General features: G+C 41.6%; 3 protein-coding genes across 5 annotated transcripts in view; 2 read left to right on the plus strand and 1 right to left on the minus strand.

The window, feature by feature from the left end:
- The window catches only part of LOC137913797 (microtubule-associated protein 2-like), a 26973-nt gene extending 20779 nt beyond the window's left edge, over window positions 1–6194 (plus strand). Inside the window, exons 14-17 of the mRNA XM_068757432.1 lie at window positions 1729–1821; window positions 3258–3339; window positions 5330–5442; window positions 5973–6194. Coding sequence (XP_068613533.1) covers window positions 1729–1821; window positions 3258–3339; window positions 5330–5442; window positions 5973–6194 — 510 coding nt within the window. The remainder of the gene's footprint in view (window positions 1–1728; window positions 1822–3257; window positions 3340–5329; window positions 5443–5972) is intronic.
- A 1795-nt stretch (window positions 6195–7989) lies between these two features.
- Window positions 7990–12589, minus strand: LOC137913798 (myosin light chain 1, skeletal muscle isoform). 3 transcript variants are annotated; one of them, XM_068757435.1, is made up of 6 exons: window positions 12405–12589; window positions 11634–11661; window positions 10134–10277; window positions 9121–9294; window positions 8952–9029; window positions 7990–8511 (listed from the first exon to the last, which is right to left on the minus strand). In XM_068757435.1, exons 1-6 carry the CDS (start codon window positions 12492–12494, stop codon window positions 8483–8485), a joined length of 543 nt encoding a protein of 180 aa, XP_068613536.1. In that variant the 5' UTR covers window positions 12495–12589; the 3' UTR covers window positions 7990–8482. The 3 variants fall into 3 exon arrangements, with proteins under 3 accessions (XP_068613536.1, XP_068613535.1, XP_068613534.1); XM_068757434.1 differs by having other exon boundaries at window positions 12396–12589; XM_068757433.1 differs by having other exon boundaries at window positions 12372–12589.
- A 7303-nt stretch (window positions 12590–19892) lies between these two features.
- On the plus strand, window positions 19893–52530 carry LOC137913796 (carbamoyl-phosphate synthase [ammonia], mitochondrial-like). Its single transcript, XM_068757431.1, is given in 38 exon segments — window positions 19893–20012; window positions 21247–21356; window positions 22175–22319; window positions 22444–22533; window positions 22626–22682; window positions 22799–22891; window positions 23045–23134; window positions 23823–23951; window positions 24085–24188; window positions 24642–24783; window positions 24987–25064; window positions 26438–26536; window positions 26707–26802; window positions 28161–28350; window positions 28517–28674; window positions 28818–28946; window positions 29582–29726; window positions 30809–31019; window positions 32371–32569; window positions 32655–32831; window positions 33425–33543; window positions 33718–33859; window positions 34173–34238; window positions 34316–34379; window positions 34656–34837; window positions 35677–35871; window positions 37701–37768; window positions 39954–40029; window positions 40799–40876; window positions 43327–43434; window positions 43550–43639; window positions 43857–44027; window positions 49174–49248; window positions 49353–49451; window positions 49969–50028; window positions 50323–50435; window positions 51357–51486; window positions 52393–52530. Coding segments are annotated over 38 exon segments (4536 nt in total).
- The last annotated feature ends 19559 nt before the right edge of the window (window positions 52531–72089 follow it).

Genomic DNA, 72089 nt, shown 5'->3' on the forward strand with positions numbered 1-72089 from the left:
ATGCCTGCTGTGCTCAAACATTCAAGTCCAGCAGGTCCATCTCACACCTGCTGTTTGAATTTGAGGGGGTAAATGGTTGTTTCTTTTTATTCTTTAGTGGGGTTGTCTTGTTGCTGAGTTGTTCTCATGATATTTTTGAAGCTGCTAAATTGCTAAATGTTCCTATTAAAGCCCCTTCCCCCTGCACTGCCTCGCATTTCAGTTTTTAAAAAGTTTTTTTTTGCATGATTCAAAAATAGTTAGAGATTTGGTTTTATGCTTTACAGACAAACAAAAATCATAAAATGGTAATGTAGTTGAAGTGAAATAAATTGCATCGCTGATTCGCGGTACTGCATTGTGGAAAGGAAGGACTAAAGCATGAATGTTATTTCAATTAGGATCAAATGATAAAGCATAAACTGGATATAATTATGATAACGAAGTAAGGTGCCTTTTTTTAAAATTTCAGCCATATTTTATTTTCTGTCTTTTGTTCTCTGAACCCTAAAACGTCATCACAATGCAGCTCACTCAGAGACAAATGACATCAGTAGAGAATAAAATCATGTTCAATAACCCCCTCCAAAATCTCTTCCCTCTCACTCAAAACTGAATCTTCCTGTTGTTTGTTGTATGTAGCATCTCAACACATTTAGAAATAAGTCGACTCGTGGTCTCTCCTCTTTTTTAAAGTTCTGTGGTCCAAAATTGTGTTAAATTTGTGTGTGTTTTTGTGTTTTTGCTATCCAGCATAGTCCCCATTGCTTTAACTGTGCTGCTGGGTAAAATGTATTTGTATTGCTGCTCTTGTTTCACTCCTGCTTTTCTCTTCACAGCTACATAAAACTCTTTACCAGCCGATCACACTTACATTTTACAACCATGAGTCAGCTCTTGACTTGCATCTGGAGTCTGAGCATATTCTGGAGAAGTCTTCTTCTTGTGATGAGGATTTCCAAACAGTTTTAGAGTTGAAACAAAGCATTGTTTTAATATGATGTTGTATTATGAAGAAACTAGAAGAGACCAACCGGTAAAGAGTCAAAGTTCATGCAGTGAGATAAATCTTATTTGCTTGCTGGCTTAAAACCCTCGTTTCCCTTGATTCTTTGTCCAGAACAACAAGGGAAACATTGGGTTGACTCTTAAGTCGCTTTCACACCAGAGCAGTTTGGTCCGCTTTAAACGGATCAGAGTCCATTTCCTCTGATAGTTCGCTTCGTTTGGGTAGGTGTGAAAGCTCATCCAAACTCTGGTGTGGACCAAACAAGCCAACTCTGGTCCGCCTGAAAATGTGGGTCTCGGTTTGCTTGCAAGTGAAACCTGGTTTGGTTCGTATGCGGTGTGAAAGCTCACCGGATCAAATGTACGTAGTAACGCTATACACAGTGCATCGAGGGTAAAGGAAGTACAGGGCACATTCCAAACCAAAACAAACATGGGAGAGGGAGAGATTTTCCCTCCTACTTTGTCCAATCGACGAGCGGCCCTTTCAACCATGCGATGCTGCTCAGAAAGTCCCGTGCGCTATAAGAAATCAGTGTGAAAGCAGAACCAAAACCAGACTTTCAGCTCCCCAACCGAACCGAGTCCACTTGATCAGGTGTGAAAACAACTTTAGTGTCTGAGCACATTCAGACATTTCGGAGAGAATATTCTGAACTATTTAAAGCCTTTCACTTGTTCCAAGTATGGCAGAAAAGCCCAAGTCCTCACCCACCTCATGCCTCACCTCCGCTCCTGCAGGCTCTCATCTCCAGTGTTAAGCTGGACTATAGCCATGTTCAGTCTAGGTGTGGCTCCTTGGACAGGCGAGGCTACTCAGCCGGAGGTGGAAACGTGAGTCTTGTGCTGCAAATCCATTGTCTGTACATGTTGATGTCAGCGTTGTTTCCCTGTTTCTCCTTTTTTTTCCTCTTCCCTCACATCCCAGTTTATTATTGTGACCCACTGGTATTGATCGACGCCATGTACCAGTAGTGGTTTGTGTCTTGCGATTTTTTTCTTTCTTTCTTTTTTTTTAACAATATGGGTCAAATGTCTCCTGCAGCATTTTTGAGCTTTCAGGATCGTATATGTAGTTTGGACTTTTTTTTTTAATTAAGGTTGCTAAAAAATATTTTTCTTTGTTTTTGTGAGCCTCGGTGAGTCAACGGGCCACATCAGTCACTGGTAATCTGGCAGTTTAAAAATAAAAGGCATTTTCCTACACTGCTTCTATTTTCTGAGACATGTTATTGTTATTGGTGGAGCCAAGCTCGAAGAAGCTTGAAAAGATTAATACAAAAAAAGCTTTTGCGTGTTTGTGTTTGGTGACGCACATTTCAGAACTGAGACAATCTGAACACAGATTAAGAGTCATACGTGCTGCATGAAACATTTTTCTCCCAGCTGATTAACTCTGGTTGCAGCCATCTGAAGTATGAAGCAATAAAATATTTTATTTAAAAAACGAAACAGCATTTCTCTCAGAGAAACACACGTGTGGAATGTTCATTTTAGCAGCTTTACAATGATAAACTGCAGCATATAAAATTCCTTGCTTTTTATTTTACTTTGGGGTGTGACCCCGAAGCAAAACAAAATCTCACAATAATCTCACATCTCTGGAGGGATGAGCCATCCTGCAGCCTGACGTTCACCCACGCCGACACAAACCACATCCCATCTCTGTTTATGCAACTCTTCTCACAGTGTTGTGGTTTGTAATGTGGTTCATAATCGTCGATTCATCACCATCTTAGTCTTGTTGGTTTTGTTAAAAAGTAAAAGACAAAACAAAAGGGTGACCTAAAGAGAGGTTGTGTCCTTTCTTGATCACTGTTCTGCATCAGAAGTTCTAAAGTTTCTCTCTGTGCTCTCTCTCATCTCCCTGTGTTTTATGTTTCCCCCTTCAGATCTCCAGGGTTGGGCACTTACCAGCATATCTTTATGCTCTTTTACAGTTTTTTTTTTTTTAATTGGCCCAAAACATTTTTAATTCAAGATGCAGCCGCAGCTTGAATTCAGTCTTTGTTTGGTTTCTGTAACAAACTCCAGCATGTCTCTGCACAGCAGAGCGCAATGGCTGTTATTGGACTGCTGGCGTTCTGCTTTCGTACTTTTTCTTTATTTTTTTTGCCTTTATTTCTCCGATGATACCCGACAGTCAGACAAACTTATGTCTTCCTCTATAAAAGATGCTCTGTGGATCTTTTGTATGCAAATGATTTTAGGCCAGCGGGAATTCAGCTATGAACTCTGACCCTGTCTTATCCTGAATTTGTTTCTTCCAGGTGCTGATACAGAATAAGAAGATCGACTTGAGCCACGTGACCTCCAAGTGCGGCTCTCTAGACAACATCCATCATCGGCCAGGTAACGGTCTACCTGCATACAATCCAAGCACATTATGATAACCATCATCCAGAGGTGGAAAGGATGAGCTGTCACGTCTTCACACCGTCACAAACACAGTTGACCTTTATCTGGTTGCCGTTTGTTGTCTAGATTTCAAAGTAAAAGCATACCGAACGCTGTATTCTGAAAGTAACCGACTCAGCATCGTGATAGGATCTCAGCCAGGTGAACACGCAAGCTCAAATGTGTGAGCAACTTTCTCGGGAACAAATCAGCCCACAAAATGAAAGATCAGCAATCTCCACCTCCGCCTGCTAGCCTAAGCAGCTCCACCAAAAACTACAAGTAGCAATAGCTGATGAGAACATGTTCTCGGCCTCTGTTTGGTGTTTCAAAGGAGCAATAAAGCTTATAAACTGTCGATGTAATCTAAATGCAGTCTTAATTCTCACTTTTTTCAAAGATAATACAAGGATAACGTAATTTGCAGTTCATGTAAAAATCTGGCACTAATCTGTACAATAAAAAACCCAGATGAGATGTACCGGTAGTTGATATGGATGTAATTACAGGCAGCCGAAATGAGGACATGCTGTGATTCCTGGTGGCCCTTAATGTGTCTCCTGTATGTCTTTACCTCATATGGGCAAATGTGAAACAGCACACATGGTGATAAGATCAAAAGACCTTCCATGCTTTGAATGGCATGTCCTCACGTTTTGCAGGCATTCTGTAAAGAGGATCAGTGGACAATAGCGCCACAGTCGGCGCTAACGATCTGAACAACTCGTACCGTAAGGCTCTCCGGGAGCAAGAACTTCATTGTGCTATCATTAAAATCACTGTAATGCTACTGGCGGCCCCTAATGCTGATCCAAGCCAGAGATGGCACATTTCCTCCAGATGATGAGGCATGATTGATTGATCGATCAGTCTATGGATAAGACTTGCCAGGATTGTGGAGTGCAACCAAATAAAGGCGATTTCGAGAGTCAATTTTGATTTGTAGTGTTGCTCTGTTTTTTTACTTAATTATTTTATGATTTCATCACTTCCTGTATGTTTTCCAGCATACCTGGTGTTTTACCTAATTTGCTGACTTCTTTGGGTTCTGCAGTGCCATCTGCTGGTTCTTTCTGGTCTTCTGACCCTTATTGATTGAGGGGTTGCTGAGCATGCGAGCTCTTTCAGTTAAGCTTTACCCACCCACCTTCCTGATGAAATCCTGTTGAATACCTCACTACAGGGTTCCATCAAGGCTCAGGAAGCAACGTCGACACAAACTCTGCGTTAGGAGCGTTGTCAAATTGATTCCCACGGCCGAGCAACTGCACACAAGCCTCACACCACTATTTGCAATGGACTATGCTACAGCAATCTATTGAAAGATGGATCCTGCTTCACCAGTCTGATGAACAAATCTGGACTTGATTGATGTTGGAAAGCATCGTGGCTACTGTGGATATAAATAATGTTGAGTAAACCGGGGCACTGGGGTGTTCTCCAGGGTTTAAGCTTTTGCACTTTTTTTTTTTTTTTACATTTGATGAGGAATGCAGGCAATAACAACTTATTTAATCCCTTCCCACTCTAGCAGCTCCTCAAAATACTTTACAGACTGTTAGCAGAAGCAAAGGGCATTATTTTCCTATTAAAAATGCCCAATCAGGGCCCTCCTAATGCTGCACAATATTTACAAATTGCAAATTTCGCAGTCTAACATATTATTAGAGGAGTTAAAAGTGGAGGAATTGGCCAGCACAAATCTCTCACCTCAAATCTATTGAATGCTGTTCAATTGTTAACCCTGGACTTCACGTCAAATATCATCACCCAGCCTCACACTTGCTATATTGGCCCACCGAACTCCCACAGAATCGCCCCATATTGTCCAGTGACCTTATAGTTGTGACTGTGAGGCGTCAGCTGATGTTGATTGTGTACGCCTGTACGGCTTCTGAACTCGTTCTGCTTTTTCTGTTCTTTCGCTTTCATTTTTTCGCCCCAGGCGGTGGTCACGTCCGTATAGAAACCGTGAAGTTGGACTTCAAAGACAAAGCCCAAGCCAAGGTGGGTTCCCTGGATAATGCTCATCGTATTCCCGGTGGAGGCCACTTCATGGTGAGTTCCAGCTCCATGCTCCCAATCCACGATATGAGGAATAACAAGTTTTTGAGAGATTGTCTTGCTTCTTTTTGATTGAAGGTCTATAATTTCACAATCATGTTGAAAAGACCTTTCAGTTCCTTTAGTTTGTCTGATTTTTTACTGTACAGTAATGAGAATGTAGATCAAAACAACCAATATGAAAATCACTATAATCTGAAGGGACAAAGTAATAATGAAGTAATAATCTAATCTATAAATATGAATGTAGGGTAAATTATATATATGCTATCATATATAAACATATATTTATAATTCCAATCTTCCAAAAACTTGTTGTATTCCTTCACCTGTCTTCGAGGGGAAAAGGTACAGTATACTGGTTTTATTGTAGTATCAATAAATAATGTAGAGATTAATATACAACCTCAGATTAGCATTCTCTACCATTAGACACTGACTCAATTAAATATTTATGAAACTAGTCTATTCCTTCTTCCGCTTTTGACACATTGTCACTCCCCCCCCCCCCACACCACTATTAGATCGAAAGCCACAGACTGACATTTCGCGACCATGCAAAGGCAAGAGTGGACCACGGAGCTGAGATTGTCGTCCAATCGCCAGGCTTGTCCGGCTCGATGTCACCCCAGCACCACCGGGACAGCCAGCTATCGTCCTCTGGCAGTCTCAACGTGACGGATTCTCCACAACTAGTGACCCTGGCTGAGGATGTTACTGCAGCTCTGGCCGAGCAGGGTTTGTGAACAATGGGCCGGTGGATTTCTGCTCTGCTTCCCAGATGCCCTTCCCCTGATTCCTTTGAACTTTTCTGCCTACTTCTGCCACCGTGAGGCCACGCCCAGCTAAACCACAGCCTCTAAGCATCTCCATTTCCAGATCCATCACTCAACTCTTAAGTAGAGACATTGTTTAGGAGCTACTTAATGGTCCTCTCTTTAGTTAATGTCTATTTTATATCCAGACATGCTATTTCTGACTCATTTTGTTGGCCTCCCTCTTTTTGAACGATTGTTGCATATAATAGTTCATTCTAGGCACTGGTCCTAGATTAAGTGGCGCATACAAAAGGCGGGCCAGTTATTGGCTTGTCTGGTCCTGGATCAGTGTTTTGGATAACATTAAGCCTTTTTTTTGCACATTAAATAAGAGGTAATGTGACTAGTGCACCATGCAGCACGTGTCGTTGTCACTCAGTAAACATGCATGGACGCCAAACCCCCTAACACGCCAAGCATCCTTACTGCAAGTCACTCTTGTCATTTAATATATCAAATATTTAACAAATATATATATATATAGACACATGTACAAGAAGGTTTTTTTTCTTCATCTTTAAGTCCTAAAAACATGAAACTACAATATGGCTATAAAAATATACCTGTAAAATTGCAAGAACTAGGCCATATTAGGACAAGCATGTTATTGATTCTAACTTTAAAAGAGGCTATTTTGTAATCTAAAAATGATTTTACTATTTCGTCATTTATTGGATTAAGATCAGACAAGTTCATGCTTTGTAGTTGCTTGCAGTGTAATGCTTGGTGACAATGGCAGACAGCTGAATGGGTGTTGCTAAGGAACGCAACTCAGTCCTGCTCAGTGGCTGAATGCAGACGCCTGTCTATCCATCAGAACAACACTAAACCTATTCCGTGGGTTACCGCTGCAGATATCAAGCCCACCTGAAGGGACGGATCAGAGGTTTCCTCTTCTCACTGGCTGATGTTAGACTCACTGGGACCACAACTATAACTGGAGATTTAGCAGAACGATGCATCTACTCTGAAATCTGTCCGTGTGTGCGTTTGGTGCAAGATCCCATGCCGTTTTGCAACGTACGCTACTGTATCTGGATGTTTTGTTGCAATAAGCAGGAGAGGAAAAATGGAAAAAAAGAGGAAGATATTTTTTGAAAAATCCATTCACAAGACAATTCATGAGGGAAAATAAAACTACAGAGGAAACTCATATCCTGTTACATCTGTTAGGAAAAAAAAAAAAAACGTGTTTGAGTGCTTAGTTTCTTTTACCAGATACCATTTGTGGTATATCCTGCCTATTTAGTGCCCTTACCTGCAACTGTTTGTTTGCTTCTGTGTTTTATCTGCATAGCCCCCATCTCCGTGTGCCCCCTTCCCACCTCCAGCTCCACCCTACAAGCAGCTGTAAATGTATTTAAAAAGTCAAGTAAATGTACGCAGTTTTTCTCTTGTTGATATGACACAATTACAATTATTAATGACAATAAAAATGGACAAAATTACACTGGAGTACTGTCCTCTGTGTAGATTAGAAGTACACGTCATGTCCAGGGGCCAGGCTTCTCTAAATCTGCTGGATGATAGCTTTTTATTTTTTGCTTAACGTTAGATGAGACATACAGAAAATGTGATGCTACCGCTAACCGATGACTAGCATAGCTTGGTATGCTTGGTTTCTAACAGAATTTTTTTTTTTAAGTATTTAATATAATTCCGATGGAATTAAGTATACAAAAGCATTGCCATCAAGGAAAGAGTCAAAAATCTGGAACTATAATGGGAGTTTGTGAAAAGTTTATTGTGAAATGGCAGAGGACACAATAAGTTAAGACCTACGGATGGGTTGGCCAAGGAGTGGATTCATTTTGTTTTCCAGTCATTTCACTGTGTGGATCGAGATTTAGCCAGACAGTACGGTGACAAGAGGAGACGGTCATCAGCGTCTTTGTCATCCCATGTTCCCCTCCATCACTGCTCCACTGATGATTTAAAAAATCTTAATGAGACAGGGAACTTGTTTGATGATGAAGAAAGAAAAACCTCAATGGAAATCAGAAAGACTCCACGAAGAGCAGGAGGAGAGAGGGGGGGGGGGGAGCACCAGTTGGAAAAAAAAAATTGTAAAATAAAATAAAAGGGTTCAGGAAATGACATCTCATAGTCCTTTGTTCCCGCCTGCTTCCTCAGGTGGAACAGGAAACAGCGAGTGGATGTCGTGACACCATGGGGTCTGCACGTATACGACGCTCACCTCCGCTGTGGCAGGGTCCTTAAACAGACATGATGTGCTTGACAAAGGCTGTGAACAGCACACACAGAGGACATAAGAGAGGAGGGATGAGACGATCGGTCAAAAGAAAATGCACTGTTAGAAATCAGGTAACACAGTTGAAATGAAAAAGGTGTTTGTGTAATAAAAAGGTGTTTGTGTAATAATATCCATTATTAGAGTGTGCATTAGTTATATTTTTATACAGGGACAGTGTACAATTAACATTAACCACTAAGAAGGGAATAACAAGAATGCTAATTTCCACCTGTAGTCCCTGACCTATGAACAATTTAGAATCTCCAATTCACCTGCGTTGCATGTTTTTTTGGTGGTGGAAGGAAGCTGGAAAACCCCGGAGAGAGCCCACACAGACACTGGGAGAACATTCACACTCCTCACAGAAAGGCCCCAATCCCTCAGTTGAATATTTTATAAATGGATAATAAGCATTGTAACAAGTGGCTCACCCTCATAGTTGACACAGCCGTTCTCATCCTCCTGTCCTGCCATCAGAGAATCGATCTCGACCTCAGTCATCTTCTCTCCTGCAGGGGGCAGCAGAGGAGAGCCAATGTCATTCACACATAGTAATACACTGACCAATAAAACACCCTCAGGCTCACTGTCCTGACTCACCCAGTGTTGAAAGAACGATACGCAGCTCAGCACCCATCACTGTGCCGTTGCCCTCCTTGTCAAAGACGCGCAGACCCTCAACGTAGTCCTCAAATCCTGCCTTATTCGGGCTGTTGATGATGGTCTGGAACATGGGCAGGAACCCCTCGAACTCTACCCGCTTGTTGGCCATGTCTGCATGATGGAAGGCAGAGAGGACAGTCGGTTCCATGCAAAGGTAATAAAGTTAGGCAGGTTTCAGATGGAAGTTTCCACATGAAGAGAATCCCAGGCCGCACATATCAAAGGATCAATAACGCAGTTTCACGGACTTCACGATGTGTCACGATGGAGTGAAAGTGTGTGACAACGCGTTAAAATGGAATACTACATGTTTCATTTGTGCAATTCCTATGTTTTAGTCTGCAGACTCCTGTCTTGACTGCAACGTGAGAAACATTTCTGGTTCTGTCAGTAAAGACTGAGCATCACAGTGTCCCTGTTGGCTTTGAGGACTGTGCAGACTGCATCGTCACCTGTCTGCACAGATCAGCTCAGAGGCAAAGCACTTAAGCTATAAATGTATGCATTTTTATGATTTTACCAAGTAATAGCTATACATTTATAATGCACACAGAGCAACAGCTGAACAGCATTTGAAGTGAATTATTAGTGCTGTACCTCATGATCGGTTTGGGTAGTACAGGTGCCATGGCTACAACTTAACTACTAGCTATAGAAAAGCAAGGAGGTTTTCAGCCACTATTTACTCATATAGATTTATGTCATTAGGATCTGCTCCATATGTTTTCCTGAAATCAGCTTAAACGTTCAAATTTAACAGAACGCGACTTTGGCTAAAACAGATGCTGGCCATTTATTTCTTTTCATGCACAGCCTCCATATCCCACACGTGCTCTAAACATGAAACTCATTCGTATCCACCTGCTGAATTACTGATTATTACATTAAGTGATAATCAATCATAATTCTAAATATTCAGTAACTGAGCAAACACTAAATGCAACTCTTACCATCAGCATTGGGGTTCCCCAGCAGTTTGGTCACCTCCTTGTTGGTGGGGTTCTGTCCCAGAGCGCGCATGATGTCAGCGATCTGGTTGTAAGCCACCTTGTTGTCGCCCACCCTGTCGAACAGACCAAAGGCCTCCTTGTAGTCTGCAGAATGGAGGGAAGAGATGATAAAAGCGCCCGAATGAAAACAATATTCATATTCTCTTTGTACTCTTCCAGATCATAATTTCATACATTCTGATAAATATTATTTGATTGATTTTAAAGAATCTGACTCTTGTAGTTTGACCACTTTGGCTCCTCTGGGAACAAAAGCAGGACGTAACATGACATAGCATGGAGGCAGTTTTGTTTATTGAATTATTGTGTTTTTTATATAGTTTCATGAATGATAATCTTTAAATCAAACAATATTCTTGGAGCTTTTAAAATTAAATAAAGTGAATGATTAAATGTTTAATAATTCAACTAATATTCTAAGCAGCTCCAGCTTCAGTCCTGTGTTTTTATATAAAGCTTTATTGTTCATCTTCTATAGAACGTGTAAAAGACATTTTCCCCCACATTTTCCCCCACTCGACTCCTGTCGAGTTCCATCACGCTTACATACTATTTCTATCCCAGCTGTCTCGCCTCTCCCGCGCTCTCTCGGCAGGGCTATGGACTCTTTTAAAAGACCACCTTGGAATTGATAAACATAGCTAAGAATATGAGCCCTGTCCTATTAAAGGCAGGACCTTCTGTGGGTGAGCCGAGTGAAAGTAGGGAATGCTGACTGTAATTTAAAAAAGCATCCAGCCAGCCGTTATGTCTGATTCAGTGCTGCCCAAACTAGGCTGATAAGGGCACAACGTACCTTCAACCACTCATTGTTCTCAGATTTGTTTATGCAATCACTGAAATAAAATGCTGAATTAAAAAAAAAAAAAAACATAAACCATTAAGCATTTTGCCCCTGATATCAATCAACAATCTGGAGGTCATATCAGGACACAGGTGATGATCTGCATTCACTCAGAGCTGAAAATCTGTCATCCAGATATTGAATGTAGTCTCATATATCAACGGTAAATATCGTTATTAATTAGTGATAAGTAATATGAATTATTATTAAGATGAAAGCAGCTACTTTGCTGAATTTTTTCTTTTACCTTCCCTGGAAAATAATTAGTTTAATTGTCTTGTGCTTGTTTGAAATGAAAGTCTCTAACTGTTCAGCACTAGATCATGTAACTAAGTTATAACACATTATTAATTTCAAAGTATTGCACTGACAACAGTTTGCAATATCAATACACTTAAATGCATGTATTTTACACATTTAACCGAGAGCTGCCCGTTGGCATTGAGGTCCTGCTCTTCAAGGTAAAACCAAAGTACTTTATAGTATCTCTTAAATAGTGATTTATTATACTGATGGCTCTTCTGATGTGCCAGAAAGCGAGCCGAGCTATGAGTTTTCATGGGCTGCATCATAGGGTCAAAATGAAGTGTATTTACCTTCAATCTGGTCTCCGCTGAACTCAATCTGGGAACAGACACAAACCAAATGTCTTATAAATAACCGCGTACATTTTCATATGACACCTAATGAATCAATAACGACAATTATTTCAGAAGCCAATCAGACACACGATTCATGTAAATCGGTCGACATTGGGAATTGTCCGTTTGCCAAAATTAGCTTCACATGGTGGAACCCGATGCCCGGAGTTCCATCTTTAGCTCCATTAACATGTCCACATTTGGTGTCGGGCTGCGTGGCCGTCACACGTCAGTCACTATTCCGTCCAATCCAGAGAGCAGGGGGGCGTGTTCTAAATTACAGTGCGCTATCCATGGTTCTACTCATCCTTCTCAGTCCCCAATTCTTGCTGAGGCATCTCTAACCTGCGCTCATAAGATCACTAATGGCTTCTAGATATTAAAATAAAAAAAAATAATAATGTGAAAGTCATAAAGTGACAATGGTGCCACCTTAAGGCAAAAGCCACAAACACTAACCACCCAACGCCAGCACCGCAATCAACCGGATGAAAAGGCTGCGGTTGCGCTGTAAATACAGCTAAAATCCAAATCCTTTTGGTGCCATGTTTTTTTTTCCCTCTTCCCAATCCCAATGAAATATAGGAAAACCAGCTCTGGGGGTTATTTCCCTCTGAGAGCCGCTAAAGTCGAGTGTATGGCAAAAGTTCAAGTCTTCCTTCCCAGCCGTCCCTCAACCCGGCGGTCATATACCTTGACGGCGGACAGGTCGACAGCGGGAGCCACTGGAGCAGGTGCCGGCTCGGGTGCGGGAGCAGGGGCCGGTGCAGGCTCGGCCTTCTTGGCAGCTGCCTTGGGGTCTTTCTTTGGTGCCATTTTAGCTGCTTTGTCCCTGAAGTTCAGACAATTCCCGGTTCGGGTGACAACACAAGGAGTGTAGCACAGAGTGGAGGGGACTCGGAGCAAGAAATCACAGCATGGGCGTATATATATGAGGCTATTTTCCCTCTTGACCTCCGTCAACAATGTTGGAGAGTGAGGATTGGATAGCGGATGGGAGGGGTGTGTGCATGTGTGTGCGCGTGTGTGTGTGAGAAAGAGGTGCGCTTTCTAAAGATGGAACCAGAGAGTATTTATGCCACATATTAATATTCAAAAATGAAAACATCGGGAACTGTGTGGAAGGTTATCCGGGGTCACACTGTCTGCTGCTCCACTTTTACGCACTGCGCTGCGCATCAATGCGCACGACCTGGACTCAAAATCCGACCCTTTTCGTTCAATCCCATTCACGTAACGGGAGAGAGAGAGAGAGCTAGTTTACGTTTGGTTGACGACGCAAACAGGAGTAGTATCTGGACTCTCTACCAGTCAGTTAGAACTCTAGAAGCCTCTTGGATGAGAGGTTTGTGCTTGAGAAGCTGTCAAAGGGTGGCTGCTTAGGAGGACAGGCGGTAGAAGTGGAGTCTTCAGCTCTAATAATGAGGATGTGTCGTGGGTAAAGCAATACCTGCATGTGTTTAAGTTGGGGCTTTGTGTTTGTCGGGTGAACACTCACGATTCCGTGGGAGGATGTGACGTAAAAGCATGGGCGAGATGAAGAGCGAGTGGAACGTTCAGCTGCCGGTGCCAGTAACCCGGACGAGGCTAAGAGTGCAAATTCTGTCTCCTTGATTCTTGTCTATATCTGTCTCTCGGTGCCAGCCTGCCCCCACCACCATGACAGGGCCTGGTGACGAAGGAACTGCATAAATTCCTCCCATCCTACAGCCACCACAACACAACCCTCAGCCCACTGCTGGCTTTCACTGACCCCCCCCCCATCCCCATGGGGACAAACCAGAGAAAGCCTCAGTCCCTCAGCTGTCATCTGGGCTCACCCCTGGCTCCCCCCAGTGCACCTTCTTTGAGTCTGTCTTCCTCTCCCTCCCTCCCCCCTTATGAAACTCTGCCCCAATCCTTGCACCTGTGCTGAAGTCCAATTCGAGCTGCACTACAGAATCCTAATGGATTCAGCAGACTGGTGGCGCTGGGCCTTTGAGATGTGATAGAGCAAGTCAGCGAAGGAAAACAAGCTCAAGTTTATTGAAGCGAGGTTGTTTTTGCAAATGAAAAGAGGAATGACTTTTGTTTGAAGGTTAATCCATTCCCGTATTTGGCGGTATTTTCAGGATTGAAGTGCTCCGAAGCCAACGTGGCTTTTTTGCCTTGCATTCCAGTAGTCAAATAAGTGTCTGGTTGTAAGCTGTAAGAACTAAATTTCTCATTTCTAGATTTCTAAACCATTTTTTGTATAATCACCATGATGTTCTCAGCATTGTAGTTGTGAAAGTCAAACAATCTAACACTTTAGGTATTCACAATTCACGTAAAGCCCCTTTGGGAAACCCATACTGGAGATGTGAGGTCAGCTTTTTTTTTTTTTTTTTTACAAAAGGTCAATGTGGGCTTTAAGTGCAGTTAAAAGACATGTGACAGGTGAGATCAAGTGGCCAGTGGTACCATCTGTCTGTGAGGGCAGATAAAAGAAATGAGAAGAGGATGTAAAATAAAATAAAAAATAAATCTCCCAAATCCAGATGATTCTGATGCTTTGCAGGTTTTATGTTTAGTGTCACCCAGCTCGTTTAGAATGATGTGAAGATCATTGTGAATCAGCGATCAAAGAAATCTCTTGCAGCTCCAGCCGATGGAACGTCTGAACAATGATCATGATGTTAGGTGACCGAACCGAGAGTCATCAAAGCCATTAAGATCCATGAACAGGTGGTCGCGGCCTAGGTGGTGTGACCACCGCTCACTTATCGAAAGGTCAGTGGGTCGAGCCCCACTACAAGCCGATGCTGCCCTCTGCTTCACTGCAGAGAACCTGAACTTCCCTGAGTGGACTTCCCAACCGGGATCAATAATGTACAGAAAAAAAAAGTTCAGTGTGTCTGAAATGGAATGCTCCTTTCTGAAGCAAACAGCTTGACAGACACTTTCCTTGGCAATGAAAGCTCACAAATTAAAGGTCACCAGAAACATTAGGGGTCGAGGAACCAAAATGCTGAAACTATCCATTCAGTAAAAAAAATGACAAATCCAACAAGATAAATTATACTGACGATTGGTTATATACTACATGACAGAAATGATCCTTTTTTGAATTGCATTTAACCCATTCAGTTAATTCATTATTTCACTAGGAATCATCTATATTCTATAAGATGGCAAGCCAGTTCACAAAACTCACAAATACTTATTCATCTATTATAAATATTCCATTCTGGATCAAAGTGGATTAGTTGCCAACCCTAAATCCAAACTGCATGGTTTGCTAAAAATAATTGTATGGCATTGCTCTGTATTTTTCCTCTATTTACAATGCCCACATAAAAGCATCTAGTGTGCATAATGTTACACTGTATGGCAAAGATCAGGCTTTCATGGATCGGTTACAGCATATCAATCAAACTCAAAGGAAGTCTTAGCATACATTACACAAGTGGCCAGCCTTCCTTCTTCAGCTTGAAACAATGCTGAACTATTATTATCCTAATGAGGGCCAAGACCATGAATGACACCTGTCACAACATCTTTGGCAATCAGGGCTTCCAGTTGGCCAAAAGAGGAGGTGCTTTGCCTGTTTTCCAATCAAGTTCTAATTTTCTTGAGGCAACAAAAGTTTTTTGGGGGGAAAAAGTCACACTGCCTTAAAATATTACCGAATTTATGAAGTAATTTGTAAGCAATCCTTTCTCACCACCTAATGATACTCGAGGTTTGATGTTAGTCGGCTTCTGTGTCCCTCGACGACTGTGTTTCAAACATGATCATGAATATAATTTTGAGCCGATGGGATAATTGGATCATTAAGGAACAGTAACAGGAAGCAACAACAGAAGTGGAGCACAAAATGGAACAAAACAAATGGGAAGCATTTAAACTAAACACTATTATTAGCTAGCTGCTCCATTTTATTTAAAGTCATTTAAATCTAATTTGCATGAACAATCTGGAGAGATATTACAGCCAAGAGAGGGACGCTACGAGCTAAAAGAACTCATGCAGGGATGAAAAATATGTTAATCAAATAAAGCTGAGACAATGGTAAACTAGGTTTATTTTTATATTTTGTGTCTGTTTAGCCTGGAGAATAGATGGATTAGAAAGTTCTCAGGGATATTCATTAGCAAAGTATTCAAGCACCTCAAAGTTTGCTTCAGGGCAGGTGCTATAACTGTCTCCTCTCAGGAATGACAGCGTTATTTAATCTCATCAGCTTCACTGTGTCTTATGCATTTGTAATATTCTCTCAAAGTCACCCTCAATTAAAATGTCTGACACAGCTTCTTACAAAAGACGGAATCTGTGAGACAGAAATGATGGACGTGCTGATTTGAAGATACGGGGCCCCATCCCAACCTTGGAGCCGTCATGATATAAGCATGATTAATGAAAGGTGGAGAACCTGAGCTTGATAAAATAAAATCACGTGATGAGTGCAGTGTGCTGTGAGATTCCAAAGATCGGTCCCTGACGTTCTGCTTCTGTGGGCAGTTGAAGCGTTGAGAGCTGTAAACTTAATGGTACAGAGCACCGATTAACTTCCACAAAGCGTGCAGCAAAGGTCACCCAGCCCTCTGTGATGACTGGAGAGGAGATTCTGGGATTCTGATTCTGGCTGCCCCTGTTCAACCCCTGCACCCCCCCCCCCCCCCACACTCCTTCTTTTCAAACCCTGTTTCCTTCCCTGCCCTCCAACCATGCCAAAAGGAATGAGGCTGTAACTGAGCCTGGGGGCACAGATGGATCCTATTTATAGTCCCTACAGAGAGGTGTGAAGTTTCTTGGGATTTCCAAGAGCAGTGGCCGTGCCTCCTTAAGGGGGCTGATGCAGCCTCTGCGGCCTGCGTGCTCTTTTTGCCCTCGTGTGCTCTCTCAAAATCCTTCAACTCACCATACAAAAATTAGATGGTGTCAGGCAAAACAAAGCCACTTGCTGCCCTTTTTTATTTTTTTACAGGAAACACAGTCACTACGAACGAGGCCTGAAGGCAGGGTCTTCTTCTTTCTCTCCAGCTGATCACTTTGCTTTATTGAACACTCCGGAGGGAGGCTGAAGCTCCATGGGCCTTTTTTTTTTTTTGAGTGGTGTCAATAAAGTACATTCCAACACCATTGCATCATTTATATACTTTTTTAATTCAACACTATTGAATTAATATTATTGATGGATCACGTCTGGCTGTTTCAACTCAGATAATTCTACTCTACTAGTACTACTGCTGCTACTATTACTACTACTACTACTACTAAAACTATCAGTACTCTTAACACTACAACACTGCTGCCAGTATCAGTGAGGAAAATGTCAGGAGATACATTTACTCAAGTGATATAATTGGGATAAACTGATGTACTTGAGTATTTCAATCTTGTGCAACCAGTACCGGTACTTATATTCTGCTAAATCGCTGAGGCAAAAATGCTTTACTTTATAGATAATTTCCATTTCCTCCCTTCCCATGCGTTTCCCGATCTGTTGATTTGAATTATTTGCTAAAACATGAAAGAAGTTGAGTTCCTTAGTCTGCAACGCTCACAGTTTCCTTTCATTACACTATCTAGACCTGCAATCTGGCTCTTATCTTCTTCATGGTTGTAAGATTGTGATTCCTGTGAATTATTTGTATTGCAAGAAATATGCAGCACAAATAACTTGCTCCTGCCAAAGAATAGAACAATATAATGTAATATCTGTAAACTAGTGTAGCAATATCTAAATATGTGCTAAAACAAACCTAATAAATCCTTAAAACAACCTGAAGTCATTTGCGATGAGACTGCTTTTAGAAACCTGGCAAAGAGAACAGTGACGGAGTACGCCTGTCTATTCATGTCCTCTCTTAAACTTGGTCACCATCTGAAACCGCAGACAATGTGGGGTCCCTCACCGAGGACAGACACTGGAGTCCATTAAGAGGCAACCCAGCCAATAAGTGGAGGGATTTAGAAGGAGCTAATCACAGCACTCCCCGTTATAAAGCTCCATACAGTACATTGCACTGGCTTCTCGCGTTCTACCAATCATCCCTGAGCAATTTTCCATTGTAAGTGATTCTGTCGTTGTTGGCAAGAAGTAGCTGGAGTTGTATATGAGGATTGAATATGAGAGGCAGAAAAGAGGAATCAATGGTGAAATTTGAATTTAAAATTAGAATTAAAAACTTCCCAATAGGTTGATAACAGGGACCTTTGGGAAGAATTCATCTGGCACGAGGCCTGGGTGGATAGTAGCACAATAATGTCAGAAACAGTGAATCAATTCGAATCAACAATCACTTAATTTTCTAAAAAAATACTAATAATACATACAATTGTATTTGAATATTATCATGCAGTTCTAGAGGTTTACAATGCATGTATACGTTGAGCTTTCAAATTAAGCCTTTGTGATCGCAGTAGCAGTTTCTACTGTGTCACTAGCTTAGGGCTCTGCTGCATGAGTTCTCTCCTCAAATTTAACCTCTGAATTAATACTTGGTTTACTCAACATACTGCATGTGACCCCCCTTTGTTTGTGTGGATTCTCTTTGGTTTCCACCAACAATCCAAAAACATGCATTTGGCCGATTGGTGACTCTAAAATGCCAGTCGGTGTGGATGTCAGCATGAATGGCTGCTTCTGTCCGTGTGCCAGCCCTACGATGAAGCGGCCACGGCTGCCTCAGTCCCAACGTCTGCTGGGATAGGCTGTGGCTGCCCCGTGACCCTGTGGTGAACGACTGTAGTAAGTGAATGAATGGTCGGCGGTGGCCTCCAATATTGAAGATTATTATCTTGCAGACAAATGATCTGGAAAAGTGGGGCAGAAAAAATAAGAAAAATAATGTCATAAGCAGCACTGTTGATCTAATAATAGCAAACGCTGCCATCTGAGAAGCAGCCCAGAGAAGAATCATCACAATCATAATTAGCCTTTCCAGACTTTATTGCTCCCCCACTTTTTTTCTGGCAAACTTTACAAATCAGAGCATATTAAAAGACAAAGAATCTCATACACTGCAAAAATACATGCATCCATACACGCTGCCAGCAAAATGGCATGAGAGGCCTCGAAGCCGAAGCCAAGGTTATTACAGCTTAAGCATATAGAGCTGCACTGTCACCTACGCGTCATGTGTGACAATACAGCACAAAGTACGGATGCAGAAATCTCCCTGAAACGATCTACCAAATGTCACCACTGGATGGCAGCAGTGATCCACAGCCGCACCGCCCGGGCTGGGCCGCGATCTGGTGTCAGGAAAGCGTTTTGGTTCAGACAGCCCAACATAGAATCCCGGTACGTCACTTTGAATTGAACGGTAAATATATGTACATTTAAAGTATGTGTACATGCAGATGTAAAGAAAATCGATCTATTTGACAACATGAGGCGCGTCATATTTGAATTCTGGAAAGACAACCGACATCACAGCTTTCAAAAGTGACAAAAAAAATAAAAAAAACAAAAAGCGCGTGGTGGATTGTTCCCGTGCGCTCACACATTGCCTGCTCTCTTTACACCGGTCCCGTTACTCACACACCAGCAGAGTGGCAGCCCGGCAGCCGTCTCCTCTCCACAGAGGCGCAGTCTTGCAGTGATCAGCAAATACACGCAGGCCGATCCTAATCCCACCAGCAAGCCTTTCCACGGCCAGTTGTGCCCTTTTCCAAGCAACTACTTTCAGAGAAAAGCCTTAACTGCGTGCTCTTTCACTTCTTTTTGTGTGTGTGTGGATAATTAACTCAGATTTTCCTCGTGTGACATTTCAAACGCTGTCACGTCACTTCTAACGTGGCAACGTGTCATTTCTAAAACAGATTTAAAATATATAATAAACGGTTTAGGAACATGAGAGTGAGACCATTTTATTCCCGGCGGCTCCAAATTATTCTAGATACACAGAGAATACCATAACAATCAGGTAGAATACCACATGAATAAAGTATTAGTTGATATTCTGGTGAGTAAATAATGGGTAGTTATATTTATTTGGATTTCAGCACCAGTTTTATCTGACTCTCATTAGTGTCATCTTGATATTTGACTAGAAATAGGCGTTTTCCTGATAAACCAATCGGAGCGTCGTCCGCTTCCACCGCGGAGAAAAACAACGCCCGCTTACCAGTCCCGACCCAGGTTGGGGGGGTGGCAGACCCAAATCACTCATTCATCAAGTTTACTTTACGCGGAGTTGGCGTCACTTCTCGTGCGCGTTTGTCCCGCGTAAAACTCAGAATAACATGCTGCTGTTCACTAACAGTGTCGTTCAGAGGCTCAGACGAGTGTGCGTCGTCAGCAGGAAAGTGGGAAACACGTCAGCCTGGCTGAGAAGGCGCACAGCTCAATATGTGACCGTTAAGGTAAGAAGAACTGAATGGGAAGGAGCTGCGTGGGAAAGCCTGACAGATGCCCCCCCCCTGTAATCCAAACAATTTTAGATGTTCATGCAGGGATGTATAAACATGCAAAAAAAAAAAAAAAATGTTTGGGGCGTAATTGAAACGCGCACAGCGGCTCGGAAACGCGGTGTGTCGGGAGCGTGCGTGAGAAGAACTTTATTTAAGATCGGTTCAGATAGTTCGATATGCGTGATTGAATTGTTCCTTCCTGACGCGTTCTCGTGGCTCAGCATTGCAGCAGATGGGGCAGAACTTTTTAAGGCAGTTTGGAACGGTGCAAGAAACAAAGTATTAGATGAAGGAATATTCATTTTGGACTTGATTTAAGTATTATTTGTTTATGTATTTATTTTCTTAATTGATACACAAACGACAAAAGAAAAACTGGACTCGTGTTTCATGCGTTCATCAGCGACGAAGTTGCATCATGTTTGAAATCTGTTGGACTTTCTCTTTTTTTCGCTTTAGCAGCAGCAAATGGACCACGTGGGCAGCATCTCTGTTCCCTTTTTGCTCGTTTGTGACTGAAACAATTTATCTTCGGGACAATGTGAGCGGCAAGCACAGAAGAATCTATTTCTAATTCTGATTTGGATCACGTGTTTTTTTTTTTTTTTTTTTTTTTAAAGGAATCAAGGAATTTTATTGTCATTCCAACATTTGCACTCTAGTCCCAGTTAAGCATATAAAATAGACAGAATCATTCAGGCAATGGACAATATTATTTCTTTATACTGTATGCGTCAGTGTTTAGCTTGTTGCAATAGCAAACAATGCTGCTCAGCACTTCATTGATTGATATAGCAAAGCACACACACACACAATAGAGAGATGGCTGAGTGAATAAGAATTCATACCTCAGCCAGACGTGTAAGGGAGATAATGTGCTGCCCACCGGCTGGAGGTCGTGGCGGGTCATCGACCTTCATATTCAGATACTTTTACACACACAGAGAACAGAAGAGAGTCGTTTTGCTCAGCATTCATATCACAATCCACACTGGTCCATAGTCCCAGCATGAAGTTCCAGAGGCTCACTGTTTGCCACCGCTCTTGAATTCGGTCTACAACACATTTATTTCAAAAGGTTTGCTTTTGGTGTGTCCAAGCCTGCATCCTAAAAAAAAAAAAGGAATAGGTTATTATTTGGGAGAGATTTTTACTCATCATATGCCTGCTTTATTTGAACTCCCAGGCCCAGACAGCCCACCTGGTCTTGGAGGATGGCACCAGGATGAAAGGCTTCTCCTTTGGGCACAAAGCCTCTGTAGCTGGAGAGCTAGTCTTCAATACTGGCCTGGTGGGGTAAGAAGACGTCATGCTGGCATGAGGAGTAGAACTATATCATATTTTAGATAAAATAGTGCACTTGAACAAACACGGATCAGCTGTTGGTATGCCAGATGCTAAAATTTAAACCGATTGCAATTTCCTGCCCGATCACCAATCTTTAAAAAGTCCTGACCTGCCGATTCTGATTTTTTTAATAACTGACCGCATACACCCCCCCCTCAATATTTCATTCAATCTTATTTTATTGAAAACCAAACAAAACGTGTGCAACAGGTTACACTTTAAAAAACTGTTTTGAGCCTTTCACCAAAAATAAAGTGCGCAGCAGTATTTTGCTTTTACAAATACATTTCTTTCTTGTAGTGCAAAAAATATATAAAAGAAAAAAATGCCCAAATGCAGCAGCTTTGTGACTATTTCTATATAAAATTGTCAATCTAAAAATAACTTGCAACAGCTTACAGGACAAAAAGCTCCTAAAAGGCAAACATTCTTTGTAACGTGTTCATAAGTCAACGGGTAATAAGAATTAACAAGGCACAGGTCGTTGTTCTCAGACTTATTGCAGTCACTTGTTTTGGGGGTGGAGAGATAGGCTAGGGCAAGTAGAGCAAGATCTCATGGCAGAGCAGAAGGGGACAGTGGCTGACTTTCAGACCTTTGCAGAGGTAGATGAGATCGGTTTCGGCCAAATCCCACCCCAAATGAAGGAAATCAGCGCCGATCAATCAGTGCTTGTTTAGTTTTAATCATTACAATCTTAGTACCTAACTATTAAGTGCCTCATCATAATATCCGGACACGTCTGAGCTGCTTGCACTCTGCTACAGGTATCCAGAGTCCCTGACAGACCCCAGCTACAGAGGCCAGATCCTAAGCCTGACCTACCCTATAGTAGGAAACTATGGCGTCCCCAACACCGAGGAGCTGGATGAGCTGGGTCTGAGAAAATATGTGGAGTCGGCTCGCATCCAGGTAGGAACATACTGTGCCCACGCTAGTTGTTGCTACCAAATATTTGAATTGTTTTTTCCCCCCCTGAAATTTTTAGAAAGTAAACATTGAATCGGATAATCAATCTGCGGCTGGATATTTCCAGGTATCTGGTCTTCTGGTCCAAGATTACAGCCATGAGTACAGCCACTGGAACGCAGTCAAGTCTTTGGGACAATGGCTACAAGAAGAGAAGGTTGGGAAACAGCTGGTTTAATGGAAACGTCTTCTCAAGTCAGGACTACTGCTGGTAAATGTATAAATGTGGACCTTCCACCTTCTTTAAAGGTTCCTGCGCTGTTTGGAATCGACACAAGAATGCTGACCAAGATCATCAGAGACAGGGTAGTGGAATACAGAAGCCTGAAATGCTGCACTCAGCTGCTAGATCTCTTTCATTGTGGCGTTCTGAAGGAGGTCATGTTATTGCCCGTGTCCTCTTACCTGTGATTTCTCTTCAGGGTACAGTTTTGGGAAAGATTGAATTTAGTGGGCAGCCTGTGGAGATATCTGACCCCAACAAGAGAAACCTGGTTGCAGAGGTCTCAACAAAGGTAACGACTGCAAACTGTTATTATTGTTCCTCCCGTTGCGTCAGGTAGACGAAGTACAAAAGACAAACTCAAGATCAGATTGTTTTTTCCTTTTTGTTAACATTGTTGACGCGTGCTGACCTGTCTTTGCTGTGCCTCTCCCACCCACTGCAGGAAATTAAGGTCTTTGGAAAAGGAAAGCCATTGAAAGTGGTGGCTGTCGATTGTGGTATTAAACACAATATAATTCGCCTGCTGGTTAAGGTGAGAATGGATGCCGGGGAATTTGTTTAATTACCCTCGCCGAAGGGGAGGCGAGGGTAATGCAATTGGGTGCGTTTGTTTGTCTGTCTGTTTGTTTGTTTGTCTGTCTGTCCGAGCGCATAACTCAAAAACTAGTAACCCAATCGACTTGAAATTTTTTACACAAGCAAGGTTCTGTCCGTGGCTCGGTCCTCCCCGAGAATGGCGTTGATCCGGATCTGACTCCAGATTCTAGAATTATTTTTACATCTGGAATTGTGCCTGTGCTGTAAACTGCCACTTTAAGAGGGAGGGACACGAATGGCATGATGGGAAAAAGAGTCCAGAAGATGGCTTGTAGTACATTCCGGAGCAGCAAGCTAGAGCAGGTTTGGCCCCTCTGATCCGGAAGCCCTGTTTACTGTCTCACAAGATCGAATAGTCTTTTGGAGGCGAGGGTCTGCAATCTCTGATTGTCTTTCTAGTTCTCACCGCATCATGTACTTAAAAAGGATGTCTAATGTCTAAAAGCTCAACACGTGCCACAAATGGAAGAAATAACATGAAATGTTTTGTATAATAATCATATTATCTTGTAAGGGGTTTCAGCAGCCGGTCAGCAGAAGAAGCTTCTGTTCGTCCTTTGTTTGTGTCGTCTTGCTGTCGCTGAAAATAACATGCTTCATGTGTCCCCCCCCTCCCTGCGCAGAGGGGCGCTGAGGTCCACCTTGTACCCTGGAACCAGGACTTGCGTAGTTTAGAATATGACGGCCTGTTCATTTCCAATGGACCAGGAAATCCAGCTCTGGCTGAGACACTCATCAAAAATGTTCGAAAGGTTGGTGCAGTTTGAAGCCGTTACTTAAAGATTCGGGAGATTTCAAGAATAAAAAATAAATAAAAAAAGGAGGATTGGACATGACGCTCAGCGTGCCTTTAGTTACTTTAGCTGTATTTCTTTTCCTGTCAAGGTGCTGGAGGAGCGTCCTCAGCCCGTATTTGGGATCTGTATGGGCAACCAGATCACTGCTTTAGCTGCAGGAGCGAAGTCATATAAGCTCCCCATGGGCAACAGGTGAGCGCGATTAAAGCTAATTAGCTCACAATATGTATGCTCTTCAAACACTCATATTTAAAGGGGGGGGGGGGTCTGCAGTAAACAATCTGTTTTGAAATTCAGCCAGAGTACATTTTCTTCTTTAAAAACAATCTGCAAAGGCAAATGTATAAATGCAGTATTGCTTCCACTCATGTTATCTGGTGTTTTCTTCATTATCTATCAATATCTTGGTGTATTGCATCATATCCAGGTGTGTTGTCGCTCACACGTCCTCTTTTAATGTGCATGGACGCCGCTACTTTGAACATGCTACTTTTAGAAAGGACTCCATAATGCTCCGCGAGGTCTTAAAGTCCACGGGGAACCTTGAACGCGAGCTCTACATAAACTCTGTTGCACTCACAAATCATTTATAAATGGCTTCAGAGATTGAGTGACACAATAAATACAGTGCTTTATGTTCCCCAGAGGCCAGAACCAGCCCGTGATCAATTTAATGACTGACCAGGCCTTCATTACAGCACAGAACCATGGCTACGGCATTGACAGCGAGTCTCTGCCCCCGGGATGGAGCCCACTTTTCATCAATGCTAATGACGGCACCAACGAGGTAGATTTCGCTCCGTGTGAAATAATTCATGCTGTGATATTTCTGTTCCGGACTCTGAATGCGCTACAGTGCATAACAGACCTTAAATTGCAGAATAATATTTGACAAAACTAGACTTGCGTGCTTCTGAAATGCTAAGAAATAAAATGCACGATACTGTCAGATTTGTTTGTCTCATTATAGCAAATCTGCATGTTCTCCAGGGCATCGTGCACAAAACGAAGCCTGTGTTCACGGCCCAGTTCCACCCGGAAGCTAAAGGCGGTCCCACTGACACAGAGGTAATTACGGACTTTTCTAAACAAACTACCTTATTGTTCCTTCATTACTTAATTTAGGCATTTGTTACCAGGCCACACAGAAAGAGTTGTATTGATCATTTTATTTTATCATTCAGACAGACGGGTGTTTTATTTTGAAAAACATCCAGATTTTCTCCGTGTGAATCCTGACAAGCCTGAAAAAACTAACCCCCCCCCCTTAACTAATGAAAATGAGTGAAAAAACAAGCATCTTCTTTTATGTACCAACAAGATAAAGCTGCTTTTAACAGACAAACCAGGAGCCAAACTTAGAATGTGGGCTTATCAACATGTTAGTCATTCACCAAGTCTGCTCTGCATTATAGGCAGTGACAAGCCTCACGAACTGCTTCGACACAGAGATCAAGAACCCCGGATTAAAAGACAACAACTTTGAATTTAAAAAAAAAAAAAAAAAAACTTGAACATGGACAGATGCAGTTGCTGCGGCCACAACTGCAGCAACTGTGCAGGAGTAGATATTGATGTAATAATAGTTTAATGATTATTACAAGTGCTTAATATAAGGTTTAGGGGTTACATTTAAATTCCTCTTTTTTTATTTAGTTACCCGCCGGTCTGGCATGAAACTGGTCCGTGAGAGGAAACCGGTTGGGGACCGCTGCCCTATAGCCAATCATTAAATTACTTAACAGTGCATTAAGAGTTCCAGTTGCAATTTCACAAGCCTAGTTCGATCATGTGTTTGTAGTTTTACACACAGAATTGATTTCAATTTGTTATCATCCATTGAGCATGGTGGCGCAGCGGGTGGCGCTGTCGCCTCAAAGCAAGAAGGTTCCTGATTTTGTTCCCATCTGGGCAGAGTTTGCATGTTCTCCCTGTGTTTGTGTGGGTGTTCTCCAGGATCTCTGGTTTCCTCCCACCTCCAAAGACATGCAACTTAGGTGAATTGGTCACTCCAAATTGTCCGTATGTATGCTCCCGTACATGTTCACACTGTCGTGTCCTTGGATAAAGCGGCGAAGGGCAAGACGATTACGATCGTCTTGTCTTCGATAAGATGAATGAATGAAATATGCGTTCTTTCTTAGATATCAAATGTTCCTCAGATTTTAACGCCGATGCAACAGTTGTCGTAACAAAGAATTGCCTTCTGTAAATGTTGACTAAAAACAAGATGCAATAAGCATTCATGGTTTTACTCACGTAAGCACAAGGGGCCCAAAGCATCGGTGAGATTGGTGAAATTTGTTCCACAATAAAAGCCTCGTACCCGTAGGCAGAGCTTGGCTTTCATATCAACCGCCAGTGTGGTTCAGTAAACGTGAGCTCCATGCTGAGTGTGAAGGGGTCAGGAAATGTGCCGCTTCCTGTCTTCCTTTCTATAGTTCCTCTTTGATGCCTTCATATCGCTAATGAAGAAAGGAAAGGATGCAAACATAGCGTCGATCATGCCGAAGAAACTCTCCATCCCTCCCAGAGTCCAGGTAAAGAGTGTCGGACCAGACTGCCCATTCTAGAGTATATACAAGTGGGAATAATTTCTTTAGTATAGTTGAAATTATTTGTCTTAAATAATTGCACAGCAGATCGACCGTCACAATAATTCATAGATCCCTGTTTTAATGGTTGTTTCCCATCCGTCGCGTAAATGTAGGTGTCAAAGGTGCTCGTACTTGGATCTGGAGGTCTGTCCATCGGCCAGGCAGGAGAGTTTGACTATTCTGGATCTCAGGCCATCAAGGCCATGAAGGTAAGTCGGAAACGAGCGGCTCCTCAGATCAATAGCTCTGTTGGGACTTCTGAACATTCTTTCGTCAGTCTGCTCGTGTAACAGCTTCTTAGAAATAATCACTGATTGTATAATTTGCTTCTAAATTTACTTGCTGCTAACTGGAATGCTCAATTTTTATATTTTAATTACCACAGTTTTTATAACTGATTGCTAACGGGCCCACGCGATCATCATCTTCATCTTACCGCAGGATCCATATTTCCCACTCTGTCACTACAGTAAATATATCTCAAATATGATTTCTTTTTTTACTTACCGTATTTTTCGGATTATAAGTCGCAGTTTTTTTCATAGTTTGGTCGGGGGTGCGACTTATAAATCGGAGCGACTTATATATCCTTTTTTTTATTACCGTACCCATATCCGCAGCAGGTCTCCAAGGTGAACAGCCTCTGGCATGTTACAGATGTGGGAAGTCGGCAAATCAGATCCGTAACTTCGGGATAAGGATTGGCTCTAAGGGCTGGGTCGGTCGGGCTGGGGTGCGAAGCGGGGCCGGGCTCGAGCCGCGGCTGGGGGAGCAGTCGCCCCGTCGCCCTCCCCTCCCCGCCCGCTGGAGGCCGCGCGGCGCGCGCGCCCGCCTGGCGGGGTTTCCCCGTCCCCTTGCCCCCGTGCCCCTCATCCTCCGTCCGCGCGAGCGCGGTGCGGCGCCTTCGCCGGCGAGATGACATGTATGTTGTTTGGTGTGGGATTTTATCAAATACATTTTCCCCAAAAATGCGACTTATCCTCCAGTGCGACCTATATATGTTTTTTTCTTCTTAATTATGCATTTTTTGGCTGGTGCGACCTATAATCCGGAGCGACGTATAATCCAAAAAATACGGTACTTTAACAGGGGACCTTGTAACTGTAATTAGTGTAAAAACGAAGAAGATGCCGACTGTCATTCCACCCCAAAAATATATATTCATACTATGACATGCTCTGTTGCCTTCTTTTAGACACATACCAAATCTTTGTCAAATATTAACAAATGGCAGACATAAAGCACAAATCTAGTAAATCCTGTTCATGATGATAACTTTGCATTTTGTTGTCTATAATCATGTTTAAATGAATAAAAAAAAATCTATATGTCTTTCATATAAATATTTTATTTAGCTTCTCCTTTGTTTTAGTGTTTGAGCATTTTACAAACCTAAATGCCTCATTTTGGGCCCTTGGTATTAAGCAACGCTGATGGACTAGACTGATTGCTGGTTGTTGTCCTTTTTAATGAATTTGCTGGCAGTAAATGCTTTCCTCTTCGTCTGCAGACTTGAACATGTGTGTGTAACTGTGTGACGCTAACTCTGTCTGCATGCGGAACGTAGGAGGAGAACCTGAAGACAGTCCTCATGAACCCAAACATCGCCTCGGTTCAGACCAATGAGGTGGGCACCAAGCAAGCGGACTCTGTCTACTTCCTGCCCGTCACACCAGACTTCGTCACTGATGTAATCAAGACTGAGCATCCAGACGGCATCCTGCTGTCCATGGGTGGACAGACTGCGCTCAACTGCGGTGAGCACATCTGTAAAAGTAACATTTTACCGTTTCTGTGTGTTTACCCGTGGATTAAGTTGGAGGAGGGGGAATGGGGGTGGGGGGGGGGGCTGTTAATGACTTTGGGTATTGCTTGTACAGCTAAACATGCGTTTATGTGGATTTTCTTTTTTTTGGTGGTCAGGGGTCGAATTATTCCAGCGTGGCATCTTGGAGAAATATGGGGTGAAGGTCCTGGGGACCCCAGTGGAGTCCATCATGGCCACTGAGGACAGACAGATTTTTGCAGACAAACTGACAGAGATCAATGAAAAGATTGCGCCGAGTTTTGCTGTGAAGTCGGCAAGTATCTGATCATAAGGGGGACCCTTATCTTTTAAAAACCGTGTGAGACAAATTATGCATATATTCTGCGTATACATGTAGTATAGTAGTTTTAATGTCCTAACAGTCCTTGTGGGGAAATGTTTAAATGCTTTCTTTAGGTATCTGAAGCCGTGAACGCAGCAGAGCAAATCGGCTACCCGGTGATGCTCCGATCGGCCTACGCTCTGGGAGGTCTGGGCTCTGGCCTTTGTGCAAACCGAGCCAAGTTGGAAGATACTGCCCACAAGGTCAGAATTTAGTGTAGGCATTGTTACAGAGGGAATTGTTATACTCTTTTGATTGATCAAATGAGCTTTTGGCACATTTCACATACACTTCATTTGATGAATTTTTGTAGCTTTTTTTCCTTCCCTTTATTTTTAGACGTTTAACCTGAATAACGATGAAAGCGTCTAGATAGAGTTTTTTAGTTTTAAAGGAGGTAGCTTGTGTTTATGAGGCAACATTTTTTTTTTTTTTTGTCACAATGTGCTACCAGTGCTTTGCACCTCTTTAAAATCAGTACACATGCATGAAGTGGGAGTTCCATCTATCCAACTTGTACCACATATCTGGGGCCAGGTTGCAGAGGCAACAGTCTGAGCAGCACTCGGCAAAGGTTCCCGGACCGCATACTTCCGAACTCCCCCACCATGATAAAGTGGCATTTCCTGGGGGGGGATGAAGTGGGAGATGCAGATGTTACGTTATTTATTTACCTAAAATTTCGGCTTGTAAGTTTTGTAATTGTATCGTACCACCATAATTATTGAATGCTCGACAATGATCACAACTACAGCATATGTTTTTCAGTTGTTCGTTATTGAACGATAGTGGATGATTAAATGCATTTGATTATGTATATGTATGTGTGCGTATATAGGCTCTGGCCATGAGCAGTCAGATACTGGTGGAGAAGTCTCTGCTGGGCTGGAAGGAGGTGGAATACGAGGTTGTGAGAGATGTGGCTGATAACTGTGTTACCGTCTGCAACATGGAGAACTTTGACCCAATGGGCATCCACACAGGTATTAAAACGTGCACTGCAGCCAGTAATACCTCGACATACGAGTGTTCCGAGATGTTCCGCGTGATGACGATGACGATGGAGATGAAGCAAGAAATTATCGATCAATGTGACCGTGGTGTCCGTGTAAGAGGTGTACAACGACGATACGTACAAGCCTCAAACAGAAGGATGCTGTCAAGAACACAACGCCTTCCAAAGGCGTAGCTATCATGTCTAAGTCTATGTAAGTGTGCGTGTGAGGTACAATTACGGTACGTAAGTGTCCATGTGCCGTCCTCCTCCTCCGCTGCACACCGCTGTTAGCGCTACCCTCTGTCTTGAAGGTAAAACTAATAATAAAGCCACATTTTATTATGTTACATTCATCATTTTGTGTGTACGCTTGCATCTATATAGCAATTAAAAACCATTTTCTCCATTGTTATCAGCGTTGATTTGAGTGTTTTTAGACGGCCGGAATGGATTAAATTGTTTTCAATTATTTTATATGTGAAAACTTTATTTGACGTACGAGCGAATTGATTTACGAGCTCGGTCCAGGAACGAATTACACTCGTATGCTAAGGTATTGCTGCATATCTGATTAGAGGCATTGTTCATTCTCTCCTGTTATATTGTGTGTTGTGCTTTCTGTCTTCTTCCCTCTCTGCTGTGAGACTGCTTTAAGGCAAACACATTTACTTTTGTTCTTTGCAGGTTGTTCCTGTGGACCAAATTAACTGTGTACATGAAAGTGGATGTCTAGATGCTTTTGACAGCTGGTTTTGACCCTTGCCTTATTGCTTTGGCTCTTTTCTGTAGCTCAAGAACAGTGTTGAAAATCAGGACTTGAGTGGGAAACTTGACCTTTAAAGTCTATCTAGATTAGAACCTGAACCATCTGGGACACCTTGACGTGTACCTGCGATTATAGATAGTCTGCACCCCCCCCCCCCCCCCCCCCCATTCAAACTTCATTTTCTGTCCATGGGGAAATTAATAATCGAAAAAGAGTTGAATGTGGATTGAAACCTTTTTTGGGGGACTATACTATATTAAGTATATTGGCCATATTAAGAGATGCTTCCTTCTTCACTTCAGGGGATTCCATTGTAGTGGCACCAAGCCAAACGCTGTCCAATGAGGAGTATCACATGCTCCGAGAGACGGCCATCAAAGTCGTTCGTCACCTTGGCATCGTTGGCGAATGCAATATCCAGTATGCCCTACACCCTTCATCGTTGGAGTACTGCATCATAGAGGTTAACGCCCGACTCTCCAGGAGCTCTGCTTTGGCCTCCAAAGCCACCGGGTGAGAAAGTCCATGCACACAAATGCGGCTTATGCTCCAGCAATAACGGCTTTTCTTACAGAGACGAGCTATTATGTCAGATCAGTTGAGGTGAGTCTTGGTGTGAATTTCGGAAAAAGGTTACAGAATGTGTATTCTGTCAAAACTGGAATCGCAGATGGAATAACAGACGATAATGCGACGCCGACTGCTTGCTTCCTGAACAAGTGCAGGATCGGCGCTCTACAGTAGAATGCGAATTTAAAATAAAAATTATTCAGTCAACAAATGCAGAGAAAAGGAGAAGGGGAAAGTGCAACATGTTTTTGACCTGCTCATGAAGTCAAACTGTTGAACTTGTTTGGGTCGGCATGAGTTTTGTGGGTCAGATATCTATTTGCCAAAAATCAGTCTGTCGATTTTAAACATTTTCCCTCTTTATACTGTGCAAAAAACACTTTTTTCCACGTTTTCCAATATAACGCCTGCCCCTGGCCGTAGATGCCCTACCTCGGTTTCTGCTATTAGAAAATGTTACCTGTTCTCCAGTACCATTCCAGAATGAAGCCGAGTCATATATAAAATGATTCAATTATATAAAACTGTTAATTAGACAATAACATACCTGTAATTTCCTCCCAGACTTTTAGCAATCTGTGCAGTAAATATAAAGAATTGCATCCTCACTCTCCAGTGCCTCCCAATAAACTTCTTTCCAGTATAATTAAAATGTTAATTTTCTCTTCACCCGATAAACATCTTTAACCACTGCCATTTTCTCACTACTGCCTGATTGGAAACAAGGTTGCTTCATTTCTTCCATTATTGTCTCAAAAAGTAGAATGTGTTTTATTGTGTCATACCTCCGGTATGATTGAACAAGGATCTACTGAGATATTTTAACACAGCCAATTGTTTTTGAATTATATTACCGGTAAGTCATCCATGCTCACTGCTCCTTTGCCATGCTCACCCTCCGATAGGATAACAGGTAACATCTGTAATACTTCAAAGCTGTACACTAAATATGTAGTCTCCATGGAACATGTTACCATGCTGTGTTTTTCTTTTGGAAGAAAATGACAAGTCAGTTTAGGTACATCTAATATGCAATGGAAATCAGTAGTGTTTTCCATGGCAAAACGCAATAACAAAGTGAGGTACTAAAAGTGAAATATTTGATTATAAGAAAATAAATATTTATTTCATTTCTGACAATGGGTTTTGACAGTTATTTATCGTCAAGAGATCATGAGATATTTCAATAAGACAGAATAAAGGAGACAATGCTATATGACAGACTGAATTAAGATTAATAACGTGTGATCATTCTAACAATACTCGTTTGATACCAAAGCGCCATGTCTCACAGGTACCCCTTGGCTTTCGTTGCCGCTAAGCTGGCTCTGGGTATCCCCCTTCCAGAGATCAAGAACGCTGTATCACAGCAGACCACTGCGTGCTTTGAGCCCAGTCTAGACTACATCGTTACCAAGATCCCACGCTGGGACCTGGACCGCTTTCAGGGCATGTCCCATGAAATAGGCAGTTCCATGAAGAGCGTTGGAGAGGTGGGATTCACTGCTAAAGACTCACTTCATTGTTCATCTTCATACACATTGATGGATTCCAGCCTTTGGTCTGTTCTGGATTCAGGTGATGGCGGTGGGCCGGACATTCGAGGAGAGTCTGCAGAAGGCCCTGAGGATGTGTCATCCATCGGTGGATGGCTTTATGCCCTTCCTGCCACTCAAAAGGGCGTGGTCGGAGACTCAGGACCTTCGACAGGACCTGGCTGTGCCCTCCAGCACCCGCATCTTCTCTATTGCCAAGGTACACTCATCTTCCCTAACATCAATAATGAATAACTGCTTCCTCAATAAACTCACATCCTGAAGTTAAGCCAAAACTGCCGTGAAAGTAGGATGACGTGGATCAAAATGAGTCCCCTGTCCTACCTGCCTGGCTAGTGCATGGAAATACTTGCCTTTGATATGCTAATTAGGTTAAATAGATGCACGGGGCTTATAATCACTGCAAAAACAAGCACAGGATAAAAATTGTGATTATTTATCTGATAGCTGGGACTTTTATAATATGCTTGAAAGTGTTGTGTAGGAAAGCCCTCTTCACGTGTTCGTCTGCGAATGGTTTTCCATGTTTCACTATGCGGTGAGAAATGTTATAACACCCCCCCCTTCCGTTGCTTCATCTTCTACAGGCAACTTTTATCCGGCTCATCTCTGAAGTTTTTTTTTTCCCCCACGTTTAGTGTCAAAGTGACGAGTGATTTTAAATTAGAGTTGAGCAGAGAATTATCTGCGATCAGAATAATCCAGTGTTGGTCATGAATGAACAGAGACAAATCCAGCAGATGATGAAATTACATCCAACGTCCAAGTCTGTTTCATGTCTCTGCTTTTAAGTCCCTCCACAGCGGCATGAGCATTGATCATATCCACCAGCTGACGGCCATAGACAAGTGGTTCCTCCACAAACTCCACAGGATAACGCAGCTGGAACAGAAGCTGGCAGACCACACGAGGTACAGCAACGCGCACGCAGACGCACCGATTGGTCCACCAGCCACTCGTTGTTAGTTTTAGATTTCCGTTATATAGAAGTTCTACTTTAACTTGCAATCAATAAACTGCCTGCGGGCATGTGCTTGTAAATGGTAGGCAGTATTGTGAGCATCAGTTGTTTTGTCCCCCTTCAGCGACACACTACCCAGGGAGTTGCTACTGAAGGCCAAATTGAATGGATTCTCAGATCGGCAGCTTGGCCAGATTCTGGGCTCCAGTGAGCACGAGGCGAGAAACCTGAGGCTCAGTCAGGGTATCAAACCTTGGGTCAAACAGGTGAGCGTTAAAGGAGAGGCCACTGTTGTTCAGATTAAATGTGGAAGTGTCCTAAGTGTAACTCCAGATATACGCCTTGAGACCTGCAAAAAACCTTGAAATTAATTTGATTTCCTCTGTTTTAAAATTATTGGTCAATGACCTTCATCAAACTCTTGTTTCAGTTAACACATTTTTTATTCCTGAATGTAATGCTAAATTGATCTGAGTAGCCCCGCGTCAGACATTTACCAAAGCGAACTAACAGCAGATGCCAAATGCGCCACAGGTGTGAGATTAAAGATACTCCTTTATTTTGTCTGACTCCTCCCAGATTGACACCTTGGCAGCAGAGTATCCAGCCACGACCAACTACCTGTACTGTACCTATCACGGTCAGGTAACTAAGAGGAGAAAACACACCTTTTACAAAAGCAATGTAGCAATGTTAACGTTAAAATGCATTCGATGCATTAGGAGCATGACCTCGACTTTAAAGGCCAGGGGATCATGGTTCTCGGCTGCGGGCCCTACCACATTGGTGAGTCGTTATTATTGATTTTTTTAATGTATGTAAGTTTCAGCCCGTTTGTCACGATTTTGCTGATTAAGCTATATCGGTACCATCGTTGACATTGATCCCACCGCTGTTGAGCTGAACATTTTTGCATTCATTACTTACAACGCCTTGCAGTGTTTGGGCTGGTTTACCAGCTCTGACATCGGGATGTTACTCAGGAAAAGAAAACATGTCTGCTTCTCCTTCAGTTTCCTGTTCATGACCAACGTTCTGAATGCCGTTGGTTTGATCTACCAGGGAGCAGCGTTGAGTTCGACTGGTGCGCCGTGTCCAGCATCAGGGCTTTGAGAGAGATGGGCAAGAAGACGGTGGTGGTCAACCACAACCCTGAGACGGTCAGCACCGACTTCGATGAGTGCGATCGGCTTTACTTCGAGGAGCTAACCCTGGAACGCATCCTAGACATCACCGAGCAGGAGGTGAATAGTTTTGCATTATCATTCGACACTTAACCCTCTATCCTAGTCTGGGTCGCCCAGTCTATCCCAGAATGCATCAGGATTCACAGGTGACAGGTGAGATTGTGACATGGAAACAGAGTGTGGCGTTGACATTTGGCAAATTCTGTGAGCGGGAATTGAACCCACAGGTGATTTTCCTCGCCTGTTGTGTCCTATGTTCCTTTGCGTTGTTTCTGTTTTAATGTCCGGCGCTGACTTCCTCCCTGCAGAGGAACTGTGATCCAGTTAAAGTTGTGATGGGGTCAGAGTGTGATGAAGTCTTTGTTTGTTAGGGGTGATAACATTGCCATCAATCCCCTCTCTCGCAGCTACAGCCCTCCCTTGCTTTCTGCGTGTGATAAATATGGCATTAGAGCATGGAGATAAACCCTGGACAGGAGCGCGAGACTCGGCCCATGAATAATGAAGAGATGCAACCTGGCATCGCCATGGAAACAGGATCCCTTTTGGATTTAGCCAGACAGGAAAAGGGGTTGCATGTTATTATTAAAAAGAGCACACACTCTCACTCACAACACACAACACACCCCATGGTGATTATTAAACCCACGGCCGTCCAAGATCAAGTGTGTTTGTCTCGTATTTTCACTGTACGTTCAGTGCCCAGAATGATTGGAGGTCGGCACAGGTTTCAAACCGTGCACCTCAGTTGAAAGGCCCCGGAAGGAGCTCCAAGACGTGACGGAGCATCTCCTTTGCTCCTTTTCCTTCTCCTCCTTCCCCTCCTTCTGCCTACTTGTTTTCTCTTCCTTTTTATTGTCCCGCACATATTTCTTCATCCATCGCTTCCTCCCAAGGGTTGCTCTGGCGTCATTGTGTCAGTTGGAGGCCAGATCCCAAACAACCTGGCCGTCCCATTGGACCAGAATGGGGTAAAGGTTCTGGGAACGAGCCCCCTGCAGATCGACCGGGCTGAGGAGCGCTCCGTCTTCTCTCGTGTGCTCGATGACCTCGGGGTGGCGCAAGCTCCGTGGAGAGCCCTCAGCTCCCTGGTGAGAGGAAGTGAATAACCTATTGTGATGAATGGCATTAATAAAACACTAGCATGGAGATCTTGAGATTTGCACTGTAAACTGTCAATCTTTTTGCACACTCATGTTATGATCCTAACCTTTTAGACAGTAATCCAGCAGTAAGCTAATTTCAGCAGCTTTGCAGAGAACAAACATTGAAGAAAAAGTCTTCCCTGAGCAACAGGGTGACACTTTCTTCCAGAAAATTAGTTTGTGGAAATGAGGTGAGCTCAATGGGTTAGCAGAATGTTAATTCAAGCAAAGTGACATTTGCTTTTAAAAGCAATTTTCATGTGATCATTTTGTTTCGTGTACTTATGGAACTGCTTAAGAAATTTCTAATGGATATATTTTTCTCTAAACTCATAAGAAATATGATTTTTTTCATTCATTTATGCCTATCAAGGAAAAATAAGGAATTTAATGCCCTTAATAGTGCATTTTTAGCAAATAGTATTAGCCTATTAGTACCAAATTCTCTACCGGCAATATCATGATTCAATTAACGGCTACACATTGACTTTCCATGTAGATAATTTTCTGTTTATTAACATGGATTTTATTTATTATATTCTCTTTTTTTTTTTTTTTTTACTTCACACACACAATATTGCTGTCCGTTAATAGCCCTATAGATCGCGTCACCCTTTCCCCACAATCAAACAATTATTTTGTCAAACCACCTCACTTACTACAGTTTTAATTCACCTCTTATTTCGCTCATGGCTACATCATAATGGAGCCCCTCAGTGGAAGCACTGAAATATGTCTCTTCCTGCTCATGTATTCAGTTACCACGAGGAGTGATTAGCCAGTATGCACAAATAAAGCTCTGTGTTTCTCCAGAGTCTACCCACGTATTGTATTTCCCTGCAGATTGTGAAGAAACGTTTTGTTTTTATTGGACTGGAATAATTCAGAGAGCGCTGTGGGGAGATCTTTCTCTTGTGTCTCTAGGAAGCGGTTTTGTGTTTGCTAATGGTAAGCCACCTGGAGAGTGAACAGTTGTTAATGATGGCGAGAAATGGGCCAGACATGCAGAGAGACAGAGTAGAGAGGAGGGAAGATGATGAGGGCATGCAGTCATTTTCAAACTGTTAAACACCTTCCTCTTTCTTACGTTGTTCCATGCGTGAAGTGAATGGAAGAACAGAAAACTGGAAAGGGGGATGAATTAAGGCCCCCATTTCTTACTTTTGGAACTGCAATATTCAGTAGCCTGTTTACAGCCTGGCCGCTTCAGGTGGACGGAGCGTCTCGGTCTCGCTGCATGGAGGGAGGTCGGGGTCCGAGGCCGGAGGAGGGCGCGTGAGCGAGGAGGGGAGCCCCCTCGCAAAGCGCTCTACGTCCGGGACCCCAGGGCTAGTTCTTTCGGTGCGATTAAAATAAAAATGGTTAAAATGTGGATTGACGTTTTAGGAACACTTGTAATTTAAGGACTCTTGATTTCATATATCTAATAATGTGTTTGTTTCAAATCACTTGCTACAAGTTGGTAAAAAAAAGTACAGACAAGAGTACAAAAATTAGATACTGTTGTCATAATACACTTAGATTTTTCAGTAACCTACACAGAGTGCTTGCACTTGTTCAGTGGCCCAGGGCATTTATTGGTTAAACTGGTTCTAGTGAAATCATAAACGTTCATGACAAAGACAATCTCAGGTTTAATAGCACAGCATTAGAACTTAATTAGAAGTTTTAGTGCCAGCATCATGATATCATAAACCATTTCCAAATATGAATGAATGACAAGCGATTAAAAACCAAAACTCAATCGACTCTAATGTGTTGTTCTCGTCCTTTAGGAAGATGCCTTTGCTTTTGCCAACCAGGTGGGCTACCCCTGTCTGCTGCGTCCCTCCTATGTGCTTAGGTGAGTTTTTGAGTTATGCGCGCGGACAGAAAAACAAACAAACAGACAAACAAACCCAATTGCAATACCCTCGCCTCCCCTTCGGCGAGGGTAACTAGGCAATACGGGACAACACATAGAACGGGAGAGCCTGAAAATACTGAGGAAATGGAGGATGTTCCGGCAGAGAACTGTCCAGAGAGGCAGGTCCAAAGAGGCAGGAGCTGATTAGGTGAGATGTGTAACAGGTGCGTCTCGTTCAGTTCAACGATGCCTCCGCAGCTGTGAAGAGGCAGAAATCAACCTGCAGCAAGAGTCACCATAGCAACCCTCACTAACGGGGTTTTAATGTTTAAACTTCATATCTTTTCCTGACCTTGCAGTAACCTGCAATGTTATCAGTGATCCAGGATCTCTTCTGGATCATCACCAAAATGTAAACAACTGTTCCTGTTGAGATTCTCAACATTTCCTGTAAAAAACAATCAAGATTCATTTAGGACTTTTTGGGTTAACTTGCAAACAGAGAAACAAACAAATCAACACAGGCAAAACATTAAATGTAGGAAAATTCCAAAGAGCAAACTGCATCACATAAATAATTTTTTGTTTAAAAAAATATATTTATTTTTTATCCATGACTATTTCAGATACTCAGTTTTACAGAACAAAATGATGTTGAAGTTGCAGTGACTCTTTAATGCAGGAGAGGGTCCTAATTAGGGTCCGTCTGCTTGCAGGGAGTTTTATAAGGCTGTCTGTGCCTTATAAATGCACGCTGTGGTGTTGTTTGTGTGCTTGTTTAGAATGGTGTCATGCTTTGAGTGTAATGCATTGCTTGAAATCAATCAAATGTCAAATGACTTCAATTGAAAGGCCGATAGATATACCGGTATTGACATTTTCTCGTAGATATCTTGCAAGCACAGTTGTTGTCCTCCAGACAAATCCAATATGTGCCCCTAGTTAATAGTGCAGGTGTGAAATGTGTATGAGAGAACATTTTTTCGGTGCATGTAGTTAAACACCAAACCTTTTCTTCTTTGTCAGATTGAGGCTTCATAACGCTGAAATGCACATACATTCAAAACTACATAACCCATAATGAAGAAGACTCTTCTCCCATATCTTTTTTTTTTTTGCATACATATACTATCCAGCTTTCGCTTTTCTGTTTGGGAACATTCGCTCAGCAGTACAATTGAAGTGACACCAGCGGGCCTTGAGCAGCAATCATTCCTGTTTTCAAAGTTGGTTCCAGCCACCAAGATGTAAATCCTAAACTTGAGCGTTTGGAAGTTGTCTTATTTTGTTTACACAAGTTGCAAAGGCCCATGTTGGCAAGGCAGAATGAAATGCAAATGCACTCTAGTTCTGAAGGATTGCCTCTGAAAAGCAAATCTGTGTGGGTGAGGAGTGAGCTAAGCAACAAACCCTGGCGAGAAAATGACTTCACTCACTTTTGTGAAAATCCATCAGTTGAATTTATTGTCATTCCATAGTTTGATATTCAGTGTGTCGGTTGAATTCACCTTCTGCGTGGTATTTTAGGTGCTTTTCCTGCTCTCGCGTGTAATAGAATGTTCCATTCGCACCCATAATGATAATGCGCCAGGAGGAGGTGAGACGAGAGCGTTCAACCCGTGTCTTTCCGAACAGTATAAGCAGGCCTGATCGATTAAAACAATTGGATTCATGTGAAATTTCATCGGTGTAAAATAGTTGCCAATTGTACTAGAATAGGGAGTCGGCGTTCATTAAAGAGCCGGACAACAGCGGCTGCGGCGTAAAGCTCTGCTCCGAGCTGGTGCCGTTTGTCTGTCCTGTTTCTCTCAGCTCCTCCTCCTCTCAATCAGCAGGATATCCGAGCTGAAATCAAAAACAACAACAACAATCACAACCGAACTCGCCTAAATCTGTTGTTTTTTTAATGACTATGTTCTGAACTCGTTTTCAGGAGCCCGGAGCGCTTTTCGACCTAAATAACTACTCCTCCCACATTGTCTCTCTCTCTCTCTCCCTTCCTGTTTGGACTGTTTCTCGACCTCGTTCCCGACGGTGATCGTGATGCAACGGCGAGATAATGAGTGTTCTGAGCGATCATTTGAAGCTTGTATGTTCTCCCGTTTGCTTGCTTGTCTTCCTCTCCCGTGGCCTTTTTTGTTTTCGCCTGCTCGCTCACTCCCTTCTGCTCGCTTCTCACCAGCGGCTCTGCAATGAACGTTGTGCACGGAGAGGAGGAGATGAAGCGCTTCTTGGAGGAGGCCACTCGGGTGTCCCAGGTGAGATCAAGGCAAATCTGCACGAGAGAGATATCACGCCTCCATATGTGGTATCTTGGCTTTTAATTTTGCCCTGTCTTGTACTGAATTCACACACACACACACACAAATGCTCTCTCGGTGACTATTTATTGTCGCTCTCTCCCTTTTCTTTCAATTAACTCATGCTACCAGCTGGTTTGGCGGTTGGCTAGTGTGTGTGTGTGTGTGTGTGTGTGTGTGCGTGCAGTGCTAGTTCACTGAACGCCCATGAGGTCCGGGGGCATCTGGGCACTGTAAGAGCCCCCGCCTGCAGCTAGGAGCATTTACACAGACACATATCACACTTGCAAAACAGCAAAGCAAGGCATTTGATGGTAATTGAGCAGGTTTAAACAGACTAATTGTACGTTCTAGCAGTGCATTATGTAAACAGTGACCTTCTGCTTAAATTTAAGGATAAGGAAGTCCACATCGCACGAACAATACGGGACCTGCGGCAGAATAGATCACGCATTTTGAAATCTTAGGCCCACAGACAACAGCAGATGCTACCATGGATACGCTGCCATGGATACGCTTCAACAAGCCTTCACCACAGTCGGCCACATTTAGTTTTTTCCTTTTCTTTGTGGTCTTCTGAGTGACTTGCTTCATTGATCGGTGTCAAATAGTCAACCACGACTGTTCATGAACACATCATGTTCTCACTAATGAACTCCACAGACACACCAGGCTATTTTATGTCACCTTCGAGTCAGCAATAACTGATATGTTGACTTTCCTGCAGGAACATCCGGTAGTCATTACCAAGTTCATCAGCGGTGCCAGAGAGGTGGAGGTAGATGCTGTTGCCAAGGGAGGCAAGGTGAGCCATTTCTGTCGCGCTCGGTTCGGTGATCTCGATATTTGAAGCAGCCCGAGCGTCGACGCTAAAACAAGATACAATATCTGTGTTGCTTTACTGAAAATATATTTCCGCTTTACTCACAAAGCAAATTCTGCATAAAGTAACATAATGCTGCACATGGTCTGGCAGACACTATTGTTTGTCCCTCTTTTGTTTATATTGACCTCCTGTTTGACTATATTTTTGATTTATAACAATGTCTTTGTTATTCATCTCCGCGGCCTGTCATTACTCAGTCCTCTATTTTTGCCGTTTAAATGGGGCGGTTGGTGGAATATTGAGCACACCAGACTAGAGGAATAAAGTGGAACTCATCTCATTCATCTTCTGTGAAAAGGCATTACAGTCCAGACAGAAGTGACGGGGAGAATGGAAGACACAAATAAAACCAAAACGGTGGAGTGTGGTGATAATAAATGATCCCCCCCCGCCCTTTTTAGTTTACATCCATTTAGGACCAAGAGCTTCCTTTTGATGGAGAATGCCCCTTAAATGTTTACGTCACAGGTTTTGTGCAATAAGCACAAATGAAAAATAATCCTAATTTAGCTGTTTTTGTTTAAAAACTGGCAATCAGACAATTAAAAGAGAAACAATATCCTACGATCTTATTTTAAAACGATCATTGATTTTTTTTTCAAACCGTATTGTGTTCATGTTAGACAAAGTTAGTGTTTCCATATGTTCATGTTTGGAGGGAATCTTAAAATATTGATCCCTTGTGGAATATTACAACTACTGTCTTCTAAATTTACAATTAAAGGTCATTGAAAAGCATTCTGGGATAATTTAGTAAATCACCCTAAAATAAATAAATGAATGGGGCAAATGTATGATTCCAATTCCAAAATAGTTTGAATGTAAGATGTCAATAAAACAATGCAATGATTTTCAAAACTTTGATAACCTATTCTGTGCAGAGACAAGATACTGTTGGAATATAAAAGGGGTGTCCCTGAAGTAGACGTTGTCTGGATGACAGCATAGATTATTCCAAACCCTGTATCTGATGATGGTACTTCCCTGAACACCAAGTCATCCATGCCATGGACACTAATATGCCCCAAGGCCATACTTTTAAACTTTAGCTGAGGACATGATGGTCGTGATTTGCAAGAACGGGTTGAAATGTGCAATCTTTGCGTTTTATAAATTTGGAATAGGGCGGAATGGTGGCGCAGTGGATTGCTCTGTTGCCTCACAACAAGAAGGTTCTGGATTAAATTCCTTTCTGTGTAGTTTGCGTGTTCCCTCCGTGTTTGTGTGGGTTGTCCAGTTTCCTCCCACTTCCTAAAACATGCATCTCAGGCGAAATTGTCCGTAGGCGTGACTGTGTGTGGCCCTGCGATGAGCTGGCGTCTTTTCTTATCTTGTCTGTCCTGGGGTACATCCGTCAAAGTTTTCTAGGGGTGCGAGACATGGAAAAGGTTTGGAACCCCTGTCCTCATGTCCTAGAATAGGCAAAAGAATAGTTTGATTGCAAAAAGACTGCAAAGACACATAGAACCTGACAAATACATTCTTGTAGTACTTGTAATGTACCGACCAAGGTCCTGGACACCCTTTAGAATGTCTATTGTTTTGGATGGGAGACATTTCAAGGGTGCCGGTTTGAACACGGGCTGTCCGGTTCTCTTTACTTTCCCATGAATGCCGCCCCTCCATTATCGTCAGCATCACATTAACAAGCTGTCCATTCTTTGAATACTAAACGGGCCTCATTATTCCTTTATGTGTGTGTGTGGGGGGGGGGGGGGGGGGGGGGTTGGACAAGCCAGATAATGCATATTAATTACAGGCTCTATCTGAAGAGTGCAAATGAATGTTGTAGTTAGCAGCAGTTTAAATAAGCTAATGACACGGCAGCTCATTTACAGACACACACTCAGTCACGCAGCGATACAAATCGCCCTTCCTGTGGGTGAAATGTTGGAACCTGTTTGTTCGACACTGAATATCGACAGATTGTTTCTTAGCTAGTCCATCAACAAACAAGGGTCTTTTACGCAAACCGATTTTCAATAAGCGTTGACTTAACTTCTCCAAATGCGCAGTTAAGCCCTCAATCGGACATTCGCACCGATGGTTCGTGTGCTGTGACCTGCAGGAGGTCTAAAAAACTTCATGCCTGGAGGCCATTTGCCTTTAAAGCTGAAGGCTGCAAAAGCTGACTTGCCTTGAATCAGAGTACTTTAAATAATCCCACTGTGAAATTATATCAGCAACCATGCTCCACTCAACAGTCAGTTACTATTGTACAACAGTATGTAGATAGTGTATTAATAATTAACAAAAACAATAATATATAGAAAGGGGGGGGCGTATATCTGTCACCTATCAGGGCACAGAGCTGCATGCCAACACTGTTGATGACAGATGGATGACGTGATCTGATTGTTTCTGTCCAGGTTCTGGTCCATGCCATAACAGAGCATGTGGAAGATGCGGGGGTTCACTCAGGAGATGCCACCCTCATGCTGCCAACCCAGAATATCAGCCAAGGGGCGCTAGAAAAGGTAAGTCAAAGAACCCTCAGCTGTCATTTAAACACTCAAACTGTGCAATGTGATGAATCATTCAACTAATATTTAATCGTAAGCCATGTGTTTGATGTTTTTCCTTCCCTTTCAGGTTAAAAGCGCTGCCCGGAAAGTCGCACAAGCTTTTGAAATCTCTGGACCCTTTAACATCCAGTTTCTAGTTAAAGGCAATGATGTCATGGTAGGTAAAATATCCTCGGGGTGTCACTGAAGGAAAGATGAACATTTTCACCCTTGACAGAAAATCAATTCAGAAGCGGAGACTGGATGGATTTTAGGACTTTGATTTTCTTCGTTTTCATATTTAAATGACAGTTTGTATGCAGGAAATGAATATTTTTGGTGTGATAATCTATTGTTTGTTTTTAACTGCTCCTTTTGAAATTTGTTTCTTTTAGGTGATCGAATGTAACCTGCGGGCGTCTCGCTCCTTTCCCTTTGTGTCAAAAACTATCGGTGTGGACTTCATAAAGGTGGCGACGCAAGTAATGGTGGAAGAGCCTTTGGATGAGGCCAGCCTACCCTCGCTGGAGAATCCGATTATTCCATCCGACTACGTAGGCATTAAGGTGAGAGGGGGAAAAGCAGGGAACTGCTTTAATCGGTCGGAATTGTTTTTTATTTATGTAGAATTTTTATAGAGCAGATGCCAGAAATGATTCAGAAATGTATTAAAAGTTCATGTCGCTATTAGTATTTTTTTTTAAATAACCACTTGTTGAGTAAAAATTGCTTTTTGTATTCCTTGCGAAGTCCTAATAACCACGTGTCTGAGCTTCCTGCAGTCGAATGAAATGTGTATGGTTGTAAATGAGTTCCTGCATAAAGAGTCATGCGTTTCTGATATGTTCAGTTCAGCTTCTATTGGATATCATACTAAAGGTGGCAATTACTGCTCCATCCCTTTGCCTCGACATGATGGGGGGGGGAGTAAATGCTTTGTCGTATCGGCTGGGAGGCTCACTTCTAAGATTGGATGTGAGAAGGTTTCTGTGGCGCCAGCTGTTCCAAAGCTATTTTTCCAAAGTAATTTCCCCCTCTAATTACAGCAGAGCTGTTGTAACAATGGCTGTAGTTTGCAGCCAATCACGCAGGTATAATCCCCTACTCTCCCCCCGCCACCTAAAGTTTTCCATTTCTAGTCTGCGTAGCGGTGAAGAATATTAATCGGAGCTCTGAATACTCCGGGCACCGGGCTTAAAAGACTTTCCGATTTCACTTAGAGTCTATGATACGGACTTGAGAATGACTAATGTGGGCCTTGCTGGAAGGCCTGCCAGTGTGTGTGATGACTGTTTAATGAAACAGTTAATTTCTTCCTGTTTAACATGGCATTGCCGCCTCAGTATCAAGGCCCTTCTGAAAAGCGTACCATGTTTGGAGCCATTATCCAGCTGCAAGGAGCGTGAGCCATCAAAAAATACACACCGTCTCAGCTTTCATCCTCTCCGTCCTCATTGCGCCATCACAAGGCACAAGTCACTGACATCTGCAGGAGCCACCTTCATTTATCCGTCTTGTTTGCTTTCAACTTGCCGCGTCGTTTCTCTCCGTGACAGTCCCTCGTTTGAGGCCACGTTGTTTTCTTTCCACTAACAAGTCCCTTTTGTGTGATTTCTGTCTCTATACACAAAACTCCCCGGAACAATAACACCGTTGTATTTATGATACCAAGACGAAGACGAGCACAAAAATAACATTTGAGGAGGAGGAGGAAGAGGGTTTGGTGGTTTGGTGTCAGTCCCTCGTGCACAATTATTGGCTGAAGAAAAATAACTGCTCACGCTGAATGTTCTGTTCCCTTGACCATGGCCTTCAGGATGTTATGGTGACTTCTGAGAGACACATTCTTGTTAGCCAAATGAGCTGGAAGAAATATCTCGTACTGGAATATTAAATTGGCCATATATAGCCGTGAAACATGGTGGGCAGCGATGTCGCCTCGCAGCAGGTAGGTTCCGGGTTTGATTCTTCTCTGTGTAGAGTTTGCATGTTCTCCATGTGTTTGCGTTGGTTTCTTCCGGGTTCTCCGGCTTCCTCCCACCACCAAAAACATGCAGATTAGGTGAATTGGTTCTCCGGGGTGTCGCCAATCTCTTGCCCGTAGCAACAAAAAAAGAACTGGATGGATGCAGTATTTCCCCTATCCTGCCATTGACCGAATTACACCAAAGCACCATTTCAACCAGTCACTAAACGCGCAACTTTATTGCTTACATTATTGCAACCTCATTAACATTTGAGGTTTTTAACATCAGTTAAAGATAATGTGTTGAATTCTTACTTAAAAATCTGAGTGCAAGTACAGCCTGTTCATTTCTAGTCAAGTTGCAAATAACACAACAAAGTTACACAGGCCCCATCCCCCGCCTCAGACACGAACGACAGTGAGCGACAACGTGGAAATGCCTCGCTTTATTCATTTCCTTCTGTGTAGATGCTCAGCTGGTGCCCCGAGATAAGATTGTTCACGTCGTGGAGCTTCAACTGTCTCTGAAGAATGGGTGTTCAGCCTGGGAGAGGGAGATGGGGAGGTGGTGTGTGTGTGTGTGTGTGTGTGTGTGTGTGTCTGGAGAAGGTTGTTGGTTATTGTTCCATTTCTCCTGTCCCAGAAACACACCATTGCATTTGGAGGACAAACCATTACAAATGAGACTACTGAGGTTTTTACATGTAGGGGCTCTGGAAGGCTTCTCATTTTCCGAACGTTTGAATCTTGACTGGTGTTTGTGATGACATTGTTCTAGATGTGATGTTGGTTCTATGGTTCTTGGTTTGGTGGTTCTATAGTTGGACCTGTCCTGAGTGGACGTATGTGTCGGTACAACCTCATCTTTTTTCACGCAGAGCCCATGAAGCAAGTTTCCCTGTTCCTTTATCAAGTTCCTCGTTTCATTGTCATATAAGTTCCCTTTCACTCCCCTCCCTCTTCATTTTTAATCTTGGTTACATTCTGCTGTTTTATCTCTACATACCTTTGTGTTTTTCTGAGTATTTGAACTAAGACATGATAAGCAATGCAGGGACTCTGTGGACTCCCTTCTCACCATCATTAGTATGCAAACATTACAGTAAACTGATTAGATAGCCCGTTTCAAGGATGAATCCCCCCTAGTGGCCCTTACCTCTGTGTGCGCATACACATGAACCACACAAAGACACACCACCTCCCTTTCTGTCTCCTTTCAAGGTAATGGGCGGGGGGGGGGGGGGGGGTTGTCTGCATTAGGAGAGGACATAAGAACAGCTTTCCACACGGCACCCAACTCTTCTTAATTTGTAACACAATAACAAGAAGCCACTGTCTTCTGTTCTTATTCAAGCGCATTCCTCTCATTCATTATTTGTCCTCATCTTTACTGATATAATTTTTCAATTTGCGCTTTACCTTTAGTTTTCCAGATGTCTATTGATTATTTGATTCCTTTCCTTTTGTGTCCTCGAGTCATTTAATTAATTCTTTCCATTGGAATTATTTTATCATTTATTTTTTTCTCGTCTCTCCTCGCTGTCCTCGCTTCCTCTCCATCTTCTCTCGTTTTATCTTCTGGCTCACTCTGCTGTTCTGTCACCAAGGAGACTCAGCAGTTAACCCTTGTATTATGTTGAAAAATAATTACGTTGTTTATGTTAGGGTCATTTTGACCCGCACTGTGTAAATCCACTCAAAACAGTAAAAAAAAACGCGTTAAACCAATAACATCTTCATTTTAGATTATATGAACATTTAGAAAAGAGACATACAATACATTTTTAATTCCAACACTATATTTAAGAACTATTTGAAGTTTTTTCCTCTTCATGAACACTTTTTTTTTTTCATTCGACTTGCTCCATTTCCTCAGATTTTCAATGTTCAACAGCTCTGGTGTCGCGGTTGTCAAATCGGATCACACGAGATATCATGTGAAATGTCTCCAGAGACATTGTTGCTCGAAGGATTGGCCTTCCATTCTCTTGATTCCACAGACTTGCAGTTGCTTCTCCCTTTGACCTGTAGACTCCAGCTAATACCAGAATTCCGATGTAAGCATACAAGTCAGTCTGATCCAGTGGCTTCCATTTCTCTTGAAATACACGCCTTCCCTCCAAATTGGTCATGTCCAGTATAATCTTCTCTATTGGTGGGGATATGCAGAGCTGAAATGCTGATTGAATATCATCGACTCGTGTGACAGCAAATCTTGTAGGACCGGGAGTCCTTTTGATGACATTGGAAGATGACAGTCCACCTCGGCTTTGGTGTGGTGCTGTTGACCATTTTATATTACCATCTTTAGATGCCCATGTCCCCTCTGTGGATGATTATTGCTGCATTCCTTGGTTTTCATCTGATGGAGAGACAATGGCAGACTCGTCCTCTGAATCCTCCTCATTGGAGGAAAATTGACAATCTGGATCATCAATAACATTGTCCCCGGTCTCTGAAATCTCTTCCTCTGCATCACTAAAGCCAAAGTAGCATCAACTGTAAACCTTCTGGAGCTCATTTTTGGTGTGTTTGTCAAAGAGATGACATGAGAACGGTGACAAGGACAAGGGAGAAAAAGTTCCTCCTCTACTCACACCTGGGTCTCTGTGTCAAAATAGCTATTCAGAGGGAGTCAAAATACAAATAATTGGGCAAGCTAAATAAAGGACATAAAAGACATCAATGTTTATTTTGAATCTAAACAGTTTCTTACCCTCATTAAAGTGTCCGGGTCAAAATGACCCCAACATCATATTCGTATACAAACTCTGCACAGACATTATACTACACATCAAGGTGTCCAGATTTTACACACAAGTTCATGACCCAAGATGAGGAAAAGTCACAAAATTGTGTGACGAAAAATAAAGGATAACCAGTACTTTGGTCAACACGAAAACTGAAATGGGTCAAATTGACCCTTAACATAACATAAGGGTTAAACAAGCAGTTACATTTGTTGGTGACGTGCATTTTGAGAGATCTCCTCTTAAATTACCCATTTTTGGTTTGTCTACAGGCAGAAGTTGTATTGTGAATCGCTTCAAATCTTCTTCCATGTTTTATCACACTTTTCTCATTATTCTTTACCCTTAAAAGTTTCATAGCTGAAGCTGATGTGGTGTTTTGGGTTAAAATAAATAAATACAAAAATGTGTATCGCTAGGTGGCATTAACCTTTTTCATAATCAAACTGATTGTATTCTGCCTTCACCTGATTGATTGTTAAACCTCTAGATGGCAGCAGTGTTGAGTCATTTTTGTTGGAATTTAAGTCTTTTGACTGTCATGATCAGTCTAGTAAAATTCAGGATTTTGCAAAAGTTACATAAATTAGAGCACTTGTATAAAACTCTGTGTTTTTTTTTGACAATTTTGTCAGAGTGTTCCGTTAAATGTTCTGACGATTACTTCATGGGCCGGGCTTTAGAGGGTTAAGCAGTTTAGTTGGGACTGGGTCTAAGAGACAAGTGCATGGTTTAGATAAGGCAATGGCTACACTTAGTTGCTGTGGGTTAATGGGGGTGAAACTATCCAAATAACTATCAAGCATAAGAGTAACAATGATGGCTACAACTTTGGTAAACTAAGCCTACTGATCACCATCCAGCATTTTGATTTAGGATAGCTGTTTGAAGTTGAACCAGGCGATGCAGTCTCAACAGGGACTCGTCATCGTCACAGTCGGTGATGTCTCAAAAGCGTTTCAGCATCATTCCTCCTCCTTTTCTGCTTTCTCCCAGGCGCCTATGTTCTCCTGGCCACGGCTCAGGGACGCAGATCCTGTTCTTCGCTGTGAGATGGCCTCTACAGGGGAAGTGAGCCCATCAGAAATACACAACCCTGTATTTGTGTCAATACTTTTGTCAAATGTAATTTAGAAACCATCTGTTAAAAATTACTCACCCGTGCTTTACTGCAGGTTGCCTGTTTTGGACCAAACATTTATTCTGCCTTCCTGAAGGCTATGCTCTCCACTGGCTTTAAGCTTCCGCAGAAGGGCATCCTGATTGGGATTCAGGTAATACTGCAGCCATCTGGAGTTCTACTTCCCTCCAGTCTGTTTCCTTTTTGGTACCTTTAGGCTTTTGGCTTCTGCCCATGTCAGCCTGTAAATCCATTGTTTCTTTCACACCAAATCACACCATGGTTTGCGACTCTTGACAAATCTAATGTGACCTAAAGACCACAGCTCTTGAGTTCACGTATGCATTGAATGCATTAGAGGAAAAGCACAAATGTATAACTCACTCGATAGGTATCCAAACAAACAGTAATCCTTATTTATATATATATAAAAAGATCTCACTGTGAAGAGGAATAACTCACGGAAAGTGACAAAACTCATTTAATACAAAAGCATTGTCCTCATTCTCATCATTTGAAGGCTCTGTCATCCAGAATGATGTTACATACAATATATACATGTTTCTGAAATGACCTTGAACTGTTGCGACAAAATGAAACAACTTCGAATGCTACTCTGATATGCCGTGACTGTTATTGTTAATCTTTTTGATCTTCTCTCATTCTCCTAGCATTCATTCCGACCTGATTTCCTGGCTGTAGCCCATAAGCTGAAGGAGAAGGGATTCAAGGTGAGTACTGAAAGATTGATGTCAGAATTATTTCCTTTATTTCCCTCATCTTTCGGCTTGTCCCGTCAGGCGTCGCCAGAGCAAATCAACCTTCTCTAGTCGATTGCATGCTTAATTCTGGCAAAGTTTTGCGCCGGATGCCGTTCCTGCTGCAACCCACTGCATTTATCCGTGTTTGTGACCGGATCAAGGGAGACCCGTGCTACCTATGAGGCTGCATTCTTTATGTTATTATTCTACCATTTCAAATCCAATATTTCTATAATTTTGTGTTTTCTTATTGTTGTCCTCTAGCTCTATGCTACTGGAGTCACTTCCACATGGCTGTGCGCCAACGAGATCCCCGTCACTACAGTTGCCTGGCCTTCTGAGAAAGAAGGAGACACGAGTTTGCCCAGCATTAAGAGGTTGGGAAATACTCACCTTTGTGTTTTGGGTCTTACGACTCATTCACACATGGAACAGCATACTAATGAAAAAACTTCCAGGCAATGTTCTGGTTACTGTTCCAGAGGCAAGGCTTAAGCTATACAAAAATTGTGATTCATTAGATTCAAAATTGGAATATCTAATCTAATGTTTAATCAGATTCTGCCTTAATATCTCAGGGCATTGCACCTTCTTTATTTTGACAAGATCAAAGCAGATGCAGCAGACTAAGACGTCCATAATAATTGCATTAGCCAGAAGTAGGGCTTAAATAGGGAGGCCGAGGAAAGTTTTATGTCACATCAATGCAAAGTTTGGAGACATCAAAAAATCAGCTGAAGCGTTATGGTTTTCATTTGGCCATGGCAAACAGTACTTTTTCTTTGTATTGGTAAACTTTACCAAGTTTGAAATTGATTTGATTATAAAGCAGATCACATATCTTTTAGTTTTTTTTTTTTTGATGAAACAGATGTTAGACCAATCACTTTCACTTGTCAAACATGCAACCTTTTCAAATGATCCAGCATAGAATAATTGGAGCAGGCTGAGTGTAACAGTAATTCTGAGGTAATGATTCCACAAACAAGTCATGATTATGGTACAATGAAGCCATCTGGGCCATATGCTCGGAAATGAGCTCGCAAATAAGAGGATGTAAAAAAGAATTTAATAGACCTAGACCAAATCACCACACACGGATACATATAAGGTTGTCTAACGTATTCTCTGCAAGGTGACATCGAGGCCAACTGTGGGGGGGGGGGGGAAGAGAGCGGGAGCGAGACCTTTGTTGCTGCAGTCTGTCCTTCAGATTGTATTAGAATAAAGCTCGAGTTTGAGCTCTGTCAAAGCCCTTCAACTAAATTACTTGATGTCAATTGTGTATGTTTTTGTAGATTGATCGATGAGTGTCAAATTGACCTGGTTATCAACCTGCCCAGCAATGACACGTACCACCTGAAGGATAACTTTTCCATCCGTAGAATGGCTATCGACTACAATGTTCCCCTCATCACTAATAACCAGGTCAGTCACATGTCACACCACAAGTGACTGGGGAAAGGTGGTGCAGTCTTCCGTAGATATATTCTCCCAGTGGCCATTATTGTCTGATGTCACAGTCTGTGTGGGAAGCCTCAAATTCTGGCTAATGGTCATGTTATATAAATTTAAGGAATCTGATGAAGCAACATTCTTTTAGTACATTTTGATTGGTTAGCAAATGAAAAAGAGCCAGATGTAGCATACATTTGCATACAAAGACTACATTTAAAAGCTGTAGTGCTACCCAAGAGATGGGTTTGTCCTTTTCGTAACAGTATCCCACAATGCAACGCCGCTGGCCGTATTTGTGGGCATTATTTTGGAGAGACGTACACAATCGCTAATCCTAACTCGTAATTTTTCCAAAGTATTCACTGGGCATTAACTTTTTGTTGGATTTTGTAACATGGAGAAGTATTACGAGTCATTTGAAGGTTTTTACTCGTTACATGGAGGAAACGGCTGTGAATGGGGGCGAAGATCGACAAGTCGGAGCGGAGTAATGATCACTTCATGTGATTCTGTGTACTGGAGCACTTATTTCTCTGTGCCTTTCATGCAGATTACATCCAACAAGTGAAATCCATCAGATTAACAATACATTTTTAGGTGGCATAACGAGCCTGGCAAGACATGTCCGATTCAATTCATTACATTAGATTTCTGTGGTTTTGTTTGAATGATGTATGTTCTATCATAACTGTGAAATTATTATGTTAGTAAGGAAATAGTGAAATTCTAACATCAGCGTTTGTCAAATTATTCACAGCTGGCACACAATATTTTGACTGTCAGTATTTTAGATTCCAGCTGTTGGGGTACTGTCCAAAGAAAATAGTGAATATATATTGCTGTATTAATATTTAAATATTGTTATCTATTTATTAGGTGGCAAAGTTGTTTGCAGAGGCTATTCACTATGTGGAGGTGCTTGACACCACCAGTCTCTTCCACTACCGGCAAAAAGGTACATAACCAGGACGGACTAACCAACAAAGCTGCATTTCCCCTTATTTTCTTATGTGATTTGAAGCAGGAATATTTATTTTTGAGTGATTTAATGAAGACAACGTTGCCTATAGAGTCTTAACTCTGTCACAATTACCACTTTAGCACATGAAAATGAAAAAAGATTGTTACTTCATTTTTATAAATTTCCTTGTATTTCTTTGTCAAAGCCACAGAGGAGCACAGCTGAGGGGCTGAAGAACTGCAGGTTGCTGCACCTTGACCAAAAATGTGGCAACCAGGCATGGTATCAAGAAATTACAAGGCCAATGGATTTGAATGCTATCACACCTATCCATAGCACAGCGGATGTCAATATCATCAAAAGCTTTCTACATATCTTGTTAATAATATGTCAAGGTTTTTTTTAATTACCGTAATATCATCTGAAATGTAAATGGAACATACACTCATCTGTGAAGCTTTGCGGAATCACCCCTGCAATATATCTAATAAAGGCTGAACAGAGAGGAGTTATAAGGTTATTTAGTGAAATAAATCCCAAATTTCAGTGTTACTGGTGGTCGAATAATTATGCAGAGTGGTTCATTTTTATTTTAACCCTAACCCATGACTAGATGTAGTTAATTTTGTTGTGTGAGAATATGCTGAAAGGCTCTTTGTTTTGTAACTGCGAATGAAGTTATTCATGCAACCTTCAAAATAAATTCATAATAAATTGAAATGTAAGTTAAAAAACTATTATGTCACTATTTTTCTCTCTAATAATTACAATGATACCATACGATAAGTAAATAATCACTGAAAATATGACAGCAACAGTTAACTTTGAAAGCACAGTGGCAATTGGAGAAATGGCAAGAGTCAGTCCGGCTTATTCCATCCAGTAAAATATTAACAGGCATACACTCTGCAAGGCTTTTCACAACTACTATTCTGAAGTTACTTTTACGTTCTAAAAGAACCAAATAAACAAAAACATACGTTCATGTAAGAATAGAGGAAAATATGCATGAAAATCATCTAGATGAAAAAAAAACATCACTTGAGGAAAACAGTCAAAAACAAAGGTGTGGGCTTGGAAAATGGATTTGCCACTAAAGTGAGTAAAGCTCACTTTGATTGAAGTTTACTGCTGTTATTTTGTAGTCGCTGACTATAACAGAATAGAATTAACCAAAGTGAGCAGTTTTTGGACAGATGCGAGCTTTTTGCAGGTGAACCATGTTGTGCTGAAACATCCAGGTCATTTTGGCAAAAGCACAAAGAGCGTTGAGAATGTTCGGTCTGTTTCAAGACAATTTTACTGGCAAAGACTTTTTTTTATGGGAAAGGAATTTAGTTTTGAAACATGGATTAACGGTTTTGGGAGAGATATGAGCTTTTTTAAATGAGCCACCGGTGTTGTGGTGAACTGTAAGACTGTTTCGCAAGAAAATTATCTTAGCGTTTTGAAAATGAAATTTCTTTTTCAAGAAATGAATGAAACCACCTGAAAAAACCTGCAACATCTCCTGGCTTTTTTCAGATCCTTTTCCATCTCTGTGCACACAATCAGAGACATTGTCGTCACCTGTGCTGCAGCGGCCACCTGCTGCTCATCCTTCAATTAACCACCACACTTTATATTCTGTTCAGTCGGCAGCTTTCTTGTCTTGCTTAAAACTGAGTTACAAAAATAATCAGACGTTTACCTGGGCATGAGCATCAAATATTTCTTCGTGGCCTCTGCAAAGTCCAGAGTATCATCTGTGAAATGGTTGTGACCGGGTTGCATAAAATATTAGCATCTTAAAGGGCTCCTCTACATTCCAAAAAAAATCATTTCTTACAACCAGAGTGTTTCTTTAGAATGACTGGGCACCACTTTTCATTAAGGCTCCCTCTGAGTGTGGAAAATGTCTCCGCTCCACTGGCTAGATAAAACATCAAAATTATGTTTTTGGAGGTTTTGTGACATGATTTTCACAGTTTCAAATAGTTTTACCCTGAATTATTGTCCCAAAGCTCAGCATGCAAATTTCACTTTCTCAATAATGGACATATTTTCTTTTGTGTTTTCATTACCTTTGTGCAATGGAATAGGAGTGAGCGATGATCAGAATCCCAGCGATGACAGTCTGGCATAATCATTGTTTACTCTTTCATTTTGTCACATTCTGCCATGCAGTGATCTGAATTAGATTTTAAGAAGCAGAGAGAATATAGATAGCATCAGGTAGTCAAGCCTGCAATTTGTTCCTGCAATCCAGAGTATGCATCTCTCGTCAGGTGCCATCATAAATAATATTCAGAGACAGCTTATGAAACTTTCATGTATTTTTAACCCCAGTGGTGCATTATTTCCGTCCTTCAGATTTCTAACTCCCCGAGGTAACTGATTTGATTCACTTCACCAATGAATTGAGTTGTTTACATTATTATGCAAACATTTCAGCATTTTCTTTCAAAACTGTAATATTAAACATGTGCCATTGTCTCATTTCATTTTGAATTTTGGTCTTACCGGTAAATACTTTGATTTTTATTGCCATTAATGACTGTATTCCTGGATAATAGTGAGGCTCTATAAAGATAAATTGATTGTATCTAATCGAATATAAATTTTTGTAGTATACTTTTGCATTTTCTTTTAGTATTTCTTATAGCCTATAGAAAATCACCTGCTTTTTGTATCTCTAGATGGAATCCCCCAAGCCTGCTTGATCTCCTTCATGAATTAAACCTTTTTACATTTATGCCTGTGATGTCTATGGGGAAATTTGCCCTGTCACAGTAGAAGACAGGATAGTTTAAGCTGTATCCAGCCTTATTGCAGGTGCAAAGCGATCCCACACTATCTCACTTTCGCTCTCTGAAGGTTTAGCTGGTTGCAGATCCTGACGCTATATCTGCAAGCTTCACTCTGGGCTCTATCTAAGTCTAAATGCTGAAGCTGCACAGCAGGCTCTCCCTCACCTGAAGCAGCAGGGTGCACTTTGGACTCTTCCTCTCTTAATAAGCTGTTGAGGGCACAGCACACTTTCTTCCAATGCTCAGTTGGGTCTATGGGAGGCAATTGGTTACTCAAGCATATTTAAATTTGTTATTTTTTTATATAATCAACTCACTCAGTACAATTGACGTCTATATGCATCAATGTAGTTTAGGATGTGAAACCCAAAATACAAATGTATCTGTTCTGATTATGGAGACGAAACAGGGCAATACAAGTATACATAGTTATTGACAAGCAGGAGCGGCGCCTGTTTGGACAGCAGTGGTATGCCCAGATGCTCATAAATAAACATGATGGGCTTTTTGAGTAATATAAAACACCAACATAAATAAATGTGTGAGCTATTTATGGTATTGTTAGCGTCCTTAAGCACACAGTTAAGAAAAGGTAAAGTTGCTTCCTTGAAGTGCTTCAGTAATTAGAGTCATTAGTAAATGTTAATACGCAAGTGACTGTTAAAGAATAATGGGAACTACAGTTGAACACAGCAGCATTACAGCTGGCAAACCAAGAATCGGTCTCCATACATAAAAAAAAAAAAAAGAGATGCCTTCTTAAACCAAATGGAAAAACTGATCATGAAAAAAGAACGAGGCCAAGTTGTTGAAGCAACCTTGTCCAGAAATAACGTTTCAATACACTCTCTGCTAATGCTGGCAGGAAGCAAGAGCCATTTCTCATTGGAGGAAAAAACGAATCTGTCTGACTGGCACGCTTGTTAAAGACACACTAGGGGCTGTTAAAAGCCCAATCGGTTTTTGGACAACAATATGAATAAACATTTTACTGAAAGAAATCCATATTTGATTTTCCAATATATTAGACTGTCACTGATGTGAGCACACTTACCAGTCGTTTTCCCTGCTTCACTATGTGGCAATTATCATTCCGACAGGAAGACGTCACCTCATTAGATGTAGCAGTGTCTTATTATAATTGTGATTGCACAACTCAGTTGTTCTCAAAAGCTTTAAGTTGTCGCGTTTAATGACACAATTGCCTGTCATATGTTTCCATGCAGCTACAACACCTGTTGTAACACAACCTCTGTTTACTTGGTGAAGGATTGGAGGCTGGAGGCAGACAGTGGAAAGCCGTTGTGGTTCCCTCCCTGCATCTCTGGTGCCACACCATGGTCTGACATTTGCTGTGGTCCGACTTATCAGAGAAAGTTCTGATGCTTGGAGGAATGATTGCGGATGAAAAGATCTGGGGATCAACTGCCAGAGGAAAAGCTGGAGAGCCAAGTGATGAGCCATTTTCACCATACCATCGATTCCACCAAAGAGTCAAGATGTCCATTCCTCAGTAAAACCTCAGCAGTCTGTTGGAACGTGGGGCAGAAAAGAGAAGAGACTGGCATAAAAGCATGGTCAGCCACAAAGGGCTCCACAGCAACCATGGACGAGAAGGAGCGGGCTGTACCTGTAATGCACCATTGACTACGACCAGAAGATGCAGGACAAACCAGAGAATAAATGTTGATCATGCAGCTTGCGGACAGGAGTACATAAACGAACATCAGAAATATTCAAACACACAGTGACCCAAAATAAGAACGGAACAGACAATTCAGTTAAGGACAAAACAAGATATCAACAAAATGTATTTGCAATAACATATTTTACACCCCTAAGAGCAACAGCATTAGTGTGACACCAATATGTAGAGGCAGAGGCCTCAGCAGTTTGGTTATGCAAGGATATTGGCATGCATAGCTGTAATAAAGTTTGCCTTAACCTTTGCAGTTCCTACTAATGTGGAAGACCATGCCATTTCTCGTGTACCTGCTCTGCCTGTTTTTTGGATGACGCCTGTCTGCCCGCTTGTTTGGTTACCCGGTTTATGGCCTCTGCCTGATTCCAGGAACTCTCCCTTTGCCTGGCACCCTTCTGATATGTCTGCTGGTTTGGACTCACGACCTGGTGCAGATGAATAAAGCTCAGTTTCTGGATTTGCCTAAATGAATCAATGTGACCACTGTAGCAAATATCTGACAACAGCATTCACCTGTTTTACAGGAATAAGACATTAGCAGTCTGTTAGCTGCACATTTGTTTATATCCTAAAAGTAAAAAAATCAGCTTCCATATTTATTACTTAGTATACCCCCGATTCACACGAATTCCCCTGCTAAGCTTGACTGATGAGGCATTTAGATTACACCTTCTCATTTACTTCCTTGTTAACAGACAATTAGGAACATTTTGAGAGAAAAACATCAGTGATCACAAATTCCCTTTTGTTATGTTTTCAGCGTCCAGATCGCAAGGAATAACTTTCAAATTAAGGACTTTTATGATTTGCAATCAGCGTATCAAAACTTTCACTGGGTTCAATCACACCCCTTGTTAAAGTGGAGAGGGGGGTGGCAATTAAATGTCATGGTTGGTATCTGTGTTCTGATGATGGAGAGATTTCCCACTACGGTTCATCAATAAGCTTCATGAGTATGAAGCGTATTAGTTTTGGTGATAAAATGACCTTTTTTGGCATTCTAATTTAAAAACGAAATAATAAAAAATTAAGGTAAATTATTCAAAAATGTGCGACTTTAAGTCGAGCCACTGAATAGACCTGGTGGGCGCTCATCTAATTGGAGATGTGGATGTACAATGTCTCATGCTGCTGACATCACCACTCCTCATCCTTATCGTATTCAAGACTCTAGAATGGACTTCCACATCTGCCTCTAGAATCTATAAACGTACATTTTTTAAACAATTTGAATCCTTTTGGCATGTTGGAAGATATATTTGAGTCTAATATGACCCGACTCGAGAAGTGATTGATTCCACTGGCGTTCCTGGCCTCATTTATGGGCTCTTGTCAGTCTGCCCCAGGGCAGCCGTGGCTAGTAGCTCACCACCACCAAGTATGGAGTGAATGAATAATGCACAATGTGACCGGTCTTTGGTTGCCCAGAAAAGCGCTATCTAAAACCAACACATTATTATTATTATTAAGAAGAATGAAGGTCTCTCTGATTTGTTCACAACAGCACATTAATCCTTTAACATTAGCTTTGTTGCATAACTGGGTTTCTGTTTATTAGCTATGAATCTAGGCCATGCAAATATTTCACTATAGGCTGCTGTTATGAAGTCTGATCCCTGGTTTCTACGCTGGTTTAGAACCACATTGAACACATCTTTTCGCCTCTGCTGGTAAGGCTTTGCGTTGCATTCAAACTACACAGCTAAACCTGAGCGGCTTTGCCATTTTAACTAGACCATCCAAAACACAGAGTAAAGCAAAGCTATTCCATTTACAACGTGATTTAATTTAGCATCATCTAGGCCTGCCTGACAGAATCAGATATGGCATCTTCTCATTACTGTCCAGTAATTTCACTTTACCATAAAAGGCGCTAAACACAGAGAGGTAGTCTTTTTCTGATGCAATATGCCAGACAGCTTCTGTGAGCAATTTTCAATTTAACACTCCCCTAAAAAGGGGAACCATAACATTTATTACACTTGGCAAGGTCTGGAGAGTGCACTCCAGGTATGACAGGTTAGTAGTGTAGCGGCAGCTGTGCCCACAGGGGTAATGGCTGCTTGGGCAAGGGAACAAAGACCCAGATGAGATTAGTGCTCATTGATTGCTCCACATCACGATACAGCTGGTCTCCATCGTTAATGCAGGCAATGTTTGAAAGAGTCCTGGCCATTTAATGTAAGCTTTCAGTAAATGTATAATTTAAGGCACCATGTAGCATTGTTTTATAAGGGTCAGTGTGATTTTTGTATGGATAAAAGAGATGGGAAACCATATTTTATACACACACATGTGGTGTGTCCAATTTGGAAATTCTATCTATGAAGACAAAGTAAGTAAGACATGGTTCAGTCAATCATGGTAGCATTGCGTGCAGGGAAATATTGAGTTTGTATTAATGGAGATTTAAAAACCATTTTGACTGCTTCAATTTTTGTTCTATAAATGTTTTATTTATGATGATCTTGATGTGTCACATGATTATTTTGTTTTGTGATGTTATAGCTTCTATCCAGCTTGCTTGTGCTTGTTCCTCATTTACAGATTCCTTTATTACATTGCAGCACTAGGCACAATGTTCATTTTAAATTAGCGACGCTTATTTGATCCTAACACACAAATTCAAGACAATTTCAAGCTAACTCTTTACAGCTACCATATATTTATCTATTTGCTCCATCACTTGGTGCCCCCTGCTGACATTCACGTCCTCTTGCCGGTCTCCCTTGCAGAGATGCTCGGCTTGCCGTTAATTAGTGTGGACATCTCTTCAGAGTGTGGAGCACACCTTGTTTCGCTGCTGCTGCCTTTCCCATATGGTGATGCTTCGCTTTGACACTCCTCTCCCACAACTACCTTCATTGCAAAGGTCAACGAGAGAATTATCTACCGGTATACAACACAATGGAATGTGTATACTGTATTAAGGTGGCAGTAATGGGCATGTGCTTTATGATGTAGATTTCCATACAAAACAAAATCATGATAATTAGATTGCCAAAGACAGGAGACTGTTATATTACTGTAATTGTTGCTTGAGAAACATCTTCATTACTAAACGTTACAAAGCACATTAAATAAAATATGTTCAGTTATAGAAGATGTGCTTGCAGACGGGCACTGAAGAAGGTGGTTTTTGATTAATCATTTGCCAGGATTTAGTTTGCAGCGTTCAAAATGAGTAAGAGACAGACAAGCAGTTGCAGAGCAGTTCATCTGGGTTTGTTTCCACAGAGGCCTTCAGATGGAACTCTGCTCTCAGTGCATCTGGGTTTGCAGATCTGATTTTCTTTTCCCTGGAAATTCAGTATTGAGAGCTGTTGTGGGCGACGGTTTAAATAATCGAATTTTAAAAAAGCATCAAATGATTATGCATTCACTGAAAAAACCTGACACAAGGCAACATAATGTGGAGCGTGTACATAAATATAAAATAACAATTTCCTGAGGAAACTGATTTCAGAACAACACAAAGTATTGATTATCTGCAAATTAGCCAACACAACATGCTGCAGCCTGATATGTATGCGCGCTTTATATCTTTCACAAACTTGGAAATTTACAATTGTCGACCAGAATAACAAAGAGATTACTTTTTTATTTTTTTTATTTTACTATCTAGGATCAACATGAACACTGTTGGTGTTTCCTTTATGGAAAAATAATGAGTTTATTCTGGTGGATTGACCTGCTGAATGAGAATAGACATCTGAAACATGAGATTCTAAGGATCCACCACCTCAGGTGCATTTGAATAAAGAAAGCTGTTAAGAGAGAAAGGTTTTCTTCATTATCCCTGTTTATCTCAAATCTTATTTGTTGCATATTTTTTGGAAAAATCCAGTTTTCATAGAAGAGTTTTTGTGATGTGGTTTCTGAGACAAACTGAACTTCAGGATTTGGTGGTTGGAAGGAGAAAGCTCCATGAAAATATATTGAACAGTTTTTGTGATATGATCCGTAATCAAAACATGATGGATGGAAGGAAGTAAATCCTTCCTATTGCTCCACTCTCGCTTTACAGAAAAGGATGGAAACAATGCAATATAATGGTAGAAAGCATCCGTTGGAAAACTGAAATGAAGACTTGAGAATGACGCAAATATAAACTTGTATATTGTGAAGCTGGAAGAAGGATGCATAGCCTGAGAGGCTGCAAGAATATTGAGATATTCTGCTATACAAAGGGCCATTCAGACATTCTCAGTTTCAACATATCTGAGATCTCAGATATTTTCATTTCCTTTCAAAATATATATCTAAATTGGAAATAAACATGAAGAACATTTTACTGGCACATGAGGACTTAAAATAGCTCAAAATGCTTCTTGTACTTACAATTCATGGACGTTTCATTTGAATTCTAAGTAAAGCAGATCTTTGTTACTCTTTAAAATGCTGATAGACGTGAAAGAGGAGTTACAATTTACGGCATTCAGTTGAATTATTGCTAATTCTCTTTTTGTAAATTAGCATTAGCAATTAACCGCCACCTTTTTCGGCAAGCAACAAAATGAAAACAAAGAGGCCATTCTCAGGGTTGTGTATGAATACACTTTTCAAAGTATTTTTAAATTGGATATATACGAACACGAACAGAGAGCTAAGGTTGGAGGTGTTTGGGAGGAAATGGCCACTGACGGTGGCTCATAAGGCTGGAAAGAGATTATTCTGAATATCGTGATGACATGGTTTGCAATATATTTCCCCAAATTCCTCCCAGAAATTAAATAAAGACCAAATAAAACCAAAGAAAATATGGGAATGAGATTAAAGCAATATCTTTCCACCTAACCCATGCTGAATAAACACCATAATTTAGCTGATCTAATTATGGTGTTTGGATTTTGAATCAAACAGCTATTCATCTGATCCTCATTAAATTGTTAATTACAGGTTAATGTGTTTAGGTCAATGCCACACACTCGAGCTATCATTTAAAAAGAGCTCCCAGACACAGGCCCGTTGTTTATAGCTTTGTATATCCCTCTAAAAGCTAGTCGAGCACAGCTAAAGGTGGGCCCATACTCCATATTTATAAAATTGGCTCTGTGTGAAATTGGTTTTTGCCTAATGGATCCCTGCATGGGTGCTTCACCTGATACCTCAACCTCAGCTTATTGGCACCAGGGTCACACACAGAGGACAGAGACACAGAACAGGGAAAATAAACAATGCTACAACAAAATGAGGCTGAAATTATTGTAAAAAAAAAAAACCCTAGGCAAAATAAACAACAATAATAGTACACTATTACAATAAAAGCAAATGTAAAATTATTTTCCAAAAAAAAATATCATCAAACTTTATTTCAATCTTTCCATCCAATCATCAATGATCTGCTTCTCCTGACACACATCCTCAATATTCAATTAAGTTTTTCTTGCATTTTCATTCGTTACTTGCTTTGCCGCCTTGTTCTCCAGTTTTTATTTTAGTTGTAATTTTGTTTTTCCAAATACATCACCTTGTTTTTTTTCTTGTCTTTATAGTTAATGTTTCCAGTAATTTCCCGATGACTCTGACTCTGGCGTTTGGGTGATTGTAAACTATTTTTAATAGTGCCATGTATTACAAAATCCAAAAGCCGTGCATGCATCAAATATAAATATTCAACGTTATTTGTTATACTGTTTCAGCCATAATTACTTACTAATTACTGTAAACAATGGTTGATCTTCATTTAATCAATAAATGGTATGAGATAAGATTTTTAAATGGATTTCAATGAAATTTTGTGAAAAGAACTGGTGATTGCGCTGTGAAGCTTGCTTGGAAGATATGGACTGAGGATCTGTGGATCATGGACCCATATTGCCTTCCTCACAGAAGAATTTAAAGTACTTTGGCTTCATATGATGACGTTTCCCATGTAATCAATTGGGATTCATAAACATTGCCTGGCAAAGACCTGTGCCAAAAAACAATACCGCTGAGAACCTCTGTGGGCTAAAAGGTTTCCGATTATGCTGCTGCCGGAATGCAGATTTATAGATTCCAACAGGTTAGCACACATTTTAACTGCCATAGGGAAGCAGAGAATGCGCAAATTAGAGAAATAGAAAGTCAAAGGCTTCTTTGCAGACGTTTCCCCACATGAGGCTGAGGTCGTTTAGCATAACGTGACACTAAAAACCACCTTACTTAAAAGAAAGTAAAGAAAGTGACTTAACAAACTTGCACCTCATCCTGTAAAGCTGTGCATCATTAAACAAGAAATGGAAATATTTTCGCATTGATAAGACAACTGCCGCCTCAAAAAGTCTGAACTGCTGTGAACCATCCGTATGAATCAGTTGTTTTAGTTAGCTGCCATTCATTGTTGTCCAATCATTGCTTTTAGAAGAAAGGCTGTTTCCACACCAGATCCTCCCAAAGCCCCTCTCCTACTCTTCCATGGATTTGCGATATAAAGATAATGGCTTCTGAGTCTCTTTTGGGCTTTGCAGAAAACACACTAAGGGCTGCCAAGAGCAAACCCAATGAGCATTCCACTGAATCTTTGTACAATGCTGGCATACACAATGTTGTCACAGAAGGGTGTTTAATATTTTTTGCATCAATGACTAATATGAGAAGCTGTCTGGTTGAACGGTGTTGAACTTTATAATATACAATCTGGTGCCAGCTCTGCATCAGCATCATTATTCCAGAGTCACGGGACCCTTTCAAATCTTCTCCGCACTGGCGTCCACTCTGGTGTTAAGGAAATTAAGGTGTTTGCTGCATTGTGGTTGGTGGTTTGTGGAGCCTGACAGACTCTCAAAAATACACAGAAAGCTTAAATTCTCATCAACCACTAGAGTACCGGAAGAAATGATTGGTATTCACCAGCAGGAAAGTGAGCCCGAGCTAATTGCCTGTGGAAGTTTGATATTACACTTTGTTGAACTTGTTGTTATAGTTGGTAAAAGCAGGAGCTAAGCATCAAATATAATCTGATAAATTTCGAAACAAACCTAGCCTATTGAAATAAATTAGATTTGTAATTTTCTTTATAGTAACTGTAAGTGTAGATATCAAATTAATTTGCAGTTAGAATTTCACATGTTGACATGTAATATAATTTAAAAAAGATGGTGGCAAAGATATTTCACCTCATCTGAATGGACGAAGCTGCAGGATTTTAGATTAGGCATGTAGGGAGAGTGCGAAGAGGGAGGGGGGGGGGGGGGTAGGACGGATGGATGGATGGTTGGATGAACGTTGACTGGAGCTGTCAGTCTCACCTCTCCCCTGTCTCTACTCATCCATCCTTACCATGCTGACAACACTCTTCCAAGCAGAACGCCGCTTCCCTGCCAGGCAATTCATATTCCCTACCAGCCACCACCATGGGGTGGAGAGAGAGTGAGAGAGAGTAACTGTTTCAAATTTTGCCCTCTGGGAGGTGCTACAGATCAGATCAACTAAGAATCATCCTTTCTCGCCATCGCTGTCTCCAAGGAGTCCAGTTTCATCCCCCACAACATCACCTGCTTTACGGACGCCTTTGTTGAGTCTCTTTCGTCTGCGACCATCAGTCTGCCGCTCCGGCACACCACAGCAAACAGGATGTCACGAGAGATCACAGACCCATAACACATCCTCACAGGAGAATGAGAGAGAGGAGCTCAGTGTGTGTGTGTGTGTGTGTGTGTATATATACACGTATAGGGTTACTCTTGAACATCGAGATGGTGTCTGCCATACGAGCTGCTTCCACAGTAAAGGAGCTTGTTAACTAGTCTACTTTTAGAAATGTATGGAACCACAATCACGTTTTGATTAGGTGCATTTCCAACCAATAAGTGTTTGAAGGAGATTGGCATCGCTCCACTCTGGTCCTATTCCCTGGCACATACCATTCGCATGTTGCACGCCACCTACCAGGCACACATGTTACACGTTGTTTGCCAAGACAGGCATTTCCGCACCCCTGCTGCACACAGTGTCCCTCTGACAGCCTGTGCCTCCATCCTCCATTCTAACTCACACACAAGAAAACGCATGCAAACATAAGCCCAGATATATTAATGTACAGCAGCCCACTCAAAAATAAATTGACAGATGTTCATGTGCTCACAGTTACTCATTCACCAAAAGGCCATGCAAATAAAGACCAAGTTGCCCACACAAACATGTATAAGCATTTGTAATCACACAGCAGGCAGATTGTGTGTGTGTGTTTGATAGTGTTGGGAGCATAACCAAATGATGCATGGCTTCAGTTTTGTGATCATAGAACTCATCCGTTGTCCCGCGTATGAGAGTCACAGCAGAGAATGTGGAATAGCAACACTTCAGATGCAATGTGTAATGACGGACCGCCAGATGCTCAATGGGGCCGATCACTGCTGAGTGTAATCATGAGGCATCCTGCATAACTGCTATTCCCACTTCCACTGGCAGGGAGACGGCCGCCGGTGGCAATGGAGCAGGTTGTTCCGGTCTCCAGAGCAGAGCAAGAGGACAGATGTTGATCTCTTCACAGCCACTTGAATGTTGTGTTGCTTTATGTTCAGGGAATAGGATTTCATGTTCACTCTGTTCAGCTGTTTATGTCCTTTAACTATATATACGCGCCTGATCTCAGGCTGTTGTGTTATTTCTCTCACATACCACTAAAATATACAAAACACAGTAGCTGTACCTCACCGTGTCATAAAGTAATGAAAACACTTCTTGAGTGGCAATTGACAAAGTCTCATTACTAACACCTGGGTAACCTAATAGCAATCATTGCTATAGTTCTTAAAAAAGCATTGACAAATGTCCTATTGACCCATAAATGTGCCATGGCACTGCAGAAATCATGGGACTGGTACTTACATGAGTAAAACTTGAGGCTAACAATATGAAAAAAAAACAAGTTCTGCCAAACTAATACAGATACAATCATCATTACACAAATGACCACTACAATGTAGTGGTCAATGTAGGGACCACTACAATAAAACTATTACTCTAATTACAATAGGTGTACTTACTTTTTTTTTAATACACCTATTGAAAGGTCCCTAATACTTTTGTGTTCTTACATATCTCTGTGAGAATATTTTTAATTCTGAATAGTTTGAATATTTAAACCGGAAATTTAAAACCAGGAGAAAGGTTCAAAAATATTCTAGCTTCAGGTTTGAACATATTCCAGCTGTTATATTGTGCACGGTTTGTTTCCTTAAGCAGGTTACTCAATACAAAGAGTAGGTGGTTTAGTCAATTATAATAGAGATCATTAACTGAAGCTAATCAAGAGGAAGTCAAACCAGCTCCAGCCGGTCTCAGAAGTACGCTGTGAACCCCTCAGAGGTCGGGGTAGAACTGTTTCTGACCACGTTTAACCAGATTTGGCGATGAATGGGACATTTAACACAAATAGTTTTTTACTTTCTTGATTGTCTAGCAATGTAGATAATTACTTTTAAATTATGAACTGTGTGCGTTGGCCACCATATTCATGATTTTTACCTGCTTGATAACTTTTTGTTGAACCAAATTTGAAGTAATTTAAGCTTAGTTTCATGCAACATTATGTGTAATTTATAAATTGCAGGAATGTTTTTGTCACAAACGTAATACAATATCCATGGATAAATTAGCACCCTAACATATTTTCTGATCAGATTTAGTTTCATAACAGATGTCCTGGGTAAACACTCAAACCGCTGTCAGATGCGTAAAACACTACTGTTTTGGTAAATGGTGGAAAAAGACTGAACTCGGGACTAATTCCAGTGCTTTTCTCTCTTATTATTGTCTTTTGTGTTGTTTTGCATTCATCAGGCATAAATGAAAGACTCCACCATGAAATGATCGCATTGAAAAGCATCGTACATTACCAGGTTTGAATGCAAAATCTCCCACACAGCTCATCGGTGCCTATAGTGCGGAACAGCTCCTCTGACATGGGAACACAGCTAATGGAAGGAACCATGTGTGCACATTATCAAGTGCCTCTTGCCAGATGACTGTAAAGAGGATTGAGCAGGTCTGAGTGGGTTTGTTAAACAACAAGCAACCATTGATTTATTTGTGGATCACTAAGTGTCACTAAGAAATGAACACAAAGATTCTACAACTGGTGTGTAAAAACCTGAATCAATGATTATACAAGCATTTATTGCTCTTGAGAAATAAGAGAACAGTGAAAGTTATTTCATTTTTTTATCTTTCTTTTCTTAGAAGTAATTCTTCTGGAGATTGCTCAGTGACGAGAACGTTCTTTTAGTTGTTTTTTTTCTAAATGTAAAACTAAGATAAGGAGGCTGCGGCAAGGAAAACAGACTAAAGAAGAATCACAGGCACAAGAGAGGATGATGAATATTTTTTGGTGTACATGTACACGTAATGTCCAGGGTTAGTCAGTATACCTTGCTGCAGAGTGTCAATTTTAGGAGCTGTTGATGAACGTATTTTGCCCACTTCCTGCTGCACCGGTTATTCTCTGAATGCTCTGTTAGAATCACTTGTTTCTCTCTCAACCACCTGCCACACCATCAGAGATAAAACGATGACTAAGGGGATAATGGGAACAAGTGGGATCCAGGCAGCTGTAGTCTCTGACTCCCTCTTTGTCCTTATGAAGAGAAATCAAGGGGCTACCACATCTGACACCACCATCTTGGTACAGGCCACAGCTATCACAGAAACCATACAGAAACAATTATTGGCAAAATTACTTCCTTGTCTGTGAAGCAATCTCTGAAGATGTCTCTTTTCCACGCAAGTGGGCAAATGGGAAGGGGAATTCGAGGAGTGTTGCAAGAAAAGCAAAAATTACCTCATCTTCTACATAAAATGAGCCCTTAGTAAAATTTCAAAATGTTAGATATGATTAGTGATTTTTTTTTTTTTTCCAGTAACCATTGGAGGAAAAGTGGGACTGTGACTGAATGTGAATGAATCAAAAGGGTGAACATGTGAAGAAAAAAAATCCTTCCTTCATATTCAGCTCAGGAAGAGTTTTCCTGCACTGAAGAGAGGCAGGATAGCAGAGATGTGAAGTGGTTAAAAGACCTGGTAGAGGAAAAAAGGCATGGGAAGGCACTCCTGCCAGAGTCGCTGTCATTACTTAATTTACCCCGCTGCCCTTCGCTATGGCAAAAGTTCAAGTGGGTTAAAAGCAAATTTGAAGAGGCACATGGATAAATTGGTACATGATATCCATTTTGAAATGTGGTCAAAGATGCTTATGGTTGTTGGATATAATAAGCTAAAAGCCTGAAGGATTACACTCAGCAAGACCCGGCAGTGCAAATGCCTCACTGCTATTTCCCCCTAAAATAGACGAGGAAAAAATATACACAATGTTGAGTAAAAATTACAACCAACTGTTTGCTGAAATATGTTTAATGTGAGCAGAGCAAAGCAGGAAGTCGCCAACTTGGCAGGAAATATATAGCAATATTTACTCAATGAAGGAAACCTAACTTTTTTCTTTCCTTTTTCTCAAAGTGTATGACTAGTTATAAATCTTAAACTGATTGAAGATAAATGTTGAGACTTTGAAGACATTCAGTATTTGAACGGTAATTCATTTAATTCACTGATCATCTAAATGTCTTTGTCTGCTTCTATTTTTTATTTGGATCATAGTTACTCCTGGGATAAAAAAAAAAAGCTTCAAGACCTGTACAATGCATCACACAGATAAGTATTTACCTCCTGAAAACCAAAAGATTCCCACACACGTCCAGACAGATTCGCAAAAGGGAACCATTTCTCTGCTATCTCAGCAATGCAGAACTACAGAATAGGAAATGTGTGACCTCATTTGCCGCCACATTAAAGTTCCATTCACAATTTGAATAAAGCTTCTGCCTATAGACAATTTTTTATTGTGGAAGTGCAAAACTCATTTCACCACTTGACACATGGATACAGATACCAGAGACAAATGCATTTTTTGAGAGCATCTACTGTAATGCCTGTAAGCAAGTTATGTCTTTAGATTGAATGTGCAATCATTTCTTAAGCATAATGTTCGGGGTTCGGGGGGGGGGGGGGGGGGCAAATAGCCTTACATTTTCCAAATTGAAAACACGGTAAAAATGATTTCTAGATAAAGAAAAACAAGCTGTGTATTATGCAGAAAGTGTGAATGTAAAATACAAAGTATTAGACCTCTTTAGAATACAGGTAGTCGTCGACTTAAAACAGTTTGACTTTACGGCCACGCTGGTTTGTCTGTTTACGACATACCGGAATGTGACCGAGTGAATCGAGTGGATGGCGGTTTCTGCGGCCTCATCCACCATGTCTACCAAGAGGAAATAGTCTCTTTCTTCTCCTCATTTACAGAATCATGATAATACGCATAATATACGTACAGTAATTTAACATGGGCCGACATGACCAAGTCTGCTGACGACCGATCCCTCGGAACCAGGATCGTAAGTTGGCGACTCCCTGTACGCTTATGTGCTTGCTTGTTGAACCTACAGAAGACGCATTGTGTATTCATATGCTGTAAAAGTTCCTTTTTAACAGAATGTCGAATGTATGATGTCTCAGGACGAGGATGAGGATTGTAAAAGGGTCCACATTTCATGCTTTTATTTCTACGTCATTGGAAATGTACCAACATTTTGTTCTCTCTTTGCCCTTGTCTATGTAAAGAAAAGAATATCTAGTGGTGCAGTGCTGTGGACCTTTTGCAGGCAGCATTGGCCCGCCAAGCTGTTTCTATGGCAATGTTCCATTCAGTCAGAGCTGCTTATTATGAGACCACAAAGGTGGAGGATACAATATCGTGTCTCTATTAGCCATCAAACAGCCACAAATAGCAGGATGTTTTTGTGAGACCGCCACAAGCCCCTGTTAACGACTGAAAACAAACATGTGAAGTAGTATTGTTAAGAAATATGAAACATTTAGTGCTTGGATGCTACATGCTTGGATGCTGGTTGGAACCATGCTGCAATTTGATTTGCTATTGGCTGACCTCATGGCATGTGATGTGTACAGAGGGCAGCTTGCTTCAGCAACGAACCCCAATAACTATCATAACGAATAACTAAGAATAATATTGAAAGAGAAAATTGCAAGGATTGGTTTTTGCAAATTGCGCAATTACCTCCACCAAGGAGGTTAGGTTTTCACTGGCGGTGGTTTGTTTGTCTGTCTGTTTGTAAACCTTACCTGGAACAGAAAGATGAAGGTTATGCGAATGTCCTCAGTGAATATCAGATCTCTCCTAGACTGTAATGATGACCTGCCTACACCCCTGTTGGGGGCAGCTTTGCTGTGTTTGGGTGGATGATCGGTGCATCTTACAATGTAATAAAAAAGACAAAACGGGAAGAATGCAGAGAGGAGAAGGGAAATGGCTGAGCAGGTGAGATCTGAGAACTATAACTAGTATAACGCTGGAGAGTAGGAGTCACTGTTTCGGTTATTCAAAGCGATGATGATGATCAGTGTGAAATCACGGTGCTGAAGAGTCGGTATAAATGGAGACATGTGTGCCACACACGCACTGCAACTGACTGGTTTTGGCTCGGATCAGGTTCGGATTGGGACGGATATAGTGAGCCTGACCCGGATTCGTCAGACGACGGTTCCCATCTGGATCACCGGGGAGCAGCCGTTGTACATTTGATATATTGTTTGTAAATAAATGTGTTTCTCAGTGTTGTTTTCATTATTTTCTAGAAGTAAACAACTGTTGAGACGTTTGATGTGTCACCAAAACAATAAATATTACAGGCAAAGTAGCGATCTGCTTGAAATATATCTCTGAACAAAAAGCTGGTTTTCTCAGTTTTATGTTGAAAACCGCCGCTTTTGGTGAATTCTGCCTCTCGTCAATAGCCAATAACTGCAGAACAGAAAACGGCAGGAACACACTCTCTTTTCCTGATGAAAGAAGATTTAATCCTATTTGCATAGTCATAGTAAAGAATATTCTGTGGGGCTTGGAAAATTGGGGGCACTCAGAAATGTAGCTGAGCTGAAAATGGCTGGCACTCAATGAGTTAATGATAGAAGACTGGAGCAGCCCATAACTCTCTGAAACTGCTCTCTTTCTCCCGCTGCCTTGGCATTGCCATCTCTTTTTCTCAGAGAGCCAGCGGTGAGGGCGGCTGCCTCTAAATCCCAGCATGTTGGCAGCTTCTGATTGACTGGACTATACAAAGCCCTCTAAGCAGTGTTGCTATCCCCCTCTAGAGCTGTCATTATTCGGTGTTTGCGTAGTCGTAGTACACAATGTTCTGCGGGTCTTGAAATATAGGACAAAATGAGCAAAAACTGCCGGTACTGAGCGCATGGCAGAGCTGTCAATGGATGGCACTGAATGAGTTAACTATCTGAATGAAATTTCCTCTTACCTTTCAGCTGCCATTGTTAAAAGCAAGTAGAAAAAGGAAAGTTGACAATGAAGACGGCCACTTCCAGGAAGATATAAAAAAAAGAAAATCCACGATACGATTGTGCAAACAAAGCATTCATTGCGGCCCTTGCTGGTCAGTTCAACGGCAGCCTTTGGGATTTCGCCACTATCAAAAAGGACGTATTCTTCCCTCTTCCTTTCACGTGGACCCTGATGAGACTCCATCTCTCCTGCAGCTGGAGCTTCAATGTGGCCGCGAATGATGCAGCAACACCTGCATCTCTCTTTCCTGTCTTTTAAGGGCAAGCTTTCGTAGATGCACACTTTTAAGTTGGTTTGGCTCCACATATTTGTGTGAGTAGGCGTTCTCGGATATGAACTTGAACAAGAACGGCTTGACATCACAAATAAGTGACTCCTGCCTACATGATAATGCTCTCCGACCAGATAGTCAATAATCAACTGAGATATTGAGGAACACATTTTGAGGCCTCCATTGACTATAATGTTAATGAAATCCAGAATCCAGGATCTCTTCCGGATCATCATCTGTTTCTGGTAACATTCCAAAAATTCCCCGAATATTTCATCCAGATCTGTCCAGAATCTTTTGAGTCATCTCGCTAACAGCTGGGTGGACAGACGGACAGACGGACAGACGGACATACAGACGCCGGTGAACGGCCTCGGCCTTTCTTACAAACCGTTTGGACACCCCTGCTTGACACAGTTAACTTAGTGAACGCTCTCTCACTCTTATTGCCGCACCAGCAACCCTACTGGCTCTGGGGTCGCTGCATGAGT

The sequence above is a fragment of the Brachionichthys hirsutus genome, unplaced genomic scaffold, assembly GCF_040956055.1.
Source record: "Brachionichthys hirsutus isolate HB-005 unplaced genomic scaffold, CSIRO-AGI_Bhir_v1 contig_909, whole genome shotgun sequence".
Taxonomy (NCBI): domain Eukaryota; kingdom Metazoa; phylum Chordata; class Actinopteri; order Lophiiformes; family Brachionichthyidae; genus Brachionichthys; species Brachionichthys hirsutus.

Bases quoted from the DNA above. Each gene is read 5' to 3' on its own strand.
- LOC137913798 (XM_068757433.1), bottom strand. From the start codon at position 12,494: ATGGCACCAAAGAAAGACCCCAAGGCAGCTGCCAAGAAGGCCGAGCCT. The intron at 10,278-11,633 runs GTAAATACACTT...TCCATTCTGCAG, and splicing joins CAGCGGAGACCAGATTGAAG to ACTACAAGGAGGCCTTTGGT. The intron at 8,512-8,951 runs GTGAGCCACTTG...TGCTGTTCACAG, and splicing joins CGGCTGTGTCAACTATGAGG to CCTTTGTCAAGCACATCATG.